General features: G+C 40.4%; 1 protein-coding gene across 1 annotated transcript; it reads right to left on the bottom strand.

The window, feature by feature from the left end:
* Window positions 1-18,639: 18,639 nt before the first annotated feature.
* ERICH6 (glutamate rich 6) lies at window positions 18,640-64,504 on the bottom strand. Its single transcript, XM_027543595.1, has 14 exons — window positions 64,038-64,504; window positions 63,167-63,224; window positions 61,183-61,274; window positions 57,323-57,385; window positions 56,926-56,981; window positions 56,711-56,827; window positions 54,800-54,913; window positions 42,645-42,802; window positions 40,426-40,496; window positions 38,916-39,061; window positions 33,275-33,360; window positions 31,150-31,305; window positions 26,824-27,052; window positions 18,640-19,003 (listed from the first exon to the last, which is right to left on the bottom strand). Exons 1-14 carry the CDS (start codon window positions 64,438-64,440, stop codon window positions 18,740-18,742), a joined length of 2,013 nt encoding a protein of 670 aa, XP_027399396.1. The 5' UTR covers window positions 64,441-64,504; the 3' UTR covers window positions 18,640-18,739.
* Window positions 64,505-67,062: the final 2,558 nt, after the last annotated feature.

Below are 67,062 nucleotides of genomic sequence, written 5' to 3'. Positions count from 1 at the left end.
TGTACTGCTGAAACCTTTTAATGCTGGGCAAAGAATGGGGGGTTGGAAGCTGAACAGTTACCAGAGTGCAAAAGGGCTGGGAAACATTCATGTTCTGAGCTGCCAGAATGGAGAGAGAAATTTAGGGCATTCAGTAGACACCGCAGACGGGTCGCATCTTGGCAGGAGAGCTAAACTAGCCCAGAGTAAAGATTACCTTAAACTCCCACCCATAAGCTTAATAACAAGCCTTGAAAGCAGCACGATCCAGAAGTAACCTGTCACATTGAACAGTCTTAACACCCTGAAGGAACTAACAAAATTAAACCCTTCACAATGTAGAGTTTGCAATGTCAATCCATTAAAAAACTTACTACTCATTGAAGGAATTAGGAAAATATGAATCATAGCAGAAACACTGATAAATAGACAGCAATCAGAAATGACTGACAATAGGATTAGCAAAGATTTTTAAATAGTTTTTATCCATCTACTCAAATACTTAAGGAAAAACATGCATATGGTGATGAGAGGATTTGGAGATAACAAAAAAAGAACCAAATGGAAATTGTAGCAGTGAAACAATACAATATCTTAGATGAACAGTTCACTGGAGGGGCTTAAAAGATTGGACACTGATTAAAAGATCTATGAACTTAAGGACATTGCAAAAGAAATGAAAGAAAGAAAAATCCAAAGTGGCTACACCATTTTGCATTCTCAACAACATTGCTCCAGTTTGTCAACATCTTCATCAACACCTATTATTTGACTTTTTGACTATAGCCGTCCTAGTGGTTTGTGAAGTGGTATTTCATGGTGGTTTTATCTGAAATTTTGATAGCTAATGGTACTGAGCATATTGTCATGTGCTTATTTGCCATTTGTATATCTTCTTTGAAGAAATGTCTATAAGTTATAAGGGTTCTTCATATATCCTGCATATTAAATTTTATCAGATATATGATTTGCAAATGTCTCATTTTGTGGGTTATCTTTTTACATTCTTAACTTTTTTCTTTTTTTAGGCAACTTAAAATTTTATTGGAGTATAGTTGATTTACAATGTTGTGTTAGTTTCAAGTGTACAGCAAAGTGAATTATTTATATATTACATTGCAGGTGTATAGCAAAGTGAATCATTTATACATTACATAGATCCACTCTTTTTTAGATTCTTTTCCCATATAGGTCATTTCAGGGTATTGAGAAGAGTTCCCTGTGCTACACTGTAGATCCTTATTAGGTTTCTGTTTTGTATATAGTAATGTGTATATGTCAATCTCAATCTCCATAGTTGTCCATCCCTGCTTCTCCTTTAGTAAACATAAATTTATTTTCTATGTCTGTGAGTCTGTTTATGTCTTGTAAATAAGTTTTTTTGTACTAGGTTTTAGATTCCATGTATAAGTGATATCATGATATTTTATCTCTCTCTAGCTTACTTCAATCAGTATGACAATCTCTAGGCCCATCCATGTTGCTGCAAATGGCATTATTTCATTCTTTTTATATCTTAATATTCCATTGTATGTATGTGCCACATCCTCTTTACCCATTTCTCCGTCAGTGGACGTTTAGGTTGCTTCCATGTCCTGACTGTTATAAATAGCACTGCAATGAACATTGGGATGCATATAGCATTTCAAATTACACTTTTTCTGGATATATGCCTAGGAATGAAAGTGCTGTATCATATTTTAACTCTATGTTTAGTTTTTTAAGGAACCTCCATACTGTTCTTCATAGTGGCTGTGCCAATTTACATTTCCACTAGCAAGTGAGGAGGGTTCCCTTTTCTCCACACCCTCTCCAGCACTTATTGCTTGTAGACTTTTTGTTGTTGTCGGCTGCACTAGGCAGCTTGTGGGATCTTAATTCCCTGACCAGGGATCAAACCTGAACCCTCAGCATTTAAAGCATAGAGTCCTAACCACTGGCTGCCAGAGAATTCCTTGTTCATAGGTTTTTTTGATGGTGGCCACTCTGACCACTGTGAGGTGATACCTCATTGTAGTTTTGGTTTGCACTTCTCTAATAATCAGTGATGTTGATAACCTTTTCATGTGCTTTTTTGATCAAAAGGAGTACGTGAAGGCTGTATATTGTGACCCTGCTTATTTAACTTATATGCAGAGTACATCATGAGAAACGCTGGGCTGGAAGAAGCACAAGCTGGAATCAAGATTGCCAGGAGAAATATTAATAACCTCAGATATGCAGATGACACCACCCTTATGGCAGAAAGTGAAGAGGAACTCAAAAGCCTCTTGATGAAAGTGAAAGAGGAGAGTGAAAAAATTGGCTTAAAGGTCAACATTCAGAAAACGAAGATCATGGCATCTGGTCCCATCACTTCATGGGAAATAGATGGGGAAACAGTGGAAACAGTGTCAGATTTTATTTTTTGGGGGCTCCAAAATCACTGCAGATGGTGACTGCAGCCATGAAATTAAAAGATGCTTCCTTCTTGGAAGGAAAGTTATGACCAACCTAGATAGCATATTCAAAAGCAGAGACATTACTTTGCCAACAAAGGTCTATCTAGTCAAGGCTATGGTTTTTCCTGTGGTCATGTATGGATGTGAGAGTTGGACTGTGAAGAAAGCTGAGCGCTGAAGAATCAATGCTTTTGAACTGAGGTGTTGGAGAAGACTCTTGAGAGTCCCTTGGACTGCAAGGAGATCCAACCAGTCCATCCTAAAGGAGATCAGTCCTGGGTGTTCTTTGGAAGGAATGATGCCAAAGCTGAAACTCCGATACTTTGGCCACCTCATGGGAAGAGTTGACTCATTGGAAAAGACTCTGATGCTGGGAGGGATTGGGGGCAGGAGGAGAAGGGGATGACAGAGGATGAGATGGCTGGATGGCATCACTGACTCGATGGACGTGAGTCTGAGTGAACTCCGGGAGTTGGTGATGGATAGGGAGGCCTGGCGTGCTGCAATTCATGGGGTCGCAAAGAGTCGGAGATGACTGAGCAACTGAAATGAACAGATGTCTTTGGAGAAATGTCTATTCATTTTGAATTGTGTTTTTTTTTTTTTTTTTTTCATATTGAGCTAAATGAGCTGTTTGTTTATTTTGGAGAATCCCTGGTTGGCCACTTCATTTGCAAAAGTTTTCTCCCATTCTTTGGGGTTGTCTTTTTGTTGTGTTTATGGTTTCCTTTGCTGTTCATTATCTTTTAAGTTTAATTAGGTTCCATTTGTTTATTTTTGTTTTTATTTTCATTACTGTAGGGGGTGGATCAAAAAAGATTGTGCTGCAATTTACATCAGAGTGTTCTGCCGGTGTTTTCCTCCAGGAGTTTTATAGTATCTGACCTTACATTTAGATCTTTAATCCATTTTGAGTTTATTTCTGTGTGTAGTGTGAGAAGTGTGCTTGTAAGTGTTCATGTAAAAGTGTTCTTTTACATGTAGCTGTCCAGTTTTCCCAGCACCGCTTATTGAAGAGATGGTATTTTCTCCATTTTATATTCTTGCCTCCTTTGACATAGATTAGGTGTCATAGATGGCTGTTTAGATTTATCTCTGGACTTTGTATCCAGTTTCATTGATCTATATTTCTGTTTTTGTGTCAGTATCATACTGTTTTGATTACTGAATCTTTGTAGTATAGACTGTAGTCAGGGACCCTGATTCCTCCAGCTTCATTTTTTTCCCTCAAGGTTGCTTTGACTCTTAATAATGTGCTTCAAAGCAGAAATTTTTTTTTTACTATTGGTGAAATCCAATTTTTATTTTTTGTTGTTGTTACTTTTCCTATTGGTATCATATCTGAAAAGACATTGCCTGATTCAGGGTCATCAAGATTTATGCCTATGTTTTCTTATAAGAGTTTTATAGTTCTTACAATTGGGTCTTTGATCCATTTTGCATTAATTCTTGTAAATGGCTTAAGGAGGCTTCCAAGTTCATTTTTTGCATGTGGAGTTCAGTTGCCTCCACACTGTTTGTTAAAAAGACTGTTTTTTCCCTCACTAAATTGTGTTGTCACCTTGTCAAAGGTCTACTGACGATAAGTGTAAGGGCTTATATCTGTATTCTCATTTTTGTTTTTTTTGCCATGTCACACGGCTTGTGGTATCTTAGTTCCCTAACCACGGATCAAACCCACACTCCAGCAGTGAAAGTGCCAAGTGCTAACCACCAGACAGCTAGGGAATTCCCTGGATTTTCAGTTCTATTCTGTTTAGCCTTATGCCAGCTTGTTCTCATCTTCTATTGCTGATGATCTCTTTGCTTATATTTTCCATTTCTTTGTCTATCAGTTTAGTATTTTGTGTTGCCTGGTAATCTGTCCATTTCATTTATCTGTTTTGTTAGCATACAGTTGTTCATAGTATTCCCTTATAAACCTTTTCATTTCTTTAAGTTTTGTAAATGTCTCTTTTGTTTCTTTTTTAGATAATTTGAGTCTCTTTTCTTTCCCTTGGCCTGTCTGGCTAAAGACTTGCCAATTTTGTTGATTTTCTCAAGGAAACAACTTCCGGTTTATTGATTTTTTTTTTTTTTCTGTTGTTTTTCTATCTGCTGAAAAAGCAGCCAGAGGAAAACAAGACTTGCTTGCTTTCAGCGGAAGACTTGCTTGCTTATAGAGGAAGAACACCTACTAATACAGAACCTAAGGATACTACACTTAAAATGGCTGCATTGAATTTCTTTTAAAAATTTTGTTTTTTTAAAAAAAAAGCATGTTTCCTTTGAGTCTAAATACTATGTTTGACCTTTGCATGAGACAGTACACTTTCCCTGTCCCCAAATTCTCAGATAATACCATGTCCCAGAGTTCATGGTAGAGGTGATGGTTTTTCCTTCCAGCAAAAAAGGAAAAAAACGAAGCAAAGCATAGTGCACTGTGGTCCCAGTGGAAGCAGGAGTCTGCACTGATTATGACGCTTTTATGGAATTTTTTCCCTCCTTCCTTTTAGCCTTAATCCAGTCATTATCAACCTCAACTGTGCTTTAGAATCAGCTGGGGAGTTTTTAGAAAACCACTGAAGCCCATTTCTAGCCTGCTGCTGTTGCTGTTTAGTCGCCAAGTCATGTCCAACTCTTTGTGACCCCGTGGACCATAGCCCACCAGGCTCCTCTGTCCATGGGATCCTCCAGGCAAGAATACTGGGGTGGGTTGCCATTTCCTTCTCCAGGGGATCTTCCCCACCCAGGGACCAAACCCACGTCTCCTGCTTGTCAGTGTGTGTGTGTATGTGTGTAAATATATATGTATGTGTGCATGTGTATATATATAAATGTAAACTATGTGTGTTGTATATGTATGTATATATGCATGTTGTGTTTTTTTCACTATTATTTGAAAATTTAAAAATATATTCTGAAGTGGTGAGAACAGTGATCTTTAAACTGGGTGTATGAAGACCCCTGGGGGTGGAAGACTTCTCCAGGGAATCAGCTTTAGCTGAATATCCAGGGTAGAGTTGACATCCCAAGTATACTTTGTCCAGTTTCCCTATCATATGAGGTGCAAAATTGAGGTGAGTCTTGGTCATGAAACAGATACTGTTACACACACACAAATACACACACATATAAACACTGTTGGGAGAAAAAATTTTCCCGTTGCCTTACGTCCTAGTGGTTGGGGCCTGGGTGTTAATTGACAACTGCCAGTTTGAAGATCATGTCAAGGGGTTTGCAGTTCTTTGCTTTCAATAAAATTTTGAAAGGGTAAGTCATAAATGTCCACTAAAATTTTACTTTCAATTATCAAAATTTGTCATTTTAATCAACCATGTGCTACTAGTAATTGTAATGTTAACTCAGTCAAAATGTTATTTTGAACACTTAGAGCCTTAAGATCATAGGAAGTTAAGTTTAAACATTTTTAAAGTAAATATATACTTTGCTAGTCAAGAAATATGAGGAGATGATCAGTAATAGATCTTTAAGCATAAAAATGTATCACAGTCCAATAAACATCTTTGAAAGAAGTAGGGCTGAAAGTGTAAGTTCAAGGTGGGAGGTGGGAGGGAGGTTCAAGAGAGAGGGGACATACGTATACCTATGGTCGATTCATGTTGATGTATGGCAGAAAACTACAATATAAAGCAATTACCCTCTAATCAAACAAATTTTTAAAAAACAGTGTAAGTTCAAAAAGGAAAAAAAGAATGTTGTTAAGAGTGAGTTCATATATTTTTTAATGGAAAATGACAGGTCATATTGCTGTGGCCTTTAGGTTCAATTGGATTCATTTCCGAAAGTAATGTTTTATTTCAAAATGTCAAGATTCATAGTATATTGGAAATTAGGTCCTTCGCAACTGCTTAAACTTATGATGAATCATTATAGATGTCAACTGAAAAATGTAGAAGGGAGGCCGTGCATTAAAAAAAATTTTTTTAAGGGCTCGAGAAGGGAAAAGTGAAAATCACTGGTCTAGATTCCTGTTTCCTTCTGGAGGGCCAAGGACCACTCACTACAAGGTATTTTTATTTTAAACTTTGTCTTCATAGTTAATGAAGCAGAAATTGATTCATACTTTACACCTTCACCTGTTTTAGGACTGATAACTAATAAACGCTGCAAAAAAAAAAAAAAAAAAAAGTATAGGGAAATTGTGTGGGTGTGTTTTGTATATTCACTTTCTTTTTTCTTTTTCTTTTCTTTTCTTTTATTTTTAAACTTTACATAATTGTATTAGTTTTGCCAAATATCAAAATGAATCCACCACAGGTATACGTGTGTTCCCCATCCTGAACCCTCCACCCTCCTCCCTCCCCATACCATCCCTCTGGGTCGTCCCAGTGCACTAGCCCCAAGCATCCAGTATCGTGCATCGAACCTGGACTGGCAACTCGTTTCTTACATGATATTTTACATGTTTCAATGCCATTCTCCCAAATCTTCCCACCCTCTCCCTCTCCCACAGAGTCCATAAGACTGTTCTATACATCAGTGTCTCTTTTGCTGTCTCGTACACCGGGTTATTGTTACCATCTTTCTAAATTCCATATATATGCGTTAGTATACTGTATTTATGTTTTTCCTTCTGGCTTACTTCACTGTGTATAATAGGCTCTAGTTTCATCCACCTCATTAGAACTGATGCAAATGTATTCTTTTTAATGGCTGAGTAATACTCCATTGTGTATATGTACCACTGCTTTCTTATCCATTCATCTGCTGATGGACATCTAGGTTGCTTCCATGTCCTGGCTATTATAAACAGTGCTGCGATGAACATTGGGGTGCACGTGTCTCTTTCCCTTCTGGTTTCCTCAGTGTGTATGCCCAGCAGTGGGATTGCTGGATCATAAGGCAGTTCTATTTCCAGTTTTTTAAGGAATCTCCACACTGTTCTCCATAGTGGCTGTACTAGTTTGCATTCCCACCAACAGTGTAAGAGGTTTCCCTTTTCTCCATACCCTCTCCAGCATTTATTATTTGTAGACTTTTGGATCGCAGCCATTCTGACTGGTGTGAAATGGTACCTCATAGTGGTTTTGATTTGCATTTCTCTGATAATGAGTGATGTTGAGCATCTTTTCATGTGTTTGTTAGCCATCTGTATGTCTTCTTTGGAGAAATGTCTATTTAGTTCTTTGGCCCATTTTTTGATTGGGTCGTTTATTTTTCTGGAGTTGAGCTGTAGGAGTTGCTTGTATATTTTTGAGATTAGTTGTTTGTCGGTTGCTTCATTTGCTATTATTTTCTCCCATTCTGAAGGCTGTCTTTTCACCTTGCTAATAGTTTCCTTTGATGTGCAGAAGCTTTTAAGGTTAATTAGGTCCCGTTTGTTTATTTTTGCTTTTATTTCCAATATTCTGGGAGGTGGGTCATAGAGGATCCTGCTGTGATGTATCTCGGAGAGTGTTTTGCCTATGTTCTCCTCTAGGAGTTTTATAGTTTCTGGTCTTACGTTTAGATCTTTAATCCATTTTGAGTTTATTTTTGTATATGGTGTTAGAAAGTGGTCTAGTTTCATTCTTTTACAAGTGGTTGACCAGATTTCCCAGCACCACTTGTTAAAGAGATTGTCTTTAATCCATTGTATATTCTTGCCTCCTTTGTCAAAGATAAGGTGTCCATATGTGTGTGGATTTATCTCTGGGCTTTCTATTTTATTCCATTGATCAATATTTCTGTCTTTGTGCCAGTACCTGTATATTCACTTTCTATCCATTCCGTGTCCTTGAAGGAGAAACAAATATGTCTGTGTAGTACCAAGTTACTTTTGCTGTCATTAATACTTACCAATACAGTTTATTTCATAGGAATAATGAAATCATTCCATTCTGACATCAGCCTTCACTTCCTGTCAATTTTTAGTCCAATTTACCTAACCTAACTTTATTACTATTTCTATGAATTCTCAGAAGAAAGGTGGGTTCATTCTTTGGTTTGGTCAGAGGGACTGTGGGAATGTGGGGCTCTGCACAAGCTTTGCAAGGTTCCTGTAACAGATGAGGGTTCCCATCACTGAGCAAAACCTACTCCAGGCTATGCCCTGTACGTTTATCCTCTCTAATGGCCACTGCAGCCATGGCAAGTTGATTCTGTCTTTTTCAGTTTACATCTGAGAGAACTGAGGCTGACGGAGGTAAGTAGCCCAAAGGCACACAGCTAGTTGGTGGAGAGCTAGGATGTATCCCTGGGATGGTCTATCGGATGACTTCCACTTCAGCATACTGCCCTCTGGGCTCTAAGAGCAAAGAAGAGCACTCAGGTGAGGAACAGAGGGAAGAACACTGGATGGAATCTGAAGACCTGGGCTCACTTTCCAGACCTGGGCTCAACTTCCTGACTAGTTGTGACATCAAAAGAAGTCACCATCTTCCTGTCTTACTCTCATTGGAACTTTGCAGGATTATATGAGATTTAAACTGCAAGCAATACAGGAGTATGTAGAAGCATTATTTCGTACTGTCTCCTAGCTCTTACTTTGTTATAGAATTAATGGGAAACCATCATATCACCTTTTGGTCACAGTGTTCATAAAACATCATTCAGTTTTGTGGGATTGGGGACTGGGTTATGTTTTTCTGCCTCTGTTAAATCCTACAGTGTTTGTATTGTCAAAGCTTGGAAGTGTGTAGTGTGGAGTATTCCTCCCTGATTTTGGCATTGGGAAAAGAACCCAGGTAGTGGATGGATATTAGGAAAATATTTGCACATCTTTTTAAGATAAATATTACCTGTGTGCATTCTAGATGTTGATCTAAAATAAATAGACTGCCAGATATTTCTCTAACTAAAATGGTTTATTTTGGATCACAGCAAAGAATTATAGAGTCTGCAGCCATGTTGGGCCATGTGCAGGTTTCCACCCAATAAAAGGTAAAGAGAACTGTTTTACAGATGGGGGAAGGATCCTGGGAGGGTATAGGAAATAAAAGAGTCCATGGCTTTTCAGTGGGTCTTTGCCAGGAAACAAATCTTCTAGTTGGGCTCCGCTACCTTGTAGGACGTGAGAGCTGCCCCTTCTGGTCTCCCAGTTTTATTCCACTGAGGTTTCTGTTTAACGTTTTGTACAGATGATCCATGAATTGAATGAACTTGGGTAGAGAACATCTACGTTGTTCATGTTGAGCTCTGAATCTGGTCTCTAGAATTATGTAAGGGTACTCTTGCCTGGAAAATCCAGGAGCCTGGTAGGCTGCAGTCCATGGGGTCACCAAGAGTCGGACACAACTGAGCGACTTCACTTTCACTTTTCACTTTCATGCATTGGAGAAGGAAATGGCAACCCACTCCAGTGTTCTTGCCTGGAGAATCCCAGGGATGGTGGAGCCTGGTGGGCTGCCATCTATGGGGTTGCACAGAGTTGGACACGACTGAAGTGACTTAGCAGCAGCAGCAGCAGAGTTACAAAACAAGAATACAGTGTGTATTAAAGGAATATAACTTGTTCCTTAAGGAGAAAAGAAATTTCTAGGTTCCAGCCTGGTTCCCCACTCTACTTTCAAGAATTCAGTTAAAGCTTTTGCTGACTCATAGAATTGTTGTTTCTCCCCAATAACTGCTTCAACTGTCTTTTCTATGTTTGTTTGCCTGCTTCTGGCTAGTCTTTTTTTTTTTTTTTAGAACAATTTCAGATATTAAAAACATAAAGAATAATTAACGAGGGTCCATAAACTTACCACCTTGCTTAAGCAATAGTTAAAGGCCCTGCAGTCCTCTCCCCATACATAAACCTCCAGTGGCAAGCACCAGCCTGAAATTTGACATCTGTAATTCCCATGCCTTTCTTTATACTTTACCTGCATGGATATGTCGAGCTAAATGATATAAATGGTTGCTTTTGCATGCTTTAAAACTTTATATAAATAGAACAATACTGAACATATCCACGGAGAAGGCAATGGCACCCCACTCCAGTACTCTTGCCTGGAAAATCCCATAGACAGAGAAGCCTGGTAGGCTGCAGTCCATGGGGTCGCTAAGAGTCGGACATGACTGAGCGACTTCCCTTTCACTTTTCACTTTCATGCATTGGAGAAGGAAATGGAAACCCACTCCAGTGTTCTTGCCTGGAGAATCCCAGGGACGGCGGAGCTTGGTGGGCTGCTGTCTCTGGGGTCGCACAGAGTCGGACACGACTGAAGCGACTTAGCAGCAGCAGCAGCAAACATATCCATCTGCCCTCTTGATCTTTTCATTCAAAGTGAAGAGTTTTTGAGGGTTGTTCATATTGATTTAGGTAGGTCTAGTTCATTCATTTCACTGCTGTATGAAATTCCATTATATGGAATATGTCAGTTCAGGTTGCTTAACTAAGTGCCACAGACTGGATAGCTTACAAACAGAATTTTATTTCTCACAGCTCTGGAGACTGGAAATGTGAGATCAGGGTTCCCCATAGTCACACTTTGGTAAGAGCCCTTTTCCAGCTTACAGACTACTTTTCTCTTTGGATTGAAGCCCCTCTACCCTCAATGCCTGGAGTAAAACCTGTGACCCTCCACCCATCTCTGCATGTTTGCGCAAATCATTGTGGCTTCTGTAAGTGCTTGGTCAAGGGTAGGGTTTGCTCAAGTCATCTCTGGCCGTTTCCTGCCAACCTGATGGGGTGGAAAATACCTCAAAGGCCGCTGAGCACATTTCACTTACTCATCTTCTGGACACAGTGACTCTATGGGCATCGTTTGAATTACCTGTGATTTCTGCAGTCACCCTACTTAAGGATTACTAATTGCCTTAGGCGGGGGAAATTCTGTGATTATTCTGAGACTGGTCAGTGACCCGCTCACCTTTGTGCCTCCCTCTTCAACCCTACATGACATTTAGTTCCTGGGCTGGGACAGGTGATCTGTTTTCGGTGCTCCCTATAATTCTACCTCTGCACTTACTCATTGTTTTGTCCTGGTCTCTTTTCCCCTGAGGATAGAGAAATGTGATTTTTAGCTTTGTATCACTAGTGGATGTCACAAAGTAGGCATGTAATAAATGCTTATTAAACAGGTGAAGAAATGAATGCGTGGTATAACCTCTAGATCTGGAATGAAAACCTGGTTTATTAGCACATTGAATCTGAAGAGAGACAGTGTGTGTGCCAGATGTTTCTGGTAGAAATTTGTAATCAGTGGCTATTTACGCTTGAGAAAACCAGATTTTCCACAGACTGGTAGATTGAACTACACTTGGGGCAGAGTCAATTTTAGTGTATTCTCAAACTCCACCATTAAGCACAAATAGAGCAGTGAAGAGACACCCAGAAGTTTGCTCCCTGGCCATGTCCATCCCAGATAGAGACTTTATTCATTCATCAGGTGTAAATATGTTTTCACATAAACAAGAGAGAAAGAGGCTGATTTTTTCCCCTAGTGTGTTGTCACTTTGCTTACTAGTTTCCCCACAAAAAGCCTGTGTTATTTGGAAAATGACTCAATGGGGCATCATCTCTGAGGAGTCTGGATGGATGTTACATAGTCATTTTCATCTTCCAATACAAGGATGTAAAAAGTGGATGCAGATAGTAGAGTTATCCCCCCGCCCCCCACAGGACTGACTCCTGTATGCATTGGTCAATGCTGGGTCACTACAGGTGTGACAGAGAAATGTACGTGATTCTCTTCCTAGCTGTGGACACAAGTAAGTCTTTTTATCACCTGAGTTTGATTTCCCAGTTTGGCTCAAATCAAGGTTTTCCTAATTCTTAGATTTTACTGTGTGTCATGGGGGAAAAACTGACACAGACACTCCCTCCAAGGAAGCATATAATTTGAGGAGTTCCCACTAGCTCATTGTCTGGAAAATCCCATGGACGGAGGAGCCTGGTGGACTACAGTCCATGGGGTCTCGAAGAGCTGGACACGACTGATGCGACTTAGCAGCAGCAGCAGCAGCACTAGCTCATTGGCTATCTTTGCATTATAGGTTGTCTTGAGCCAACTTTAACAAAGTCTTGGGCCAGCCTTTAACTTAGGCTTTGTCAAAGAGATGCATTTAAAATAAATTATTATGTATTTATGTATTTGGCTGTCCTGTGTCTTAGTTGCAGCATATGGGATCTAGTTCCCTGATTAGGGATTGAACCTGGGCCCCCTGCATTGGGAGCACAGAGTCTTAGCCACTGGACCACCAAGGAAGTCCCAAAGGGATGCATTTTGGAAATAACTTTACTCTTCATACTATTTTCTTATTACCTGAATTATATTCACCTATTTAAAAATTGTTTTTCTATATTGACTATATTCTGAAAATATTTCTTATATTGTTTCTGGAATAAGGTAGAGTTTAAACAAAATATACATACATGATCTTTGTTGTCTCACAGGAAAATGAGAGAATGATCCTGATAAATTACTTGGATTAAGTGAAGTCTTAATTACCCTTTCGGTATTTTCTAACATAGCTTTAAAAAAGGACTGTGCAGTTTCTATGTTTATAAAAAATGATCATTAAAGTCGGAGAAGGCAATGGCACCCCACTCCAGTATTCTTGCCTGGAAAATCCCATGGACGGAGGAGCCTGGTAGGCTGCAGTCCTTGGGGTTGCTAAGAGTCGGACATGACTGAGCGACTTCACTTTCTCTTTTCACTTTCATGCATTGGAGAAGGAAATGGCAACCCACTCCAGTGTTCTTGCCTGGAGAATCCCAGGGATGGGGGAGCCTGGTGGGCTGCCATCTCTGGGGTCGCACAGAGTCGGACACGACTGAAGTGACTTAGCATAGCATAGCATCATTAAAGTATAATATTTGCTTCCTCAAAATGTAACATTGGCATCCAAAATTTTACCAATTTTATTTAGATACATCTATTGAAACAAGTTAAACTCTGAAAGCTTTTGCTTTATTCATTCACGAAGGCAATGGCACCCTACTCCAGTACTCTTGCCTGGAAAATCCCATGGATGGAGGAGCCTGGTGGGCTGCAGTCCATGGGGTCACTAAGAGTCAGACACGACTGAGTGACTTCACTTTCACTTTTCACTTTCCTGCATTGGAGAAGGAAATGGCAACCCATTCCAGTGTTCTTGCCTGGAGAACCCCAGGGACGGGAAGCCAGGTGGGCTGCCCTCTATGGGGTCGCACAGAGTCAGACATGACTGAAGCAACTTAGCAGTAGTAGCAGTAGCAGCATTTTTCATAAAGTGGTAGTACATTTACCAGTGAAAATGGAAATTAGTACTAAAGTTTCATGAGATATTTGTTTCCAGTTCACTAAGAAATAGTGTGCATTTAGTTTTTTGACTTATTTTGTGGCTCTCTATTTAATAGAGTTTAACTTTCTACAGCTTTTCTTGGGGAGTAGAAATCCAGTTTTCTTCCTCTTTCAAAATTCTTATTGGGAATGACTAAATTCCCTTGTTTGAGAGGCTTCTGTTTTCGTTTTCCAAAAACACACCCATACACAAATACAGGAAAAGGACTGGAAAGAAAGCACAACATTAGAGATGGATATCTCCATCTAGTGAGACTGCTTTCAAAATCTTTATGCTTTAGTGGTAATCACTTTGTAATGTACAGAAACATCCAATCACTACGATGTGCTCCTGGAACTAACATAGTATTGCAGGGCAAATATATGTCAATAAAACACATAAAATCTTTATACGGTTGACCCTTGAACAACAGGTGTTCGAACTACTCAGGTCCACTTGTGCGGGGAATTTTTTCAGTAGTACCACCACAAACTCCTCTGTTCTCAAGTGTGTCAAATCCACAGATGCAGAACTGCTGATCTAGAGGAACCGTGGCTCCTGAGGCACGCTGGATGCAGAGAAACTGAAGGTAGGGCTGCTACTGCTAAGTCACTTCAGTCGTGTCCGACTCTGTGCGACCCCATAGACAGCAGCCCACCAGGCTCCCCCGTCCCTGGGATTCTCCAGGCAAGAACCCTGGAGTGGGTTGCCATTTCCTTCTCCAATGCATGAAAGTGAAAAGTGAAAGTAAATCACCCAGTCGTGTCCGACTCTTAGTGATCCCATGGACTGCAGCCTACCAGTCTCCTCCATCCATGGGATTTTCTAGGCAAGAGTACTGGAGTGGGCTGCCATTGCCTTCTCCAGAAGGTAGGGAGGGGTGACTAAAAATAATACTCTCCCTCTCTCCTTTTTTTTTTTTTTCCCAGTATGTGGAGGGTTGGTGCCCCTTAGTCCAGCTGTTCAGGGGTCAGCTATATTTTTTTTTCTGTAATCTTGCATCATTTCTACAGTGAGTTGATATGACTTTTTGTTTTTTTTGCCCGCCCCTTGTGGCGTATGGAATCTTAAGTTTTCTGATGTACGGAATCCACGCTCTCCACAGTGAAAGTGCAGATTCCCAACCACTGGACTGCTACGAAATTCCCTGGTATGACTTTGATTAGCAGGAAAACCTAGCAAGGAAATGCACTCTGGAACATACTGCTCACTCACTATTAGAGCTGCATAGATGCCAATACACTGGACATGTCTCTTATGTTTCAATCCCCTAGGGCTTTGCTGACGTTGCTGCCAGCTTTACCTGAAGCAAAAAGTTTTCATTTCTTCTTCTTTTTTTTTTTAAATAATTTTTATTTATTTTATTATTTACTTTTGGCTGGGCTAGGTCTTCGCTGTTGCAGGCCGGCTTTCTCTAGCTGCTGTGAGCAGGAGTTATGGTACATCCGCTTCTCACTGCGGTGGCTTCCCCTGTTGCAGAGCACAGGTTCTAGCATGCTGGAGCTTCAGCAGTTGTGGGTCTCTGGCTCTAGAGCACAGGCTCAGTAGTTGTGGCACATGGGTTTAGTTACTTCTGGGCACGTGGGATAGAACTCGTGTCCCCTGCACTGGCAGACAGATTCTTATCCACTGCACTGCCAGGGAAGTCCAAAAGTTTTCATTTCTTTCCTCATCTGTTACACTGATGTGCATATGTGTATCTTCTCAAAGATGATAATTTTATCTGTTCAAAATTGTACACATAAAATTTAAAATATGCATAAGCAAAATAAAATGATAATCCTGAGATCAGGAATAAAAGAATACAAGGATTTGTAGTACTACTGTAAGCTTTAAGTATATTAATAATTCCTTTGAAATTTACAAATGGGCAGACCTACAGACTTAGAGTGTTTTCTTCTCTCTCAATTTATGCAGCATTACCATATGACAACTTTATGGCTAGAAGAGTTTAATTTTTTTCTTATGTCAAACTGTAATTGATTTGTAATATTTTATTATTTTCAGATACAAAGTGATTTGGTTATATATAATCTATGCATTTATGTATATTCTTTTTAAAAATTATTTTCCATTATAGGTTATTACAAGATATTGACTATAGTTCTTTGTAAAAGTGAAAGAAAGTGAAAGTGAAGTCACTCAGTCATGTCCGACTCTTTGCAACCCTATGGACTGTAGCCTACCACGCTCCTCTGTCCATGGGATTTTCCAGGTGAGAGTACTGGAGTGGGTTGCCATTTTCTTCTCCAGAGGATCTTCCCAACCCAAGGATCGAACCTGGGTCTCCCACATTGTAGGCAGATGCTTTACCATCTGAGCTACCAAGGAAGTCAATAAATCCTTGTTTAGCTATTTTATATATGGCAATGTGTATCTGTTAATCCTATACTCCTGATTTTCCCCTACTTCCCCTTCTCCTTTGGTAATCATAAATTTGTTTATGTCTGTGAGTTTGTTTCTGGTTTGAAAATAAGTTGATTTGTACTATTTTTTTAGATTCTACATATAAGTGATATCGTATGATATGTGTCTTTCTCTGATTTGCTTCACTTAGTATGATAATCTCTAGGTCCATCCACGTTGCTTGCTGCAAATGGTATTTATTTCATTCCTTTTTGTGGCTGAGTAATATTCCATTGTATATATGTACCGTATCTTCTAGGTTGCTTCCTTGTCTTGGCTATTGCAAATAGTGCTGCTGTGAACATTGGGGTGTATGAACTTTTTGAATTAGAGTTTTCATCTTTTCCAGATATATGCCCAGGAGTGGGACTGCTAGATCATATGGTACCTCTATTTTTAGTTTTGTGTTTATTTTTTAAAGAATCTCCATGCTGTTCTCCAGCATGAAGTGGCTGCACCAATTTACATTCCCACCAACAGTATAAGATGGTTCCCTTTTCTCCACACTCTCTCCAGCATTTATTATTTGTGACTGGAGTGGGGTGACACCTCATTGTAGTCTCAATTTGCATTTCTCTAATAATTAGTGATGTTGAGAATCTTTTCATGTGTTTGTCGGCCATCTGTATATCTTCTTTGGTGAAATGTCTATTTAGGTTTTCTGCCCATTTTTTTAAAATTGGGTGGTTTGTTTTTTGATATTGAGTTGTATGAGCTGTTTGTATATTTTGGAAATTAAGCTCTTGTTAGTTGCATTGTTAGCAAATATTTTCTCCCAGTTAGTAGGTTGTCATTTTGTTTATGGTTTCCTAGAAAAGTTTAATTTTTTTGAAGAGGTTTTTATTGTGAAAAATGAGAAAAAAAATACCCTATGAATTAACAGAGTAGATTATTTAAAAAAACCCACCAAGTTTACTTTAAACAGCCATGTGAAAAAACAGGCATTGATAAATAAAGTCTATGGCATATCTCAATATACTTTGGGATGCAGATATCCAAAGTAAAATTTATCACTGTTGTTTTTAACAACTGAAACCCTTAAATAACAACTGCCTTAAAAAAAATTTTTTTATAGAAGTTAATTTACAATGTTGTGTTAGTTAATGGGGTATAGTAAAGTCGTTTGGTTATACACATATGTTTTCTTTTTCATATTCTTTTCCATTATGGTTTATTACAGGATATTGAATAGTTCTCTATACTATACAATGAGACCTTGTTCATCTGTTTTATATGTAATACTTTGTATCTGCTAATCCCAAACTCCTAATTCATCCCTCCCCCACCCTGCCTTCACCCTTTGGTAACATAAGTTTGTTAAAAAAAAAAAAAAAAGATGGTGAATGGATTAATACCAAAGCCAACCCTCAGTCTCCCAGTAGCTCACCCACTTCCTGCGGCCCAGCACTCAGCCCTCCCTGGGACACCTCATCCTTCCACTCCTGTGCCCTTCAGCCCTTCCCCATGCTTCCTCAGCAGCCTCTTAGTAGGAAAGCAATATGATTTAGTCCTAACACTAATGAATAACTAGCAGCTAGATTTACTTCCTCTTGCTGCTGCTGCTAAGTCGCTTCAGTCGTGTCCAACTCTGTGCGACCCCAGAGACGGCAGCCCACCAGGCTCCCCCGTCCCTGGGATTCTCCAGGCAAGAACACTGGAGTGGGTTGCCATTTCCTTCTCCAATGCATGAAAGTGAAAAGTGAAAGTGAAGTCGCTCAGTTGTGTCCGACTCTTGGCGACCCCATGGACTGCAGCCTACCAGGCTCCTCTGTCCGTGGGATTTTCTAGGCAAGAGTACTGGAGTGGGGTGCCATTGCCTTCTCCTCTTGCTACACACACTTAAACACCAAATCTGTTATCACTGTAAGGAATGGCCCCTCCTACGAGATTCCTCCCTCTCCCAAGAATAGAGAACTGGGAAGTCAGGAAGTTCAGGAGAGGGCAGGCTGGGCATTCCAGTCTTTAGGGCTCTCCACCTAAAGACTCTCACCTCTGCTTTCTGCTCTTAAGTAATTTTATCACTGAGCAGAGGCTGCTGTGCTGTGCTGTGCTATCCCTGTGGATCCAGCAAATCCCTCCTCCCTCCCCTCAGAAGGGGAAAGACACGTGGTCCCATAATCCTTTGCCAGTGGGATCCCACTATGGTTCCCCAGGGAGATGCACCTGCCTGAGGTGTGGGAGGTGGAAGAGGAGCAGCGGCCGTTGCTCACTTCTGGCAGGAGGGTGGCCTTTGCAGGGTGGCAGTTGTTTGCCATTCCCGCATTGGAGTGTGAGTAGCTCCTGCCACTCTCTCCCTGGGTGCTGTTGGCTTTGTGACTTCCTGCTGCTGCTGCTGCTGCTAAGTCACGTCAGTCATGTCCGACTCTGTGTGACCCTGTAGACGGCTTCCTGAGATTCCCTCATTTTCCCAAATAGCAGAGCTGTTCCTTGACCTTCACTTTCCCAGCTTTTCCGGAGGTTGTGAAAGCACCTGCTCCCTCCCTGCTTTCTGTTTTCCTGATGGAACTCTGACTGAAAAATAAGGCCTTTGGCTGACTTACTTATTCTCTGTTGTCCCCAAAGTCAGTGGTTTAGTTTTCTGACCAAGAGTGCAAACCAGGGATGACTCAGGATGTGCTCCAAATTTGTAATAAAGCCCATTTCTTGGTATTTCCTAGTCATTGTATACACTTTTCTTGAGATCTCCCACACTGCCTCCCAGAAAAACACAGCAGAACAAATGAAAGCACCATCATCATTTGTTAAATGTTTTCATTTATCATAGCTGCTATTGTTGTTATTATGTCTTGCTTCATACCAGAATTGTGACAAAGGGCAATTAGTTTTAGAGAAAGTGAAGAAAGGTAGGAAGGTTGCTTTAATTTTTCCCAAACCTGGCTGGAGGGGAAATTCACACATCCTTCCAGTTTATGAAACAGGCGTCGGATCTTTATTAAACTGGCCAGCAGAAGAAGGTCATCCCCGTTCAGGTATCGGAGCGCTGGAATCTCCTTAGCATTTAGCAGCTTTTCAGCAAAGAGAAAGAGAAAGGAAGCTCAGGGTTCCATGTGGAAATAGTGACTGCAGAAGCAGGAGGTGGGAGGAGGCAAGAGGCAACACTAGTTAGGGGCTGGAGTCTTCTGTGAGTCTGCTGCTGCTGCTACGTCACTTCAGTCGTGTCCAACTCTGTGTGACCCCATAGGCAGCCCACCAGGCTCCCCTGTCCCTGTGATTCTCCAGGCAAGAACACTGGAGTGGGTTGCCACTTCCTTCTCCAATGCATGAAAGTGAAAAGTGAAAGTGAAGTCGCTCAGTTGTGTCCAACTCTTGGCGACCCCATGGACTGCAGCCCACCAGGCTCCTTCGTCCATGGGATTCTCCATGCAAGAGTACTGGAGTGGGGTGCCATTGTTATCTATAAATAGGGGCAGTGGTATTAATTCTGATCTGAACAGGAATGATCTCTGGAGATTTGAGAGACTAGAGCAGACCAGACCAAACAGAATTTGCATATTTTCTTTCAAATGCTTACTACGCATTCAAGTCATTATAACAGCATATACTATTTCACCAGCATCTATTGAGGGGAGCACAGAAATGCTATAGTTATCCTGTCCCTGGGACACACCCAGTGTGAAGTGAGTACTGGTTTGGAGGCTGGGAAGGTGGTGGGGAGCACCTGAGCTGGGCTTTCCAGAAGGCCCCGGGATGACTGACACTCCTTTTCTTCTCCCAAATGTGCCCCCACCTCCAGGAGCTGCTGCACATGAACATCCCCAAGACCCTTCCTTGCCCTCTGTGCTGCCCATGTCCTCTCAGCCTTGGGTGACCCAGGCTGATGCTGTCTCCTCGAGCTGCAGGAAGGTCAAAGGTCCCCAGCCTTGCTTGGAATGTTTCCAAGGCTGAGCTTTAGGACCAGCCCAGGAGGGGCATGTAGCCTCAGTGGGGTGGGCTAAAGCAAGCCCATCTGCTACCTCCTGCAGGCAGAGTGGCCACTTATTCACCTGCCAGAGATGTGAGATCACAGTATTCTGCATTTTCACCCCTCCCCACATTGGAAGGAAGGGAGGGAGAAAGGAAAGAGGGATGGGGGAAGGAGGTTAAGATAGCTGAGAAATGAAGGGTGAATCACCATTTTTAGTTTTCTTCAATCCCAAATCCCATAAAATAGGAAACATTTTCAGAGAGTAAATCAATAGGAAATAGGAAAGATTTTCATCAGCAGGAATAATCTTAAGGAATTCCTGAAAATTGAGAAGCAGCTGGGACCACTGAGAGATCAATGATCAAATGAATGCACTGGTCCAGAGCACACATATTCTGAGCTCAAAGGCAAGTGAATATCAGGATGGCATTTCAGGCAAAGAGCGTTAAGAGGGAAACATATTGATGATGTTAAATTTTTTCGTCAAAATAGAAACAAAAACCCTCAGTGATACTCTGAGTCACACAATGGACACAAAGCTGAAGGGCCAATAGGTGAGCTGACCCACGGGTGAAAGGTGTAACTCACCATGAAGACAACGCCTTGAATTTCCTAACCACAGAACTTCAAGACAGACAAAGCAAAACCTGATAGAAATTACAGGAAAAAACAGACAAATTCACAGTTCTACTGGGATATTTTCATACATCTCTCAGAAATAAACCAACAATATAAGAAGAAAAGGATATAGAGAGAAGTATGAAGAGAACAATTAAACATACGTTATACAATTTGTGCCAATAAACATGCAGCCATTTGGGGGGTCAAATATACATGGAACAGTCACAAATTATGTCATCAACTACAAAGAAAATATCCCTGCATTCTAAACAGCAAGAACAAATGTAAGCCATATTCCTTGACCATTTAGAAGTTCATGAGAAAAGGTAGCAAATTTAAAAAACCTTATTTGAAAGTTCAGTAATTACTGAGTTGAAGAAATCAAAATAGAACTCATAGACTATATAGAAGTGAAAGAAAACAAGAGCACTATATGAGTCCCATGGTAGGGGTGGGGTGGGGGTGCTGGGAGTTTACACAGGGTGGTCAGGAAAGGACTCTGAGAGCAGAACCTGAGGGAGGTGCTAAGTGGGGTATGGGACATTTTAGGTTGAGGGAACAGCAAGTGCAAAAGCCCTGCGGCAGTGATGTGCATGGCATTGTCCACAACAGCAAAAAGGCCATGGTGGCTAGGGCAAAGTGGGTAGGAAAAGAGGACCACAGAGAAATATTAAAAAAGGAAGTCCAGATCATGTATAGTATTGTAGGTGTTTTATAGGATCTTGGCTTTTACTCTGAGTAACGTTAGAAGTCACAGTTAGACCATTTTCATTAGTCGCTAGGTATTTTTTGATTTCCTCTGATTTCTTCAGTGATCCAATGGTTGTTTAGTAGCAGATTGTTTAGCTTCCATGTGTTTGTGTTCTTTACAGTTTTTTTCTTGTGGTTTATTTCTAATCTTATGGCTTTGTGATTGGAAAAGATGTTTGATATGATTTCAATTTTCTTAAATTTACCGAGGCTGACTTTGTGGCCCAGCATGTGGTCAATCCTGGAGAATGTTCCATGTGTACTTGTGAAGAACATGTATTCTGCTGCTTTTGGATGGAATGCCCTATAAATATCAATTACGCTTTCAAAATATCACTCTTACTATCATGATAGAATTGACTTTGGGAAGAGTGGAAGCTGGGACACTCGGGAGGAGGCTGTTGTAATAATTTAAACAAGATGGATTAAGTAGATACATGAGGCAGACGGGGTGACAGTAATGAAGGATGCAAGCAGTGTTGGAATCTGGTGACAAGTTGGTGGTGGCGTTTAGAGGACTTGCAGATGAAAGACGTGGGGTTGTGAAATAGAGAAGAGAGGACCAACCCCAAAGTTTTGGGTCTGAGCAACTGAAAGAAAGGTGTTGCCATTTCCTGAGATGAAGACCGAAGGTAGAATATGCCTTCCAATGTCATTTTACTCTGTGAAGTTCTTAATACCCTTTAGATGCCAGATGGAGATGCAGGGTTGGAATCAGAGATATGCAAGTTTAAAGTTCCTGGGAGATCCACCTGGAGATCAAAGGAGGGGTTATCAGCAAGCAGATGGCATTTCAGGACAGAAACCTAATGAGATCACCTAGGGAGTTAGTACAGAGAGAGAAGAGGTGAGCCCAATGACAGGCCCTGGAGCCTTTCAATATTTAAAAGAGGGGAGATGAAGAAAATAGGCAAAGAAAAATGAGGAGTAGCCCCTGAGGTGGAAGTAAAATCAAAGCAGAGTAACTCCTGGAAGCAAGGGAGGAAATGCTTCTGGGGGGAGGGGGTGAGAAACTATGTGTGCCCATTGCCACTGAGAGGGCATTAGATTTAGCATATGGTAACCACAGTAAACGTGTAATGCTATGCAACAACCGAATAGACAAATTTACTTGGATATGTAGACATGAAAGATATTCCATTTAACTTGTGGAAAACAAAAACAAATAGAACAAGTCTAATAGTACAATCAGTGTGCTGCTGCTGCTGCTGCTGCTAAGTCGCTTCAGTCGTGTCCGACTCTGTGCGACCCCATAGATGGCAGCCCACCAGCCTCCCCCGTCCCTGGGATTCTCCAGGCAAGAACACTGGAGTGGGTTGCCATTTCCTTCTCCAATCATGAAAGTGAAAAGTGAAAGTGAAGTCGCTTAGTCGTGCCTGACTCTTAGCAACCCCATGGACTGCAGCCTACCAGGCCTCTCCATCCATGGGATTTTCCAGGTCAGAGTACTGGAGTGGGTTGCCATTGCCATCTCCGACAATCAGTATAGTCAGATGCAATTTTTATTTTAAAAAGATGTATATGAATAATTTATAAATATATAGAAAAGAGAAATACACACCAAATTTTCAATGTGATTACCTTTGGGAAGAGGATTAGAATAGAAGAAAGGATGGAAGGGAAGAATATCATTTTTAACTCTTTTATGTCTATATTATTCGAATCTTCAAATATAACAGTGTATTCACATGTCACTTTTGCAATTTTAAAAAACTGAAAGGGTAATTATGAGGATGATGAGAAAAGCAAACGTTTTTAACATCAGATTCTTTTGCACCAACTCTTTTTCAAAACTCATTTCGAAGAAGAGAGGCGAGGAGAAAGAGACAGAGCATTTTTGACATTTTTGGTAAGGATGCATTTACCATGAATGTATTGAACCAAAAAGAGGCTATATTGTAGATTTCTAACCAAGGAAGAAACTTGTTTGGACTTGCCAGCTGACTGCAGTAGCTAGATCAACTGGAAGCCGCTTGAATATTGCTTAGCACAGCGTGGACCCTCGCTCTCTGTTGACTGAATCTGAAGTCTTCCTTTTGTTTGGTGCTTATAAAATATCCCTGCCTATGGGGAATCCTGAAGTCATATTTCCACGTGCTTAAATGTATAGATGTTTTAGAAACTGAAGATGTCTTTGAAGTTTGGAGCCATCTCTTCCTTGAATGATTGATGAAACAAGGTCCTCAGAGTTTAGGATACTTATTCAAAGTCACATATTATGTATGTTCTATATATAGTCACTCGGTCGTGTCCGACTTTGTGACCCCATGGACTACAGCACACCAGGCTTCCCTGTCCTTCACCAACTCCTGGAGCTTGCTCAAACTCATGTCCATCAAGTGAGTGATGCCATCCAACCATCTCATCCTCTGTCACCTCCTTCTCCTCTTGTCCTCAATCTTTCCCAGCATCAGGGTCTTTTCCTATGAGTTGGCTCTTCGCATCAGGTGGCCAAAATATTGGCGTTTCAGCTTCAACATCAGTCCTTCCAATGAATATTAAGGGTTGACTTCCTTTAGGGTTGACTGGTTTGATCTCATTGCACCCCAAGGGACTCTCAAGAGTCTTCTCCAGCAACCCAGTTTGAAAGCATCAGTTCTTCAGTGCTCACCCTTCTTTATGGTCCAGTTCTCACATCCATACATGACTACTGGAAAAACCATAGCTTTGGCAAGGTGGACCTTTGTCAGCAAAGTAATGTCTCTGCTTTCTAATACGCTAAGTTGGTCATAGCTTTTCTTCCAAGGAGCAAGTGTCTTTTAATTTCATGACTGCAGTCACCATCTTCAGTGATTTTGGAGCCCCCCAAAATAAAGTCTTTCACTGTTTCCATTGTTTTCCCATCTATTTGTCATGAAGTGATGGGACCAGATGCCATCTTAGTTTTCTGAATGTTGAGTTTTAAGCCAAGTTTTTCACTCTCCTCTTTCACTTTCATCAAGAGGCTCTTTAGTTCTTCTCCACTTTCTGCCATAAGGGTGGTGTCATCTGTGTGTCTGAGGTTATTGATATTTCTCCTGGCAACCTTAATTCCAGCTTGTACTTCATCCAGCCCAGCATTTCACATGATGTACTCTGCATATAAGTTAAATAAGCAGGGTGACAATATACAGCCTTGACGTACTTCTTTCCTGATTCGGAACCAGTCTGTTGTTCCATGTCCAGTTCTAACTGTTGCTTCTTGACCTGCATACAGATTTCTTAGGAGGCAGGTAAACTGGTCTGGTATTCCCATCTCATTAAGAATTTTCCACAGTTTGTTGTGATCTACACAGTCAAAGGCTTTGGCCACAGTCAATAAAGCAGAAGTAAATGTTTTTCTAGAACTCTCTTACTTTTTCGATGATCCAACGGATGTTGGCAATTTGATCTCTGGTTCCTCTGCCTTGTCTAAAATCCAGCTTGAATATCTGGAAGTCACGGTTCACGTACTGTTGAAGCCTGGCTTGGAGAATTTTGAGCATTACTTTGCTAGCATGTGTTGAGTTGTATGGCTCAGATGGTAAAGCGTCTGCCTGCAATGACTTGATTGACCCTGGGTCAGGAAGACCCCCTGGAGAAGGAAATGGCAACCCACTCCAGTACTCTTGCCTGGAAAATCCCATGGACGGAGGAGCCTGGTGGGCTACATCCATGGTGTCGCAGAGTCGGACACGACTGAGCAACTTCACACTTTGCTAGCATGTGAGATGAGTGCAATTGTGCAGTAGTTTGAACATTCTTTGGCATTGCCCTTCTTTGGGATTGGAATGAAAACTGACCTTTTCCAGTTCTGTGGCCACTGCTGTTTTCCAAATTTGCTGGCATACTGAGTGCAGCACTTTCACAGCATCATCTTTTAAGATTTGAAATAGCTCAACTGGAATTCCATCACACCTCCACTAGCTTTGTTCATAGTGATGCTTCCTAAGGCCCACTTGACTTTGCATTCCAGGATGTCTGGCTCAAGGTGCATGATCACACCATCATGGTTATCTGGGCTATGAAGATCTTTTTTGTATAGTTCTGTGCATTCTTGCCACCTCTTCTTAATATCTTCTGCTTCTATTAGGTCCCTACCATTTCTGTCCTTTATTGAGCCCATCTTTGCATGAAATGTTCCCTTTTTATCTCTAATTTTCTTGAAGAGATCTCTAGTCTTTCCCATTCTATTGTTTTCCTCTATTTCTTTGCATTGATTACTGAGGAAGGCTTTCTTATCACTCCTTGCTATTCTTTGGAACTCTGCATTCAAATGGGTATATCTTTCCTTTGCTCCTTTGCCTTTCACTTCTCTTCTTTTCTCAGCTATTTGTAAGGCCTCTTCAGACAACCATTTTGCCTTTTTGCATTTCTTTTTCTTGGGGATGGTCTTGATCACTGCCTCCTGTGCAATGTCACAAACCTCCGTCCATAATTCTTCAGGTACTCTGTCTATCAGATCTAATCCCTTGAATCTGTGTATATACATGTAATCCCTTTTATATACATGTAATCCGTTTATATACATGTAATTTTAATACATCTAATCCCTTGAATCTATACATATACATGCATACATATCTCAGCTTTACAGATATAATTGACAAATTCTACATCTCTATTGGGGCTTGCTTGGGAAATTCCATGGACAGAGAAGGTTGGTGGGCTACATCCATAGGATTGCAAAAGAGCTGGACAGGACTTAGCGACTAAACAACAACAACAAACATCTCTCTTGGGCTATCATTTATTAAGTAGTTGGTGCCAAGAAACATGCTAAGCACTTTATATTCTCATTGAATCGTCACAGCAATCAATAATATAATGGAGGAGTCATCCCCATTTTATAGGGGAGGGCACTGAAGTTCAAGTTCACCAGCTTAGCTAAGTGGCAGATTTGAGGTTTGAAACTATGTCCTATAACCTGAAGTGTGTGTTCTTAACCATCGTGCAGCACTGCTGGTCACTGAGAGTGTTCTTTGGGCCATGCCCTGGGTGGTGTAGAGAAATCAGTAATAAAGAGATTCTATCCTGCAGGAGCTCACGCTCACCATCCAGTAGGAAAGGCAGCCCCGAAGGCAAGTAAGGCGCATAGTTCAATAGTTCAGCAAGCTCGCACATGGACAACCTCGAGAAGGACACGATTGACCTTGTTTGGACAAAGGGCAAGGAGGTCTGGGAAGTGTCTCTAAGGAAACAGGGCTTGTGCTGGGTCTTGAACATGGTCAGAACCCAGGTCTCCTGACTCAGCCAAAGGCTTTCAGCTAGAACACAGAGAAAAACAATATAAAATACTAAAACCAAAACCTCAAAGCTGCACTACTCATAGAGTAGACACACAGTAAATGTTATTTGGAATCAAGTTTGAACTAAAAAGGAATTTGAGGAAGAAGAAATAATAAGGCTGTCTCAATTCCATATGAATTCAATTCAATTCCATATAAAACTTTCACTGTTTTTTCCTTGAATTTCAAAATTCACAGTGGTGCACAGTAGATTACACATGAGTATAATCTGTCAGTAATAACACTAACATTATTTTACTCTTATTATTTAAATGCTTTAAAATGTTTATAAAAACGGACCTACCTTCACTTTGGTTCCGACACTGATTCTTGCCTGTTGGCCCATTGCTAGAAAAGTGATTGAAATCTTGTCTTGTTCTAAGATACGGATTCCAACATAATGGTTCAAAGCCAGAAACACAGGTTTAAATGAAACAAAGGGTGAGGAAATGACGGAACTTGACCAATTCCAAGCCCTTACTCTGTTGCCAGCTTGATCTGAATATTGACCACCCAAGATATTGATGTATACCCTGAGGAAAAGGAAATTAAAAATCATAAACAGGAACATTATAATTCAACCTTGAAATTAGCTCTACCACTTGCTAACCAAAGAGAGTAGCAGTTTATACTAGCCAACAGCTTATGACTTCCCTGATGGCTCAGTGGTAAAGAATCCACCTGCAGTGCAGGGGACAGAGGAGACATGAGTTCAGTCCCTGGGTCAGGAAGATTCCCTGGAGTAGGAAATGGCAACCTTCTCCACCATTCTTGCCTGGAAAATCCCATGAACAGAGGAACCTGCTGGGTTACAGTCCATGGGGTCACAAAGAGTTGGACACAACTACACACACACACGATGTGCACAATAGCATATGAATAATGGAAAACCTCATATAATCATAGGAGCCATAATACTGTGACAGAATTCTATACTAATTTGAAGTACTGGGTATAGTTTAAGACCTAGTGATAAACCAAAATGTGTCCACAGGTGAAACCAGGATGATAAAGGGATTGATGTGCTGGGGAGGATTAACAGGGAGCAGGGAAGATTTAGTCTGGACATGAGAAAACACAAGAAGGCAGGCTCTGCCTGGAAGACGGGTGAGGACTGGTGCTTAGACGTTTCCTGTGCCAGTAGGGATATCAGTGAGTGTAAGCTCTAGGAAAGGCTGTACTGGCCTCAGTACTGAGACTTGTTTTCTAACAGCAACTGGGGGGCTAGGACTTCTAGGATATCAAGGCTGGTGTGGGTAGAAAGGGCTCAGGGAACATCTTTGAGATCACTGTGGTTGATCCCAGTAATGGAGTAGAAGGGGGAACTGACACCAGCCAGGCGCCCCAATCTCTCAGAGTCACTAATGCCACATTTTACTACATTACCAACAGAAGCAGCCCTGTACCATCTGAGATCTGGTGTCACTGGTGACTGCCATTGTATTCCATGAGCTCCTCTGCACTCTCTATCACATTCTTCCATCTCAGCTCACCATGTGTTTCTCAGGGAGAGAGGATAGGTATGTGCTGGGAGCCAGCGTGAGGCACTCCGCCCGTGGCAAAGGTCATGAGGAAGGAGGCTCGGCATACGCAAAGGCGGGATCAAGCCTCAGGAGTCCCCCTGGAAATTCTCGAGCATCTACCCCCAAAACCAGAGTCTGCCTACTTTCTGCTTTGTGCTCTCACCTACACCTCTGACTTTACGGGGGGCTGTCTCCCATTACCTCTCTCTGAAAAAAAGAGTTAACTTACAGCTCCAGTTAATAAACTTCCTAGGTGTGATAGTGTTTCAACCTACAAACTCCTTTGCAAGTCCTCTAGCCTGCCTGAATAGGTTTTTCTGGCCACATGTGATTGCTCAGAGCAACTGTGAGAGGCATGAGATGTTCTAAACTGTCTAAATACAGATTCCTTTGAGCAGTTAAAAGATTGATTAGAAATTGTATTGGTGAAGGGTTTTTCACTTGTTGGGCCAATGTTTGCTGCGAAGTTTCCATATCCTTTACCTGCTGTGTCCCTGGCAGTGTATTGATTAATATAATTGGTGTAAGTAGTAGCTTTAATGTTTGTAACCTTGGACCCTTGAGTTAATTCTTTTTCTTGTTACAGCCCACCACACCTTTGCCCTGTAGGAATGCAACTTTATCTAATGCTTCTGGAGGGTGGCGCCTGACTAATCACCTTTAGAGAAAAATAAGTTTTCTGAAGAAAGGGTCTTAAAATGTTAACAGGCCTCTGGGCCAGAAGATGATGCAAATCACCTAAACTTTTGCATATGATAAGTTTGCAGGAAGAAAGCCTGGCTTACTGCATGACTCTACCCCGTCCCCCATTATCCTCTATGCATAACTTAAGGTATAAAAACTACTTTGGAAAATAAAGTGCGGGCCTTGTTCACTGAAGCTTGGTCTCCCCATGTCGTTCTTTCTCTCACCTTCTGGCTGAATTATTCAGCCTCTTTTCTCCACTGAATTTTCCTGCTGAGCTATCCTTATTCTATTACTCTTTATATCCTTAATTAACATTTAATTAACCAATTGTTTCCTGATCCTCGCCGACGCCGTCCCCGCTTCGAATTCCCTGGATCCACCGGGGCTGGACCCCGGCAGGTAGGGTTCTAGGTACTTAGAAAGTTGGCTTAATTTGATAATAAGTTATTTTTTTAAATCAGATGAACCAGCTATGAGGGCCCCCTAGAGTAAGATAACTCAAGTCTTATTTCCCAAATTTGAGTAGTAGCAGTAGTCTAATAGCAAAAATACAAATGAGAAATTGAGGTGGTTTTCTTATTGTTTCTGGGAAGGAGATTTAGTTTTATCATGCTATGTAGGCGAAGAAAACATTTGGTTAAAATTATCTGTATAAATTGTTTATTAAATAAACTTTGAGCCCATGGCATTTACATAGCATGTAGTAGCAAAGATTCAGGGTGTGCCTTCAAGGAACTTCAATCCTACAGGAGAGGTGGGCTTGCTATACAAGAGGCTATGAGGGTGTTAAGGAGCCATGTCAGGGGGCCCAGAGTTCATTTGGTGGGTAGGAAGGGTTCATTGGTTCAGAAAAGTCCTAGAAGCCAGTGAATATTTGGTGACAATTAATATTGTGCCTTAGCAAATAAATGTAATACAGAATTACTGCTGTTATTGTTCAGTTGTCAACTCGTGTCTGACTCTTTTGCCACCCCACAGACTAAGGCCTGCCAGGCTCCTCTGTCCATGGAGTTTTCCAGGCAAGAATACTGGAGTGGGTTGCCATTTCCTTCTCCAGGGGATCTTCTCAACCCAGGGATCAAACCCAGGTCTCCTGCATTGGCAGGCAGATTGTTTACCACTCAGACACCAAGGAAGCCCCACAGAATTGCTACTGAACACTGAAGGACAAGTAGAAATCCTCCAATATAATTGGGGATAATGGTTTGACTACTCCTTTGAACTATAAGTGCAATATTAATAGGTCCCTGCATCCTAACTTTCTCAAGTACCGGCAAAGTGTTCAAACTTTTGTCAATTTATTGGCAGAGTTTCTCAAGATGAGATTGTTATACTTGTAAATAGTTTAAAGGCAGAGAATATCTCTTTCTGAAAAACTTAAAAAGTTGAAATTGTATTTGAAGTTAGAACCCAAATTTCACTTTCTCAGGCTAAATGAAATAATACAAGGTCACAGAGCATGTAGTAGATCAAAGGCATCAGGACCTTAATCGCTAGAGATTTTGTTTGTATATTGTTGTTAAGAATTAATTGTTAAAGAATTATATAGTTGCTCATAGGAAAAGTGCTGTTCACTGTGGCTACGGGGTGCCTTGTTGTTTAGTCACTAAGTTGTATCTGACTCTTTTTGTGACCCCATGGACTGTAATCCACCAGGCCCCTCTGTTCATGGCGTTTCCCAGACAAGAATACTGGAGTGGGTTGCCATTTCCTTCTCCAATGGGATGCCTACTTGTTAGGACTATATCTCAAACAACAACAGAGTATGACAGCTGTCTGTTGCGAATTATTTCCACTGATGAGGCCAGCATTTAGGCTAAAGAGAGACTGCTGGGTTTATATCTCACATCCCTAGAGTGGCCATATAATTTATCTAGAGGGTTTTTTTTCCTAATATTAAAATTGTACAGCTATATTTTCTTGCTGCTTATAGAAAAAATATGATGAGCTTTGTTTTATGTAACTGCCTGGGATTTTTCCACTGCATATGGGATGACATAAATAAAAAACTTCTCTGAATTGAACATTCCTATCCTACAACCACTAATTTAAATAAATCTTCTTAAATTCATTTTTGTCTTTCTAGTTATAAGATGAATAAAATCTGGCGATCTAATGTATAGCACAGTGATTTTCATTAACACTGCAGTTATGTAGTTGAAAGTTGCTAAGACAGTGGATCTTAAATGTCTTAGAAAGAAATGGTAATTATGTGACATGATGCAGTTGTTAGTTAGCTAATGCTACAGAGGTAATCATTTTGCACCATATAAGTGTATCAAATCAATAACCATTGTACACTTGTAACTTACCTAGTATACGTCAGTTATATTTCAAAAAAGTTGAAAAAACAAAAGGAAAAATAAAATTTCATGAAACTTGAGAAACAAAATGCCTGCAGGAGGAATCTAGAAGCCTACCAGACATTTCCATTGGGATGATAGCAGGAACTTCTACCAGAAGAATCTAGCAATGCCAGGATTGCAGGGTTAGTGGGCATGTCTTCTTGGACTATACAAGTGAAACCATTTATCTTGTTGGGCACTCGGATGATGGCTAGGTTTCCAGATGGGTAACTGAGATCAGTTAAGGTCATTTGAGTTATTCTAATGGTCTTTGACTAGCCTGAGAATAAATTTAACTTATGAGAGAGTCCTTTAAAGCTATAAAGCATTCTGAAAATGAATGGGAAGCACCGTTAATTACTAAAAAATTTTATGCTTTGTGTGTGCATCAAAATATATTTATGAGACACAAAAATCCTCACCAAAAATACCAGCAAATGGAATCTAGCAAAATATAAAAAGGATTATATGTACAACGACAAACCAGAGTCCATCCCAGGAATGCAAGGTTGGATTACCATCTAAAAATAAATTAATGGGAACATACTACATTGATAGAGAAAAGAGCAAAAACAGAGATGATCATTGCAACAGACACAGAAGAAGCATCTGACAAAATCCAATACCTTATCGTGATAAATGACTCAATGAACTAGGAATAGAAAGGAACCTCCTCAACCAAATAAGTCATGTCTAACAAAAACCCACAGTTAACGTCACACTTACTGATGGCAGACTAGGTGTTTCCCCCCTAAGGTCAGGAAGCAAACAAAAATGTCCACTCTCCCCACTTCCATTCAACCTCATGCTGGAGGTTCCAATCAGGAAAATATTATGGAAGAAAAAGAAATGAAGGCACCTATATTGGAAATAGAAGAAGTAAACTATCTCTAAGTGCAGAAAACATGCTCTTGTATAAAAGAAAATCCTAAGGGAAGTGCAAAACAATGTCATAGAACTAACAAAAGAGTTCAGTAGGATTGTAAACTAAAAGGTCAATATATATGAAAAAAATTGTATTTCTAAGCAGTGAAGATGAAATTAAGAAAATAATTCCATTTACAATAGCATCAAAGAATGAATATACTGAGGATAATTCACGAACTGTTAATATTCAGTCCTATCTAAATGGATTGGAAGTCCAGCAGTGAAGTAAACACAAAATTGATTCTGAATCATTTTGAAAATCAGCCTTAGTCTTCAAAGGATTGAAAAAGAATTAAAGCCAGGGCAGGAAATGATAAGTAATGCTACAAGTTGGAAAGTTATTTAAAAATTTTTTGATATAATGAAAGAAAAACCTACTCTCTTTCTTATAGGGCTGGGGAACTAAAACTTCCTTTTACTTCTTATGCCATAAAGTCATTTTTCTGGGTTCTTGATGGGGTTTGACTAAACACGTAGGTAACTATGGCTAAAAATGACTTTCTCCTACAAAGTGAGGCCCTTAGTTCACCAAAAACTCCTCCTAATTTCATAGCTTTGTTTTACTTTCCCAGAGATATTAAATGGCCTTTGTGTCCAAATAGCAAATGGCCTGGCCATCAGGCAGAAGTTCAAGTGATCAATAACTTAGTGTTCCATAAAATGGATATTGAATTTTTGTATTAAAAAACAACATACTGCTCATGGATGTGTAGACTGGTACACATTTTCTGGGGGACAAAATCTAGTAAAGCTTTTTTCTTACCCAGAATTTCTCTCTCTAGGTATTTAATTCAAGAAAGTAAGTGATAAGTATGCAGCAAAGTATGCACAAAGCTGTTCATTTAGCCATTGTATAAAACAGCCCCAAATTGTGAAACCAGCTTTGATCAGTAATAGTGGATAGATTAAAGGAATTATAGTTCCTCCCTATGATGGAATACCATATGCATATAAAGATGATGTAGTATCTCTGTATTTATTGCATATTATATACTCATAATGTTTATGAGTATTTATTGTCTAATATTATTTTGTAAAGGGAGCAAGTTATAAAATAATGAACTTGTTTAGAATTAATTTTAAAGAATTATATAATTGCTCCTAGGAAAAAATAAGAAAAGATGTATAAATAGATGTTAATAGCTTTGCTCTGCGTGATAGGATTTAGTCATATCTATCTTTTTCCTTCATATTTTTTAAATCTTTTTTTTCTTTAGCTTTCATTTTGTGAAGAAATAAGCTAATGAAAATAAGTTGTTAAAAGAAAGGATACAATATTTGCGTTGTCCCGTCTGGAAATGAAGTCAGAAACTTGCTCCCATGTTTGTAGTGCTTTTCAAAGAGCTCATTCGTCACGATCTACACGCCGCAGAAAACAAAAGGATGGTTATGTGATGACAACAGACATTCTTGCTTGCTAGATAGTGATGCAAACCATTTCTTAAGTTTTTAGTCCTGCATCAGCAACAGGGGACAATCCTTAGGAACCATTAAAGATTGTCCCTAACCCATGCAGATAACTTAATAAAACCTTTCTGGCAAAAATCTGACATTACTTTTCTGTTTAAAGGGTCTGTGGTTTTTGTCTTTTTTAATTTATTCAAAAGTTAAAAAAAATGTATTCAGTAGGACAAGATAGAGTGCTTAGGCTTTCAGATCAGATCAGATCAGATCAGTCGCTCAGTCGTGTCCGACTCTTTGCGACCCCATGAATCGCAGCATGCCAGGCCTCCCTGTCCATCACCAACTCCCGGAGTTCACTCAGACTCATGTCCATCGAATCAGTGATGCCATCCAGCCATCTCATCCTCTGTCGTCCCCTTCTCCTCTTGCCCCCAATCCCTCCCAGCATCAGAGTCTTTTCCAATGAGTCAACTCTTCGCATGAGGTGGCCAAAGTACTGGAGCTTCAGCTTTAGCATCATTCCTTAGTCAGGATTATATTTTAAGTAATTGTTCTCATCAAAACAGCAAACACTTAAAAAGAGCTTATCACATGGTAGGTATTTTTTAAAAATTGAAGTATAGTTGATGTACAATATTATATAAGCTTCAACAGAATGATTCACAATTTTAAAGGCTATATTTCGTTTATACTTATTGTAAAATATGGGCTGTATTCTCTGTGCTGTACAGTATTATCCTTGTAGCTTATTTATTTTATACATAGTTGTTTGTACCTCGTAACCTCCTATCCCTATCTTGCTCTTCCCCACTTCCCTCTCCCCACTGAAAAATACTAGTTTGTTTTCTATGAGTCTGCTTTTCATTATATTCACTAGTTTATTTTCTTTTAGACTCTACATATTAGTGATACAAGGCAGTATTTGTCTTTGACTTATTTCACTTAGTCAAATACCTTCCATCCATGTTGCAACAAATGGCAAAACTTCATTCTTTTTTTATGGCTGAGTACTATTCATATCTACGTGTGTTAGTCATTCAGTTGTGTCCAACTCTTTGCAACCCTGTGGACTGTAGCCCACCAGGCTTCTCTGTCCTTGTAATTCTCCAGGCAAGAATACAGGAGTGGGTTGCCATTTTCTTCCCCAGAGGATCTTCCCAACGCAGGGACTGAACCTGTGTCTCCTGCCTTTCAAGCAGATTCTTTACCATTGGAGCCACCAGGGTAAGGCCATTCATATGTATGTGTGTGTGTGTATATGTCACGTCTTCTTTATCCATTCATCTGTTGATGGACACTTGGGTTGTTTCTATGTCTTGGCTATTGTACAATAAATAATGCTGCTATGAACACTGTGGTGCATGTCTCTTTGCAAATTAGCATTTTTATTTTTTCATGTATACGCTCAAGAGTGGAAATGCTGAATCATATGGTAATTCTATTTTTAGGTTTTTGGGGAAACACCATACTGTTTTCTGTAGTGACTGCACCAATGCACGTTCCCTCTAACAGTGTATAAAGATTCCCGTTTCTCCACGTCCTTGCCAATATTTGTTATTTGTGTTCTTCTGGATGACACCATTCTTGACAGCTGTGAGGGTGATATCTTATTGTGGTTTTAATTTGCATTTCCTTGATGATTAGTGACGTTGAGCATCTTTTAATGTGCCTGTAAGGCCATCTTTATGTCTTTTTAAAAAAAAATGTCTATTCAGGTCTTATGCCAGTTTTTCAACCAAGTTTATTTTTTATTTATCTACTTTTACTTTATACACATATTGCTGTGAAAACAGAAGATTAAAAAAAAAACAAAACCCAGCTCTAGTACAATGGAGATATCCTATATCCTGATTGTAGAGGTGATTTTATAACTATCAAAATTAATGGAGCTGTACATATAAAAAAAGTGAGTTTCACTATAAATTATACTTCAATAAAGTGACTTTACACTCTAGTATAAGCTGTAGCATCTGGTGTCTCTTCAAGGTTGCTCTTGAAATTCATTTGAGCAAAATACTAGTGAAATATGGGAAGATGAAGAAAGAAATACTGAGAGAGATTCTGTGTTATAGCTCTAAGCCTAACTATTTTATTATCTAGGTAATACTCAATAGGAAAATGAATTTGTACCCAACAATGTTTTATAATGAACTAAAAATTCAGTTTAATTCTATTTCTTCCTAATCTTGAATTATAATAAAATGGATATAAGAATTCCTAGGGCTAAACAATGAAATAATCTAAATTTTCATGTAAATGTTGCCATTTATTTTGAAAGATAATATGTTTCTCATTTTTATGAAATATAAAATACATTCAGAGAAGCACTAAAATATGCTATTTTGTTAATGGATAGTTACAACATGAACATCCATGTTATTACCATCTGGGTCAAGTGCTAAAACTCTAGAAGTCCCCTGTGTGCTAACCCAAAGTCAGTGTTCTATGATCTCTAAACAATATAGTTTCTTTCCCATTTTGAATTGTACATAAATGGAATCATATAATGGGAATTTTTTATATTTTGTTTCTTTTAATCAACATTACATTTGTAAGATTCATATGTGCCCCAGTGTGTAGCCAGAGTCCAATAGCTTCCATTTGTGTATAGTATTCTATTGTATGACTTCATCATTTATTTATCCATTGTATTTTTAATGGGTATATGGGTTGTTCCCAGTTTTTGGCTTATAGATAATGATACTCTGAACACTTGTTTGCATGTATGCTGGTACCCAGTTCCTCTCAGATCTTATATCCAGAGGAAGAATTGTTGAATTCCACTTTACAAAAGGATATGTGTCTTTCACTTTACAAAAAACTGCCAAAATGATTTTCAAGCTGTTGTACCAATTTGCATTCCCACTACAGGCTAAACTGTAGTGACTGTTATTCTACATCCTTTCTAACATTCAGTAGTATCAGACTTTACAATTTATTTATTTAGCCAATATGATAGGTATGTACATACGTGTGTGTGTGTGTGTGCTTAGCCGCTCCGTCCTGTAGCCCACCAGGCTCCTCTGCCGGCGTACACTGATCTCTAATTATGGTTTCAGTTTTCTTCTCCTAGGTTACTAATGAGGCTGAGCATCTTTTCATATGTTTATTGACCATTTGGATTTTTTTCTTGGAGAAGTGGTCAAGTTTTTTTTAGTTCATTTTTTTCTACTAGGGAGACTTTTTTTTCATGTTGATTTATAAAAATTCTTTATACATTTAGGATAAAAGCCCTTTGTATATCATATGTGCTATAAAATATCTCCCTTCTTGGCTTTTCTTTTAAATTTTATCAATTCCTTTATGGATACTGCTTTTTAGAATTAGTAAATCTTTCCCTAACCTGAAATAATAAAGCTATTCACCTATTTTTTTAAAAAATCATTGTAGCTTTACATTTCACATTTAAGTCTTTAATCCACTGGGAATGAAATATTATTTCAACTTCATTAAAAACTATGGATATCTAACTGTCCCAGCACCAGGTGTTGAGAACATTTTCCTTTCTCCATTACCTTGCAGTGTTACTGCTGGCACGTATCAGATGTCTGTGTGTGTATAAGTTTGATTCTGTATCATGGATTTTTTGTTTATCCTGCCCCCAAGCTACACCATCTTAATTACTATACTTTGTAATGTTGTTGTTGCTCAGTTGCTCAGTTGTGTCCGACTGTTTGTGACCCTAGGGACTGCAGCATGCCAGACTTCCCTGTCCATCACCAACTCTCTCTGTCATTATCTGAGGTTGTTGATATTTCTCGCAGCCTTCTTGATTCCAGCTTGTGAGTCATCCAGCCCAGCATTTTGCATAATATACTCTGCATATTGAAGAAGGGAATGGCAACCCACTCCAGTATTCTTATCTGGAAAATCCCATGGACAGAGAAGCCTGGCATGCTACAGTCCACAGAGTTCTCCAGCTCCGAATACTAGAGTGGGTAGCTGTTTCCTTCTCAAGGGGATCTTCCCAACCCAGGGATCGAACCCAGGTCTTCCACATTGCAGACGGATTCTTTACCATCTGAGCCACTAGGGAAGCCCCAAAATACTTGAGTGGGCAGCCTATCCCTTCTCCAGCAGATCTCCCTGACCCAGGAATCAAATTGCATTGCAGGCGGATTCTATATTTATATAAAAATAAATTTATACAAAAGGATATTCAAAGCAACACTATTTAGTAAAACAAAAGAACTTTTAATAATCTTTATTTCCAATATCAGTAGAATGGTTAGATACTATATGAAAAGGCTCATAGATATTAAAATGATGTTAATGTAACCTATGGGCTTTCCTGGTGGCTCAGTGGTAAAGAATACCCCTGCCAATGTGGGAAATGCAGGTTTGACCCCTGAGTTGGGAAGATCCTTTGGAAAAGGAAATGGCAACCCATTCCAGTATTCTTGCCTGGGAAATCCCATGGACAGAGAAGCCTGGAGGGCTACAGTCCATGAGGTTGTAAAAGAGTAGGACACAGCTTAGCAACTAAACAACAGCAATGTAAGCTATATAGTATCATGGGAAAATTGTTGAAAATTAGGGCAACCCACTCCAGTACTGTTGTCCCACGGACAGAGGAGCCTGGTGGGTTACAGTCCATGGGGTAGCAAAGAGTCGGACACAACTGAGTGAGTAACACAATAACACAAAGTTAAAAGTAGAAAAAATTACACATGTAATATAATTACAGGTCTGTTAACAAAAACCTATGCTTAAAAACTCTGGAACAGTGCTAATAGAACTTTTATTGACCATAAAAGTTTTCTATAACTGCCTTGAAATATGGTTGCCATTAGTCACACACAGTTATTTAACACTTGAAATTTAGCTAGTGTGACTGAAGAATTAAATTCAAATTTTATTTTATTTTAATTCCTTTAAACTTGGATGGCCATGTGAAATATTTGTTACCACATTGGGTGGTGCAGATCTAGATAATATTGAAATATTAATCATGATTTTGGGGATGAGGCTAAGACTTCTGGTGATTTTCTACCATTGATTTTAGGTTTCTAAAGGGTTCCAAATGTTCCTCACTATACAGTGATAACATTTTAAAGTAAAAAGGCTTTAACCAAAATAGCCCCTCATAAGACACACGTAAGGTATTGTTATAAAGTCTGCGTTCGTGCATGCTAAGTCACGTTAGTCTTGTCTGACTCTTTGTGACCCTATGGACTGTAGCCCACTAGGCTCCTTTGTCCATGGGATTCTCTAGGCAAGAATACTGGAATGGGCTGCCACACACTACTTCAGGGAACTTCCCAACCCAAGGATCGAACCTGTATCTCCCACAGTTCCTACATTGCAGGTGGATTTTTCACCACTGAGCCACCAAGGAAGCCCATTATTCTAAAGTAGAAGTTAAAAGGCCAAGTCTGTACCAATTCTTTATGACTAATAGTTAAACGTGTCCTGTAACCAAGCCACCATCTTCATCGAGACAGCTTTTATAATTTTAAGTAAAACTGGTTTTTAAAGAGTAGCAAATTAAAAAATTACAATCTAATTACCTTTCCACATGCTATCCTAGAATCACAGCAAACAATGGATATGTTTCTTTTGTCCACTTGATAATCAGTTAGTTCTTCCTTAACTGACTCTATTTCTGGAATATCCACCGAAAGTTGATAAGAAATTGTTTTATAGTGTTTTGCATCTAATGGGACAAGAATCACACGAATATATATATATGTTTAAAACTTTCCAAAATCTCTCTTCTAAAATGAAATTTCAAACTCTATTACAAATGCATTGATTCATTGGACACTTTTTTCCATTGGACTTTTTTTTTTAATGAAAGAAGAATCAGGAGCTTCATTAAATTAAATTGAGGGGCCCTCTTTTGTTAAAAAAATGAGAACATTCTCATTTCGTTGGAAGAACAAAAATAATGATTTTCATTATGTGGAATTTTTTGGCCATAGGTTTAGTAGGAAAGAATTGAATCCCAAGGAACTTCATACTAGGGATTGAGTTGGGGAAAAAAATATGTTCTCAAAGTATTTTTCAATAGCTCTGAGTTTCAGAGGAGCCTGATGCTCAGAAATATTAAAAATAAAAGTTAACTCCAATTGTGCAGCCTATAAGGAGAAAAGCAAGAATATAACTCTAGAACTTCTGATTCTAAAATTGATGCCCCTTCAGTTGTACTAGTACTGCAGCTGTACTGGCCAGCTGACCAATGGGGCCCATCTATAAGAAAGGAATCTGATTCATTTTTGACAGACTTTCCATATCCTAGCTTGAAACAAAATGGAATGTATGTTTTACTAAAAGAGAGACAATGAACTCAAAAGCTCGTTCTAGCTCTCTGTAAAATGCGCTATGTGCTAAGTCGCTTCAGTCATCTCTGACTCTTTGCAACCCTATGGACCGTAGCCCACAAGGCTCCTCTGTCCATGGGTATTCTCCAGGCAAGAATACTGGAGAGGGTTTCCATTCCATCCTCCAGGGGATCTTCTGATCGCAAGGACTGAACCCACATCTCTTATGTCTCCTGCATTGGCCAGCGGGTTCTTTACCATTAGTGCTACCTGGAAAGCTCCCAAGTGCTCTCTGGTGGTGGTTTAGTCACCAAGTCCTGTACGACTCTTGCGACCCCATGGACAGTAGCCTGCCAGGCTCCCCAGTCCATGGGATCCTCTAGGCAAGAATACTAGAGTGGGTTGCCATTTCCTTCTGCAGGTGATCTTCCCGACCAAGGAATTGAACCTGGGTCTCCTGCATTGCAGGCAGATTCTTTACCGACTGAGCTACAAGGGAAGCCAGTCGAAGTCAGTGCTCTATATATGCTGCTAAATTATTTCAGTCAATAACAGCAGTGGACTGAAGACTCAAAACTTCAAAAGCCAGGTGATAGAAAAGTGGGGTTTTCTGACTTTTTAGCCATTTTGACTGAGGCATTGACCAAAATGAAAAATTTTAATATTACTTTTAAAATACATCAGTTTTTGCCCTCGGTCAAACACATGAGCTCTCTGATGTATACCTGATCTATAACATCAGCTTTGAGGAACTTACCTTCTTCAGAGAAAGTAGGCTGTTCTTTTGCTAGTATTTCATAGTGTTTGGCCATTTGTCGTTCTTGTTTTCTACAAAATTAAAAACATGATGCACAAGTCTGAAATGTGTTCCAAGTTTAAAATACTATACTACAGTGTGGTGGGAGAAGGAGGAGGTGGTGGTGAATCACTTATAGATGACTCCAAAGCAGGACCCAGAGCCTAAATTCCAGGAGGATAATGGTCATTCATGACCAAGAAGGAAAGACCTGAGACATGGAATCAGCGGTTGTAGCCGTTCAATGTGGGTCAGCAGGCCCTGACAAAGGGGAATAGCTGCCACCAGGCCTTCATTCGACTGCAGCCCTGTGGTGAACCTAGAGGAAACTCTCAGAATGCAGGATTACAGGCCCCAGTTAGCTAAGGGCTATAAGAAATCCAAGCCAGCCGCTTGGCTTTTCCTGCCCCCACCCTGACAAACCTCATATGTATTTCATTGGATAAAGCCGCCTCTAACCGTGAGATGCCCCGTGACCTGCAACCAAAGGATTATACATTCTGAAAAAGACATTATTCAAAGGACTATCTCCAACCTGGACAGAAGGACCCTTATCAGATGACACAGATTTACATCAAGATAAACACGATGTGCAGAGAAAAACCCAAACCCCCAAAGAGATTACAGCCACTCCTCCAAACAGATCCAGCAGGAATAACCACAAAAGTCACCCCAGAGCCCCTTAATAGAACAGGTCAAGAACTCCATGACCCCACTGTGTCTACGAGTCCCGTGTAAGCATTAAAGAAGTTACAGAAGACTGACCATCTGTCCCTCATCACCCCAATAAAGATTTCTTGGGGTTCATGTCTCAAGGAAAATTTGAAGTAGGAGATAGATGGGTCTCTGGACTGAACAGCTGGTCATTTTCAAACAGAGCAAAATTGAAGTTTGTCCTCAGCCAGAAAAGAATGACATGTATTTCCCTTCCTCCATTGATATGGAGGGAATAAACTAACGGGGGAATCTGTAGCAGTGAAAAGGGAAAAAGACGAATGAGTTTTTCTTTTCACTTCTCTGAGAGCAAAGAAGATAAAGAGAACAGTGAGCAGGCCTGAACATTCCGAGTTTATTTTACTGTAACTGCTGCTAGTAAGTTTGCTTTTCTGCCCCCTAACTCTGCAGGAGCTACACTTCACTTGACTCTATGCTAAACACATCCCCTATCCAGTGTTTACCTTTATAACAGCCCTTCCCTTGTAGTTACAAGTCAGAAAGAAGGCCTCAGAGCCTCCAAGCTGACAGATGCAGTTACTGGGTTACTGATGCCAGTTTATGACGGTCTTTGAAACAAAGCAAAAGGGAGAAACCTAGACCCTGTCGCGTTTGTCTCCTCATCACCAACTCCTGACTGTGAGCACTTGCCTTAGGCGCACAGTTCTTGAGGCAGGAGCATAAGGTGTTCCCCTCTCCACCAGTTGAGAATAAAAGCCACCATTCTATTTCTTTCAAAAAAAGAAGTATACTATAATTTTTACCGTTTACATGCCGTTCCTTATTCTTTGTATCTGTTATTACTTGTGAACCCAGTCATTTACTCAGTGCATGTGTGTTTCTACTGGACTTGGTGGACAAATTTCTCTAATATATTAATAGGAATTCCCAACTGCCCTGAGAATTTGGGATGGGTAAATTTTCTACTCTAAAAGTCAGTGAGCTCACTGAGTTTCTGACACCTTCTGACTCTTATGACATCCACCAGGAACTGCACGAGGTTTGCTTTAGCCAATTTTTGTTTCTTCACTGGGAATGCATCTACAAAGTTATCTGCTTTGAAAAAATGAGGTTTGTTTTTACAAAAGGCTTTCTAGGGCTTCCCTGGTGGTCCAGTGGTTGAGAATCCACCTGCCAATGCAGGGGACATGAGTTCGATCCCTGGTCTGGGAAGATCCCACATGCCACTAAGCCCTCAGACCACAACTACGGAGCCCACAGGACACAGCTACTGAAGTGCTTGCACCCCAGAGCCCACACTGTGCAACAAGAGAAGCCACCACAGACAGAAGCCTATGTACCACAGCAAGAGAGTAGCACCTGCTCGCTAAAACTAGGGAAAGCCTGCGCGTAGCAACGAAGACCCAGTACAGGCAAAAATAAATAAGTAAGTAAATCTTAAAAAAAAAAAGGCTTTCTAATTAAGTGGGCCTATCTGAGTTCCAATATCAAAGGCTCACTGTTACCTCCGCAAAGCTTTTTCTTTCGCTTTGAGTCTGTCAACTTCACTGCCGTGGGCGGCATGAGGGTTAATACTGATTAATTCAGCTTTAGAGCTCTGGATTTTTTGGTTTTCTTCACAGATGTAGTCGACCAGATTTTGGAAATGACCACAACAGGAGGTCTGAAAAACAAAGACGTTATTTTCTTCTCCTCAGCCCTAGATGAAGGTGATTACAGGAGGGGAACAAAATAAAACCCAAAGTGGCTAATGGGGTTTTGGATAACAATCTATCATATTTTTGGGGGGGTGGCTAGCAGCTTTATTGAGGTATAATTCCCATATCATACAATTCACCCATTTCAAGTGTACAATTCAATAATTTTTAGTATATTCACAGAAGTGTGCAGTGATCACAGCAATCCATTTTAGAACATGAAACCTGTACCCAGTAACAGTTACTCCTCCTCCTCCCCACATGGCTGCCACTAATCTATCTGCTGTCTCTGTAGATTTGCCTGTTCTGTATCTTAATATAAATGGAATGTGGTGCTTTGTAACTGGCTTTTTTCACCTACTACAATATTTTAATTCATGTTGAAGCATGTTTAAATGCTTCATGTCTTTTTATGGCTGCATAAGATTCCATAGTAGGGGAGGAGGAACAAGATGGCAGAGGAGTAGGTGGATGTGGAGCATGTCTCTCTCCACAGATACATCAGGAATATACCTTCAGACACAGAAGTGCATGAAGAACACAAGCTGAGAGCTGACAGGAGTACCTGACCGGCGGAAAAGAATATATAGAACCATGTGAAACTCAATAGGACGAAGGAACTAGGGGGAAAAACAGGAGTGTTAGGATGGACCTGCCCTTGGCGGGTGGGGGAACTGAAGCAGGGGCCCAATTCCCACAGCGGGGCAATTGTCTGAGTCAGAGGAGAAATATAAAGGCTGAGAGGCAAACAGCTGATCTGTGGCAGCCTAAATGGAATGAGAATCAGACAGTCCTTGTTGCAGCCATACGTACCCTGGACAGGGACACAGGTCCCCTAGAAGGTACAACAGCTGGGAGCTGGAGTTTAGGGATTGTGGAGCAATCCCGGGGCAAGGGCTGCTGTTGACTGTGGAAAGAACAATCAAGGGGATGTGAGGGAGGAGATTGTGATGGGAAATGCCTGTGGAGGAAAGCTGGGCAGCCATGGAAGCAAGGCAATAGTGCTGAGTCATGTGTATGGGGTGTAGCCATCACCATAGCCTCTCTCTCCCCACATGCCAGCATTGGGAGCTGAAAATAGAGAGGCTGGCCCATCAAACGCCTCACCACTGAACTCCAGAGTAGGACCCCAGCCAGGGGGGCCCCCCTATGTGCCTGACATGCCTAACAGTAGAGAAGGACCCCAGGCAAGGGAACCCTCTAAGTGCCTGAACAGGCAGAGCTACAGAGAAAGACTGCCCAAAGAAGCGTTCTGATTGCCAGCTATAAGAGGCTTGAAAAAAGACTCTGTTAGGGCCATAACTCCTGCAGTGGAGGCAGTCCGTGTCCCTGAACACTTGGCGCTGCCAGGGTCCCTGCAAGCCAAGAAGATGCACCACGTTCATGCTCAACCCTCACCGGGGCAGAGCTGCCACAGGCAAAAAAGTCTTGCATCTATGCATGCAGGGTCGCTTTGGTCATGTCCAAGTCTTTGCAACCCTGTGGACTGTGGCCTGCCAGGCTTCTCTCTGTCAGGGGGGTTCTCCAGGTGAGAATACTGGAGTGTATTGGCCAATACTGGTTGCCATACCCTTCTAAAGCCCTATATTTCACCAACTCCTCTGAGTACCTGGTGTTGCCAGAAGCCCTGTGACCCAAGCAGCTGCACCACCTCCACACCTGGCCCTCACTGGGGCAGACCCAAATCCTCCAGGGCAGCCTCAGGTGCAAACCCCAGTGGACGACCCACACATTTGGAAATAAAAGCACAACTGAAACCCAGAGGCAGCGTGGCTGAGGAAGAAGACCCAAAACCTTCCCACCAATTGTACAAGCTGCAGATTAAATCCACATGATCAACTAGGCAGACCCTGTGTCTATGCAGTATGTAAAAGGACATTGAGAGCTCCACAAAAGAAAACACACTAGTTCTGATAGCTGTGGACATTGGAGGCAAGAACACACAGGGGTAGGACCAGATTAGAATCTGAGCTGCCCCCACAGCAGGTCCAGTGACCAGCACAGTGTTGGAGGGCATCCTAGGGAGGTGAGGTGAAGTAGATTGTGACTCCCAGCGAGGGAAAGGACTCTGACAGCAGTAACTCAAGAAAAACATTTATTATTCTTATGTTTTGACTTGTTTTACAGATTCTTTTGGATTCTTTTTTTTCTCCCCCCAAACTTCTGTTCTAGTTGTCAATTTTATTGGCACTATGAAATCTAATTAAGCTTTTTTTTTCTCATCACATTATTTATTGTTGTTATAAACCTCTGCCTTTTTGTGGGGTTTTGCTGTTCTGGGGAGTTTTTCCTTTTTTCCTTTCTTCTTCCTTTTTTTTTCCTTTTCTCTTTTTTAATTTTCTTAAACTTGTTATTATTTTTTCTACATTTATTCCTTTGTTTGCTTTTCCTACTGTTCTTTACCCCTTGCAGTTAATCTTTAATACATATAAATCTTCTTTATCTACCTCTATTTATCTTTGCATATCTATTCTTTTTTTCTTTCCTTTACTCTCAACATATTTGTTAGTTTTGTTTTCATTGCTTTATTCCCAACTTGGCACCTTGATTTAGTTATGTTTTCCAGTTTGTGCTTTAGTTTTGCTGTTACTGGTAGATATAATTCTTGGTTTCCTTTGTTCAGCAGATCACTCTACTGTACTTTATTTTTGTTGGACTGTTTTGATTTTGCTTATGGGTATATATTCCATTATTTTAATTATTATTTGCCTGATATTGTAACTGCCATTTGTCTGGGGTTCATCTTTGGTTTCTCGTTTTTGGGTATTTGTTTTAATCCCACTTAATGCCATAACAAACCACTTGTGAAATCTTCGTTACTGACCAGAGATCAACCCCTGAGCCTTTGGAGTGGGAGCACTGACTCCAAGACCTAGACTACCAGAGAACTAACCCTAGGGAGTATCAAGAACTCACACAAAGGAAACCACTGGAATACAAGACCTGGCATCACCCAACCACCAGTAGCATCCTGTGCAGGACATCTTATCTAAACAACAAACAAAATGAAAATTCATCAGCAGACAGGATTAGCACCTCACTCAGCCTTACCCATCACAGGGAAAAACAAAGAAGCAAACAAAAAACTCAGCACAAATCTCACCCTATATGAAGCTTACACAGGCCACTGGACCAACCTTAGGAAGGAAGAAGCCAAAAGGAAGAAAGAATTCGGCCTTGAAGCCTGGGAAAAGGAGACCTCAAACACAATAAGTTAAAAAAAATAATGAAAAGGCAGAGAAATACTGCACAAATGAAGGAACAAACTAGAAACACAGGAGTCCAAATAAATGAAGAGGAAACAGGCACACTACCTGAAAAAGAATTCAGAATAATGGTAGTAGAGATGACCAAAAACCTTGAAAACAAAATGGAGAAAATGTAAGAATCAATTAACAACGATCTAGAAGAATGAAAGAATAAACACACAGAGACAAACAACACAATTACTGAAGTTAAAAATACTCTAGAAGGAATCAATAGGAGAATATCTGAAGCAGAAGAACAAATCAGAGAGCTGGAAGATAAAATGGTGGAAATAACTTCTGAAGAGCCGAATAAAGTAAAAAGAATGAAAAGAGCTGAGGACAGTCTCAGAGATCTCTGGGACCATATCAAATGCCCCAACATTCAAATTATAGGGGTCCCAGAAGAAGAAGAGAAAAAGAAATAGAAAAAGAAAATTTTTGAAGAGATTATAGTTGAAAAGTTCCCCAACTGGAAAAGTCAATCAAGTCCAAGAGGCACAAAGAGTCCCATACAGGATAAACCCAAGGAGAAACATGCCAAGACACATACTCATCAAACTAACAAAGACTAAACACAAAGAAAGAATATTAAAAGCAGCAAAGGAGAAGTAACAAGTAACATATAAGGGAAACCCCATACGCTTAACAGCTGATCTTTCAGCGGAAACTCTGCAGGCCAGAAGGGAATGGCAGGATACATTTAAAGTACTGAAAGGGAAAAATCTACAACCAAGGTTACTTTACCTGGCAAGGATATCATTCAAAATTGATGGAGAAATCAAGAGCTTTTCAGACAAGCAAAAGTTAAGAGAATTCAGTACCACCAAACCAGCTTTACAACAAGTGTTAAAGGGACTTATATAGTCAAGAAATACAAGAGAAGAAAAAATATCTACAAAATCAACCCCAAACAATTAAGAAAATAGCAATTGGAACATACACATCAACAATTACTTTAAATGTAAATGGACTAAATGATCTAACCAAAAGACAAAGACTGGTTGAATGGATAATAAAACAAGACCCATATATATGCTGTCTACAAGAAACCCACTTCAGACCTCAAGACTCATATAGACTGAAAGTGAGAGGATGGAAAAATATATTCCATGCAAATGGGAAGCAAAAGAAAGCTGGAGTAGCAATCCTAATATCAGACAAAATAGACATTAAAATAAAGAAGATTACAAGAGATAAGGAAGGTCACTACATAATGATCAAAGGATCAATCCAAGAGGAAGACATAACAATTGTAAATATCTATGCACCCAACATAGGAGCACCTCAGTACATAAGACAAACACTAACAGACATAAAAGGAGAAATTGACAGTAACACAATAACAGTAGGAGACTTTAACACCCCACTCACAGCAATGGACAGATCATCAACACAGAAAATAAGGAAATAAATCTTAAATAATACATTAGATGAGATGGATCTCATTGATATCTTCAGGACATTCCATCCAAATGCAGAAGAATATACCTTCTTCTCAAGTGTACATGGAACATTCTCCAGGATAGACAACATCTTGGGTTACAAATGAAACTTCAATAAATTTAAGAAAACTGAAATTGTATCATGCATCTTCTCTGACCACAATGAGACTAGATATCAACTACAAGAAAAAAACTGTAAAAAACACAAACACATGGAGATTAACCAATACATTTCTAAATAACCAACATGTTACTGAAGAAATCAAAAGAGAAATCAAAAATTTCTAGGAACAAATGACAATGAAAACTTAACAACTCAAAACCTATGGGATACAGCAAAAGCAGTTCTAAGAGGGAAGTTTATAGCAATACAATCCTACCTTAAGAAACAAGAAAAACATCGAATAGACAACCTAACTTTACACCTAAAACAACTGGAAAAAGAAGAACAAAAAATCCCAAAATTAGTAGAAGGAAAGAAATCATAAATATCAGAGCAGAAATAAGTGAAAAAGAAATGAAAGAAACAATAGTAAAGATTAATAAAACTAAAAGGTGGTTCTTTGAGAAGATAAACAAAATGGACAAACTTTTAGCCAGAATCATAAAGAAAAAAAGAGAGAAGAATCAAATCAACAAAATTAGAAATGAAAAAGGAGAGGTTACAACAGACAGAAATACAAATGCAGAAATACAAAGGATTATAAGAGACTATTATGAACAACCATATGGCAATAAAATGGATAACCTGGAAGAAATGGACAGATGCTTAGTAAAGTTCAATCTTCCAAGACTGAACAAGGAAGAAACAGAAATTATGAAAAACCAAATTACAAGCACTGAAATTGAAGCTGTGATAAAAAATCTCCCAAAAAACAAAAGCCCAGGACCAGATGGCTTTACAGGAAAATTCTATCAAACATTTAAAGAGCTAGTGCTATCCTTCTAAAACTCTTTCAAAAATTGCAGAGAAAGGAACACTTCCAAACTCATTCTATGGGGCCACCATCACCCTGATACCAAAACCATACAAAGACAACACACAAAAAGAAAACTACAGGCCAATATCCCTGGTGAACATAGATGCAAAAATCCTCAACAAAATTTAGCAAACAGAATTCAGCAACACATCAAAAAGCTCATACACCATGATCAAGTTGTGTTTATTCCATGGATGCAAGGATTTTTCAATACAAGCAAATCAATCAATGTGATACATGATATTGACAAATCAAAAGATAAAAACCATATGATAATCTCAGTAGATGCAAAAAAGCCTTTGACAAAATTCAACACCCATTTATAAAAACTTCAAAAAAACCTCAACATAGTAAAGGCCATATATGAAGAGCCTACAGCAAACATTATTCTCAATGGTGAAAAACTGAAAGCATTTCTCCTAAGATCAGGAACAAGACAAGGGTATCCATTTTCACCACTATTATTCAACATAGTTCTGGAAGTCCTAGCTATAGCAATCAGAAAAGAAAAAGAAATAAAAGGAATCCAGATTGGAAAGAAGAAGTCTATTTGCAGATGACATGATGCTGTACATAGAAAACCCTAAAGATAGTATCAGGAAATTACTAGAGCTAATTAGTAAATTTAGCAAAGTTTCAGGATACAAAATCAATACACAGAAGTCACTTGCATTTCTATATACTAACAATGAAAAATCAGAGAGAAATTAAGGAATCAATTTCATTCACCATTGCAACAAAAATAATTAAATATCTAGGAATAAACTTACCTAAGGAGACAAAAGAACTGTACACAGAAAATTATAAGATACTGATGAAAGAAATAAAAGATGACAAAAACAGATGGAGAGATATTCCATATTCCTGGGTAGGAAGAATCAATATTGTGAAAATGACTATACTACCAAACACAACCTACAGATTCAATGCAATCCCTATCAAATTACCAATGGCATTTTTCACAGAACTAGAGCAAAAATTTTCACAATTCATATGGAAACACAAAAGACCCTGAATAGCCAAAGCAGTCTTGAGAAAGAAGCGTGGAGCTAGAGGACTGACTGACTAGAGGACTTCCTGACTTCAGATTATACTACAAAGCTACAGTCATCAAGACAGCATGATAGTGGCACAAAAACAGAAATATAGACCAATGGAACAAGACAGAAAGCCCAGAAAAAAACCATGCACCTATGGGTACTTTATTTTTGACAAAGGAGTCAAGAATATACAATGGGGCAAAGACAGCCTCTTCAATAAATGGTGCTGGGAAAACTGGACAGCTACATGTAAAAGAATGAAATTAGAACACTTCTTAACACCATATACAAAGATAAACTCAAAATCGATTAAAGACCTAAACATAAGACCAGAAACTATAACACCCTTAGAGGAAAACACAGGCAGAACACTCAGTGACATATATTAAAGCAAGAGCCTCTATGACCTACCTCCTACAGTAATGGAAATGAAAACAAAATCAAACAAGTGGAATCTGATTAAACTTAAAAGCTTTTGGAAAGCAAAGGAAACTATCAGCAAGGCGAAAAGACAACCCTCAGAATGGGAGAAAATGATAGCAAATAAAACAACTGACAAAGGATTAATTTCCAAAATATACAAGCAGCTCATACAACTCAATAACAGAAAAACAAACAACCCAATCAAAAACTGGGAAAAAGACCTAAACAGACATTTCTCCAAAGAAGACACACAGATGGCTAACAAACACATGAAAAGGTGCTCAACATTGCTCATTATTCAGTTCAGTTCAGTTCAGTTCAGTCGCTCAGTCGTGTCCAACTCTTTGCGACCCCATGAATTGCAGCACACCAGGCCTCCCTGTCCATCACCAACTCCCAGAGTTCACTCAGACTCACGTCCATTGAATCAGTGATGCCATCCAGCCATCTCATCCTCTGTCGTCCCCTTCTCCTGCCCCCGATCCCTCCCAGCATCAGAGTCTTTTCCAATGAGTCAACTTTTCGCATGAGGTGGCCAAAGTACTGGAGTTTCAGCTTCAGCATCATTCCCTCCAAAGAAATCCCAGGGCTCATCTCCTTCAGAATGGACTGGTTGGATCTCCTTGCAGTCCAAGGGACTCTCAAGAGTCTTCTCCAACACTACAATTCAAAAGCATCAATTCTTCGGCATTCAGCCTTCTTCACAGTCCAACTCTCACATCCATACATGACCACAGGAAAACCCATAGCCTTGACTAGACGGACCTTTGTTGGCAAAGTAATGTCTCTGCTTTTGAATATGCTATCTAGGTTGGACATAACTTTCCTTCCAAGGAGTAAGCGTCTTTTAATTTCATGGCTGCAGTCACCATCTGCAGTGATTTTGGAGCCCAGAAAAATAAAGTCTGACACTGTTTCCACTGTTTCCCCATCTATTTCCCATGAAGTGATGGGACCGGATGCCATGATCTTCGTTTTCTGAATGTTGAGCTTTAAGCCAACTTTTTCACTCTCCACTTTCACTTTTATCAAGAGGCTTTTGAGTTCCTCTTCACTTTCTGCCATAAGGGTGGTGTCATCTGCATATCTGAGGTTATTGATATTTTTCCCAGCAATCTTGATTCCAGCTTGTGTTTCTTCCAGTCCAGCGTTTCTCATGATGTACTCTGCATAGAAGTTAAATAAACAGGGTGACAATATACAGCCTTGATGTACTCCTTTCCTATTTGGAACCAGTCTGTTGTTCCATGTCCAGTTCTAACTGTTGCTTCCTGACCTGCACACATATTTCCCAAGAGGCAGATCAGGTGGTCTGGTATTCCCATCTCTTTCAGAATTTTCCACAGCTTATTGTGATCCACACAGTCAAAGGCTTTGGCATAGTCAATAAAGCAGAAATAGATGTTTTTCTGGAACTCCCTTGCTTTTTCCATGATCCAGCGGATGTTGGCAATTTGATCTCTGGTTCCTCTTCCTTTTCTAAAACCAGCTTGAACATCAGGAAGTTCATGGTTCACATATTGCTGAAGCCTGGCTTGGAGAATTTAGAGCATTACTTTACTAGCATGTGAGATGAGTGCAATTGTGAGGTAGTTTGAGCATTCTTTGGCATTGGCTTTCTTTGGGATTGGAATGAAAACTGACTTTTCCAGTCCTGTGGCCACTGCTGAGTTTTCCAAATTTGCTGGCATATTGAGTGCAGCACTTTCACAGCGTCATCTTTCAGGATTTGAAATAGCTCAACTGGAATTCCATTACCTCCACTAGCTTTGTTCGTAGTGGTGCTTTCTAAGGCCCACTTGACTTCACATTCCAGGATGTCTGGCTCTAGGTGAGTGATCACACCATCGTGATTATCTGGGTTGTGAAGATCTCTTTTGTACAGTTCTTCTGTGTATTCTTGCCACCTCTTCTTAATATCTTCTGCTTCTGTTAGGTCCATATCATTTCTGTCCTTTATCGAGCCCATCTTTGCATGAAATGTTCCCTTGGTATCTCTAATTTTTTGAAGAGATCTCTAGTCTTTCCCATTCTGTTGTTTTCCTCTATTTCTTTGCATTGATCGCTGAGGAAGGCTTTCTTATGTCTTCTTGCTATTCTTTGGAACTCTGCATTCATTTACTTATATCTTTCCTTTTCTCATTTGCTTTTCTCTTCTCTTCTTTTCACAGCTATTTGTAAGGCCTCCTCAGACAGCCATTTTGCTTTTTTGCATTTCTTTTCCATGGGGATGGTCTTGATCCCTGTCTCCTGTACAATGTCACGAACCTCATTCCATAGTTCATCAGGCACTCTATCTATCAGATCTAGGCCCTTAAATCTATTTCTTACTTCCACTGTATAATCATAAGGGATTTGATTTAGGTCATACCTGAATGGTCTAGTGGTTTTCCCTACTTTCTTCAATTTAAGTCTGAATTTGGTAATAAGGAGTTCATGATCTGAGCCCCAGACAGCTCCTGGTCTTGTTTTTGTTGACTGTATAGAGAAAACGAAGATCATGGCATCCGATCCCATCACTTCATGGGAAATAGATGGGGAAACAGTGGAAACAGTGTCAGACTTTACTTTTTTGGGCTCCAAAATCACTGCAGATGGTGACTGCAGCCATGAAATTAAAAGACGCTTACTCCTTGGAAGGAAAGTTATGTCCAACCTAGATAGCATATTCAAAAGCAGAGACATTACTTTGCCAACAAAGGTCCATCTAGTCAAGGCTATGGGTTTTCCTGTGGTCATGTATGGATGTGAGAGTTGGACTGTGAAGAAGGCTGAATGCCGAAGAATTGATGCTTTTGATTTGTGGTGTTGGAGAAGACTCTTGAGAGTCCCTTGGACTGCAAGGAGATCCAACCAGTCCATTCTGAAGGAGATGAGCCCTGGGATTTCTTTGGAGAGAATGATGCTGAAGCTGAAACTCCAGTACTTTGGCCACCTCATGTGAAAAGTTGACTCATTGGAAAAGACTCTGATGCTGGGAGGGATCGGGGGCAGGAGGAGAAGGGGACGACAGAAGATGAGATGGCTGGATGGCATCACTGACTCGATGGATGTGAGTCTGAGTGAACTCTGGGAGTTGGTGATGGACAGGGAGGCCTGGCGTGCTGCGATTCATGGAGTTGCAAAGAGTTGGACACGACTGAGTGAATAAACTGAACTGAACTGAATAGAGCTTCTCCATCTTTGGCTGCAAAGAATATAATCAATCTGATTTCGGTGTTGACCATCTGGTGATGTCCATGTCCATGTCTCATTATTAAAGAAATGCAAATCAAAACTACAATGAGATATCACCTCACACTGGTCAGAATGAAAAAGAATCAAAAAGTCTGCAGACAATAAATGCTGGAGAGGGTGTGGAGAAAAGCAAACGCTCCTGCACTGTTGCTGGGAATGTAAACTGATGCAGCCACTATGGAAGGCGGTATGGAGATTCCTTAAAAACTAGGAATAAAACCACCATATGACCCAGCAATCTCACTCCTAGGCATATACCCTGAGGAAAACAAAATTTAAAGAGACACATTTATCCTATTGTTCATTACAGCACTATTTACAATAGCTAGAACATGGAAGCAACCTAGATGTCCATCGACAGAGAATGGATAAAGAAGTTTTGGTACATATACACAATGGAATATTATTCAGCCATAAGAAGGAACATCTTTGAGTCAGTTCTAATGAGGTAAATGAACCTAGAGCCTATTATACAGAGTGAAGTAAGTCAGAAAGAGAAAGACAAATATTGTATTCTAACATATACATATGCAATCTAGATCTAGAAAAATGGTACTGAAGAATTTATTTACAGAGCAGCAATGGAGAAACAGACATGGAGAATAGACTTATGGACATGGGGAGAGGTGAGGAGAGGGTGAGATGTATGGAAAGAGTAACATGGAAACTTATATTACCATATGTAAAATAGATAGCCAATGGGAATTTGCTGTATGGCTCAGGACACTCAAACAGGGGCTCTATATCAATCTAGAGGGATGGGATGGGGAGGGAGATGGGAGGGAGGTTCAAAAGGGAGGGGATATATGTACACCTATGGCTTATTCATGTTGAGGTTTGACAGAAAACAACAAAATTCTGTAAAGCAAATATCCTTCAATTAAAAAATAAATTTTAAAAATAAAATAAAATTAACGATCTGGAAAAAAAAAAAAAGATTCCATAGTCTGGATGCTCCACATTTCTTTACACTATCTTGATGAGCATCTGGGTTGTTTTCACTTTCTAGCTGTCATGAATTATGGTGCTGTGAACATTTATATGTGTTTCTGGGTGGACATATGTTGTTAGTTTTAATGGGTATATACCTAGGAATGGAATTATTTGTTGGGTTATGTGGTATCTGTATGTTTAACTTTTTGATGAGCTACTGTTTAGACTTGTCCAAGGTGGCAGCATCATTTTATATTCCCCTTCAGCAATGTTTGAGAATTCCAGTTTCCCTACACCCTTGCCAACAGTTGTTTTATCTGTCTTTTGGGTTATAGCCATTCAAGGGGTGTGAAATGGTATCCCGTTGTGGTTATGATTTGCATTGCCCCAAGAGAATGGGGCAGAACCCTTTTAAGAATGGCAATTCATGGAATTCCCTGGCAATCTAGTGGTTAGAATTCCAGGTTTTCACTGCTGGGGGCTCAGGTTCAATCCCTGTTCAGGGAACTAGGGTCCTACAAGCCATGAAGTGTGGCAAAAAAAAAAAAAAAAAAGGTGGGGGGTGATGTAGTGGGAAGATGCAGAAGAACATGCTGCTTATGTTTAAAGTAATGTCTAAAAATAACACTATTTCCTCAGTAAACCTGCTCTAGAACTTACGTGTTCTGGCAGTTCAGAGCTGCTGTAATCAGAGGAAACATCCACATTGGAGAGAAATGTTCTTAGGTCGCTCCCACAGAATTCACACTTGGGTGATTCCTCCTCCTCTTCTTCCTTCAGAGAGGAGAGAAAAAATGAAGATATGCCCACATGGAGGCCCAGAGCCTCTCAGAGCAGGAGAAGCCAGAGCCCTGGGCAAGGCCAGCGAATCTACATTTCAAAGAGTGTGGCTGGAAAAGAGAGCTGGCCAATCAGCTGCCGCCACCCTGAACCTAAACTAGTGTCAAGGCCCATCTCAGAAGACCTGAAAGGTCTGCCTGGGATTCAGGTGGAACCAGCCCTGCCCAGAGACCAGTGCAGGGACAGCTCTGTGGAAGGGAGCCCCCAAGACCTTCCTCAAGCTCAGGCCCATCTCTGGGTGTCAGGGGAAGAAAGCTCAATACAAGCTCTTGTGCTTCAGAAAAACGAAGCTGCTGTGTTTGCAATGTAAGAGACCTGGTTCGATCCCTGGGTCAGCAATATCCCCTGTAGAAAGGAATGGCCACGCACTCCAGTATTCTTGCCTGGAAAATTCCATGGACAAAGGAAACTGGTGGGCTATATAGTCCATGGGGTTGCAAAGAGTTGGACATGACTGCACGATTAACACTTATGCTTGAGGAAAGAATTTCTTTCTTCAAGAAAGAATTTACATTACATGATGTATTTAATGTGTCACCATGCATTAGAATTGCTTAGTTCAATGTGCTGCACAAAATAACAGTGAACACCAACCATGTTGCTGCATCCACAGGGCGTTCCTGTCAACTCCTGCACACATATCTGTGCTGCCCTGCCTCACTTGTTGGTGAATCTTATTTTCAGCAAATAAGGCTGTACCTTTAGTGTGCCCCAGAAGAAGTAATCAAGGAGGTTCCAGTTTGGGGAGTGTGCAGCTCTCAGCACAAGTCCAAGTTTGGAAATAATCATACTGCCAGTCAGTCCCATACCTCTTTGGCCAAGCAAGGTGGTGTGCGTCCTGTCGGAATGACTAAGGTGACCTCTCCCTTGCCCATTGAAAGCAGACATTAATTGGTCACTTAACACTATTAAATACAGCTAACGCTCACTGTGCTTCCAGGCTTATGGCCATTGTTATAGGTTGAACTGTGTTCCTCCAAAGGCTATGTTAATCCTAATCCCTGGTACCTGTGAATGTGGCCTGACTTAGAATGGGGTCTCTGAAGATGCAATGAAGTTAAGAGGAGGTCATTAGGGTGGGCAATAAAGCAATATGACTGGTATCCTTGGAGAAGTGGGACATTTGGACACAGACACACGCTGTGACAGTCAAGGCAGAGACTACAGTGATGCGGCCGCAAGCCAAGGAATGCCAATGACTGATGCCGTCACCAGAAGCTCAGAAGAGGCAAGAAGGGGCTCTCCCAGGCTGGACTTGTTGACACCTTGATTTTGGACTTTTAGCCTTCAGAACTGTGAGACAATACTTTTCTGTTGCCATAAGCCATAAGCCACCTAGTTTCTGGCATTTTGTTACAGAAGCCCTAGGAAATGAACACAGCCACCCTAAGTGCTATTTCAAGTAAGTGAGCTCTTAGCCTGCTTTTTTTTTTTTTAAAGTAAGTTCAGTCTTCCCTGGCAGTCCAGTTGTTAAGACTTTGCCTTCTAACGCAGGGAGTGTGGATTTCAGCCCTGGTTGGGGAACTAAGATCCCACATGACTCTTGGCCAAAAAACGAAAATATAAAACAGAAACAATTCTGTAACAAATTGAATAACAACTTTAAAAATGGTCCACATCAAAAAAAAAAAAATCTTAAAAAAATTATGTTCAGTATCTTTTGTGCAAATCATCATGTGTCTTTTTACATCATTTATGACAGAAATAAAAAAAAATGTAAATGAAAATTACCTTGAACTTAATGCCTAAATTGGAACTCTCTTGTTTGAATGTCAGAATAGATGGTGGCCCAATGCTGGGTAATGTTCTCAGTGAGGGCTCAAAGAGTGTTATGAAGTCTTCCTTAAACTAAATTTTAAAAAGAGAGAAAGAAAAAAATGGAAGATTGAATAAGTGATTTTTACCATGAGTATGGTGTACTAGTTGGGTTGATAAACATCTCTTACCTCCAGTTCACATAAAATACTTAGTTTTGGTTCTTCTGGGTTAATTATCCATTTTGCTGAAGAAAAAAAGGGACAGATTTAGATGGAAAGTTAAAAACTTTTATGCAGTGTAGTTTGAAAACCATTTTCTGTAAAGTCCTAGCCCATCACACACACACACACACACACACACACACACACACAGAGTCTAAATGCCCTGAAACCCTACCTTCACCACCTTCTTGCATATATTCTTTTTTTATTGGAATATAATTGCTTTACAATGTTGTGTTAGTTTCTGCTATATTCTTGGGGGAGCTCTTTTCTAAAGGGGTTGGACGCCATCCACGTTCAGGCAGACTCCTTAAGGGCAGTTTGTCTGTGTTGGAGGTGGGGTTGATGCCAAACATCCAGTTACCTCTTAACTTAGATGCTGGATTTTCAGGTTCATCCTCCTTCTTTACAGAGGGCACTTTCTTCTCTGAAAAAAGAGTGTACATTTGTCAATCAGTCCTGACAAAGGAGAAAAGAAGTCTCATAGAAAAGAAAATACGCCTCTTAGGAAAATAAGTGCCCTTATTGTGTTTATCTTTTAATGTTTTTCCTTTTCCCAAATAACATGTTATCAACAGTAAATAACAAACAGAGGAGGTGCACCACTAATGAAACACATTAAAAAATGTTTCCTGGGGCTTCCCAGGTGGCACTAGTGATAAAGAACCCGCCTGCCAATGCAGGAGACATAAAAGACGTTTCCTTGCTGCTTTTGAGTCTCAGAATACTACAGGAATGCACATTTTACTTGATTATAATCATGGTTTGCAGGCCCTTTTGTGTTCTGCCTTTTAAGCATACCATTCTGTCTAATTTATGACCATCATTCTGCAAAAGAGTCTTCAGCGGGAGGAGTGCTGGGCTGGGGTCAAGTAGTTCCCATTCAAAACACTGAATTAAACCACCATGATAATTCCCTCTGCAGATTCCAGGGCAATACTGGGAATGGGAAAGACAGCCATCAGCACACAGGCCACTTGGAATAAATGTCTAGAAGGTTAAACAAATGAGATTGGCATGATGAAAAACCAATCAGAACAATCCACAATGGGACAGAGGTAAAGGGGGAGGGTGGGCCCATTCTCCCAGTACAGCCAGAGCTGGTGCTGGAAAAAGAGATAGGTGTCAGAGGATGAGACCCTTCCTCTGTGGTGGTGGAGGTTTAGTCGCTAAGTCGTGTCCGACTCTTGCGACCACATGGACTGTAGCCTGCCAGGATCCTCTGTCCATGGAATTCTCCAAGCAAGAATATTGGAGTGGGTTGCCATTTCCTTCTCCAACTTCCTATGTGGAGGATCTGAATAATTTTATTTTTTTAAGTGGACCATTTTTTAAAGTCTTCATTAAATTTGTCACAGTATTACTTCTGTTGTTTATGTCCTGGTTTTTTGGTAGTGAGGCATGTGGCATCTTAACTCCCTGACTAGGGATCAAACCCATATCCCCTGCATTGGAAGGTGAAGTTTTAGCCCCTGGACTTCCAGGGAAGCCCCTGAACAATTTAAAAATAAGTTTTAGGCATTTTGCCCAACAGAAATGCCAGCACAGATATTTTTTTAAAAAAGAGTGAACAAAGGTTTTCATTAAAGTATTTTTTGTTATAGTGAAGAGGTCAAAACACCAAACCAAACCAAATCAAATGACCTTGAAACATCTAACAATCAGATGTATTACATAAGTCACAGTAAGTATATAAGGGAATATATATATAGGTGTATATGGTGTATATATAGGGAATGCTATAGGTATATAAGGGAACGCTACGTAGTCATTTCAAGAAAGTAGATCAGTTGTTCCTGACATAGGAAGGTAAAAAAAATTTTTTTAATTAAAAAAAGATAAAACTGCTGTTAATCACAGGAAATATAATTGTCTGGTAGACCTTTAACTGATAAATTATTAGAATTAGAAAGTTCAGCAAGAGAATCAGATAACAAGATTAATACAATCAATAATTTTCCTCAGTTCAGTTCAGTTGCTCAGTCACGTCCAACTCTTTGTAACCCCACGGACTGCAGCACGCCAGGCCTCCCTGTCCATCACCAACTCCTGGAGTTTACTCAAACTCATGTGCATTGAGTCAGTGATGCCATCCAACCATCTCATCCTCTGTTGTCCCCTTCTCCTCCCACCTTCAGTCTTTCCCAGCATCAGGGTCTTTTCAAACGAGTTTATACATGGACAATAACCAATTAGAAAATATAATAGAAAAAAATTCCAATTGTTATATCAATAAAGACAACTGCAAAACATCTCAGAATAAATTAATTAGAGCTACAAATAAGTTCTCTATTGAAAGGAACTATAAAAGAAGATATGAAAAAAGTACATGTACAAAAGTACAATGTACATTAGTAATGTACATTGAAAATGTACATTAGGCTCCTGTTGTTCAAAGAAGGAAACTATTCGATGAGGTGGCTCTAATAATGCCTTGGTAGCCAACTGTTAGCAAAAGGGAAACCTAAGCCAGAGCCAAGGTTAATGCCTCAAGGTTAAGAACAGCTAACTGCAAACAGCCAACTGGGCTTTCCCAAATAATGCAACCTTAAGCAATAGCCAATCAAATAACTTCCTTGGTTTGCTCTTTCGACTTCTCTATAAAAACCTCTCCAGAGCTCTCCTCTGTGGAATGCTCCTAACCATATCTGGTTTGGCGCTGGCCAATTCCAATCCATATCTGCTCAAGTAAACTCTAAAAAAATGGAAAATTTCTCAGTTTATCTTTTAATGCTGCAAAGCAAGATCAAAGAGTCAACTTGTCAAGTTCCGCTGAAAAACCTCATCACAATTACTTGGACTATATAGATTAATTTGGGAATAATTAACAAGTTTGCTGCTGCTGCTAAGTCGCTTCAGTTGTGTCCAACTCTGTGCGACTCCATAACGGCAGCCCACCAAGCTCTCCCGTCCCTGGGATTCTCCAGGCAAGAACCCTGGAGTGGGTTGCCATTTCCTCCTCCAATGCATGAAAGTAAAAAGTGCAAGTGAAGTCGTTCAGTTGTTTCTGACTCTTAGCGACCCCACGGACTGCAGCCTACCAGGCTCCTCCGTCCATGGGATTTTCCAGGCAAGAGTACTGGAGTGGGGTGCCATTGCCTTCTCCAACAAATTTTCTAATAGTAGGTTTAATATTATATTAACATATGATATTAATTCTACATCTGATTTTTATGTTAGATTGTGTCACTCCTCTGGGCAGGCCCTCCAGTGACTTCGGACTTCATTCTCATTGAATAAGATCTGGTCCTCACCATCTCTCTGACCTTATTACCTAGAATTCACTTCCTTCCTCACTCCACTGCAGCCACTCTGGCTGCCTCCATTGTTTTAGAGGGAAGTGCTTGCTCTTCCCTATGCCTGTAACACTCTTTCCCCAGAGATCATCATCACTCTCACACTTCGAGGTCTGTACTCAAACACTTCAGTTTCTCAGTGAAGATTTCCCTGAGCATCCTGTGTAAACTTTGACCCACTTGTCCAGCACTTCCCAGCCCTCTGCCTGCTCTATTTTTCTCCTTAGCACTTACATCATCTAAGCCATTGTGCATTTACTTGCTTTGTGTATTATTTATGTCACTATCACCGTCACCTCCATCCCCCACACTTTAATAGAAGACCACTGAGACAGGGGTTTGTCTGCTTTATTCATTGCTGTGACGCTAGAATAGGAAACTGACCTATGACAGGTACTTGACCTATTACAGGTATGTGCTCTGTAAACATCTGATGAACATACGATCCAACATACAACAAATAATAAAGTTTAAAGGAAAGGCTGTTCATAATGATCACTTCTGAGGAATATACTGAGTAAGTTAAAAACTTAATGTTCCCATTATATTTTTCTTAATGGTTTGATGTTTAAAAAACAGCATGCATATGTTACTTCTATAATAAAAAACAGAGATATGTATCAAAATATGATGGCAGACTATCTCTTGATGTGAACACAGGTGCTACCATTTACTAAAGACTCAGTGCCAAGGATTTTCAATGTTGAATCTCACTTTGATCTTCATAATGGTCCTATGAGACAAGGATTATTATGGCCAAGAGAGGAAGAAGGAGAGTCAGTGAGGTTAACTGACTTGCCTAGTTGTCACAGTGTTAGTTTGTGTTGGTGCTAGGGTTTAATTCTACCTCCCCTGGTCGCCTACCCCCATGCTCTTTCCAGCATGCAGTCCCACCTCCCAGCAAAAGCTTCAGAACCAAACCACTCACTGGGCTTCTCCATGTCAGCCAATTCTTGAAGCCAACTTTCTTCTGTTTGTATCGATACTGGAACTTTTGGATGCAGACTGTGATAGATAGCTCTGAAATTTAGACAAAATGCTTGTTTTCAGTATACCTAGAGAGTTGTTAGCAGTCCTTTTAAATCTGGTACATTTAACAATCAAATAACAAATGTCCCTAGAAGACCCTGATTTCTTGGAAATGTTTTCTTCCATTCTTATGTCTTCAGTAAAGTCAGGCACACTGTGCTAGTGTCGTATCTGTTCTTTGCAAAGTACTCCTTTCTAAATCTTAGAGGCTCCCAATACCATATTATTTCTCTCAGAGAGTAAATTACCACCCCTCTCTCTGTGTATGTGTGTCATTATTGTTGGCATTGGCAATGATGGTATGTGTGTTTAAACATTTATTTGAATTTAAATTAGAACATACTGTTCGTTTTAAAATAGCTGTACAATAATCCAGTCTTTTTAAAGGGCTGAAGTTAAATGCATCATAATTAAGCATTCTGTATTCATCCCACAAGTATTGTGGAGCTTTATCAGTCAGTTAACATTGACATAACCGGAAGCAGGAATTTACTGACTAGCTAAAATGACTGTTACTGGTAACAAATAAATAGTAACTATTGCTTTTCAAGTTCCTTTGCCTCTTTGAGTTTCAGGGGTTTTTTGTTTGTTTGTTTGTTTTGCAGTAATTTGCTGGCTCTTCTAAAAATATCAGACAAAAATTTCCCAAAGAGTTTAGTCAACGTTAGGACTGTTACTTTTTCACCTTTCTCAGTTCTCTTATGTCTCCACCTTCCTTTTTTGAAGCTTTGTTTCTGGTACATTGTGTGTTTTAATTCTGAAATGACTGTACTGTAATGGCTGGAGAACTGCTCTGTTGAAGCCACTCCATCTGGGGGAGTCCTGTTTGTCTAACTTCCCAGGGAAACAAGTTACGAGACCAAGAGTAAAGGAACATGGAAGAAATTTTAAGACAGGCAAGAACTCAGAAATTTGACTGTCCATGAGATCAATACAAAATAATTACCTGAGGAATTTTCTCCAGCAAAAAGAAGAGGAATAAAAAGAAAAAGAGCAAAATGGAAATCAAGAAAGAATGGCCATTAGCCCAATTCAGAAAAATTGAAGACAACTAAAAACAACCAAGGGTTCAGAAGTTCTCCTTTTAGGAGCCAAGTTTTATGGACATAGGCTTTCATTTTCTTGTACAAGCGTGCAGTCACAGTATTGGTTTCTCAGCAAGAAATTATGAGTATTGGTTATTGGTTTCCAACTTTTAGAATCAACTTGCACCCAAAGCACTAAGAACTAATAATAATTACACAACACACAATCACAATAAAACTTAGTAAAGTAATATGACTTTATATGACTATATATTTTAATAAAATCTGTTAAATAATTTGTTGTTTATTGGGAAAGTAAAGGGTAAGAGGAGAGAAGGAAGTAGCAGTTAAGGTGTTAATTTTTTAAAAGAGTTAATAGTCACTAAAATTGATAAACCAAGAAGTAGAGATTTAAATACTCTAAAGTCTTAAAGGTTAGAAAAATTAAATATAATATAACTACTGAAAATGGAGAGGAGGGAAGTGGTGTGAGTTACATTCCTCAGCTTTCATGATGGAAGGTCAGTAGCTATGTTAATAAATCAAGTAATGAAAATCTGCTATTTAAATTTTACTGGAAACAAACAAACTGTTAATAGTATGTTAACTCTGGTGAGTGGAAGAGGGAACAGAGAGGGGTACAGAAATCTACAGGTAAATAATAGGCCAGAGATGGGCAAGGACCCTGTCTCTATCCGCTCCAAAGTGTCTAACAGTGTAGATTAAAATTTTAAATATATATATATATTAGTTGCAAATGCCCTGGATGATCTTACTCTACCTTCCTGACACGTTCGTCCCCAAAGTAAACATCATTTTCAAAAAATAATAAGATGAAAACTGAAAACAATTTCTTACCTATCAAAATTCATTTCAGACATGTCTTTCCTAAATGTCTGAAATATTTTAGGAAAACCTGTTGAATAAAACACGAAACAATTTAGCCGTTCCATTTGAATCAATGGTTCTCAAAAGGTCACTTTTGCTCCCTAGGAAACATTTAGCAATATCTAAAGACATTTTGACAATTTTTGATTGTCACAAAGCCTAGTAGGGGCTAACTAGCAGAGTCAGATGTAGACAGGGATGCTGTTAAACATACCATAAAGCCGAGTACAGTCCCTCCTCCTGCCCTCAACACGCTCAGCCTCAGCAAAGAGTGATCCAGACCAAAATGTCAATACTGGGGGATGGACGAAATCTACTCTAAGCAACTGCTCTGCTTCCAAGTGGTTGGAGTGGTTTCAGTACACTTAGGCACAAATGTGAACTGTTTATTTATTTTTTGGGGGGGGAGGGGTAAGGGGAGGCAGGGCTGTTTCAAAAGCAGAACATCCTTAAAGCACTACTCCTTCCTCTTCCTCGTGGTATGAGAGAGAGAGAGAGAGAGGCGGGAGGACAGAATGAATATGAGACAGAGGACACGATCACTGAATGCACTCGTACAAGTTATAAAGCGAGCACTCCGTACAGTACTGTCTGTTTCCTGTTTTAGAAGGATGCTTCCCCTTCATTCTAAACTATGAACTATCACAGCCGCTCAGCCAAGATTTCAGGGTCTTTGAGAGAAAGGACTGAGATACGGGTGTATGGGAAGTGGTGAGTGTATTTGGAAACTGACACCCCATAGACGAAGGTTATAGAGTAGTTGTATCAGCTCTCCCCTAGGGATCGGGAAGCCTTAGAGGAAAGGGCTAGGCGTCGGGGGCGAGGGGCGAGGGGCCGGTACTTTTTTGGGAGGAGATCCTGGAGGGGGCGCTGTCGCTGGGCACAGACGTCTGGCTCCACCACGACAGGCTCGGCGTCCTGAGCGTCAGCGTTGGGCTCAGGCTGGGGCTAACGACGCTGGCTAAGCGGGGGCGAGGCCAGCCTTCCTCACTGGCATCTCCGAAGTCCCAAAACTTCGAAAAGTACTCCTCGCTGAACCTCCCAAAGGCCTCCAGCTCCTTTTCCAGCTCCGCCACCGCCTGCTGGTCCTCTTCCTCCTCCTCCTCCTCTTCCTCCTCCACCGCCTCCTCTTCTTCCTCCTCCTCCTCTTCCTCCACGTTCACCTCCTGCTCCTCTTCCTCCTCTTCCTCCTCCTCGTGGCCCTGCTCCTTCTCGGGCTTTCCGAAGCTGCGTTGCGAGTGCATGTTGGCCGTGGCAGGCGGGAAGCAGGATCCCCGCTAGCACAAAGGACACCGGCGGGTCCAGGGCCCCGGGGCGCGCCGCCTTCTGTGCGTCCGTCTCCCTGGGCAACCGCCCGCAGTTCGGCCTGCGAGCCTGGAGGTTAAAGTCGCAGGACCCCTCAGCCGGGAGGACTGGCGCTGGGAGGAGAGGGGCCGACGGGGACGGTAGCCAGGACCCCTGCAGATTCCTTTGGCATCTGCGTTCTGGACTCCAGCGGGAAATTCTAACGGCCTGCTGCTAACTGATCCTCCTTTCTAATTTCTCAGCTTATTTGGAGCCAGTCTTTAAAATTTTTTTTAATTAAAAAAAAAAAGGAGGTATAGTTGACTTAAAATATTGTATTAATTTCTAGTGTACAACACGATTCGATATTTTTGTAGAACTTCAGATCAGATCAGATCAGTCGCTCAGTCGTGTCCGACTCTGCGACCCCATGAATTGCAGCACGCCAGGCCTCCCTGTCCCGGAGGGAGAACTGTCCCAGAACTCCTGTCTCCCGGAGTTCTCTCAGACTCACGTCCATCGAGTCAGTGATGCCATCCAGCCATCTCATCCTCTGTCGTCCCCTTCTCCTCTTGCCCCCAATCCCTCCCAACATCAGAGTCTTGTCCAAGGAGTCAACTCTTCGCATGAGGTGGCCAAAGTACTGGAGTTTCAGCTTTAGCATCATTCCTTCCAAAGAAATCCCAGGACTGATCTCCTTCAGAATGGACTGGTTGGATCTCTTTGCAGTCCAAGGGACTTTCAAGAGTCTTCTCCAACACTACAGTTCAAAAGCATCAATTCTTCGGCGCTCAGCCTTCTTCACAGTCCAACTCTCACATCCATACATGACCACAGGAAAAACCATAGCCTTGACTAGACGAACCTTTGTTGGCAAAGTAATGTCTCTGCTTTTGAATATGCTATTTAGGTTGGTCATAACTTTCCTTCCAAGGAGCAAGCGTCTTTTAATTTCATGGCTGCAGTCACCGTCTGCAGTGATTTTGGATCCCAGAAAAATAAAGTCTGACACTGTTTCCACTGTTTCCCCATCTATTTCCCATGAAGTGATGGGACCGGATGCCATGATCTTCGTTTTCTGAATGTTGAGCTTTAAGCCAACTTTTTCACTCTCCTCTTTCACTTTCATCAAGAGGCTTTTGAGTTCCTCTTCACTTTCTGCCATAAGGGTGGTGTCATCTGGATATCTGAGGTTATTGATATTTCTCCTGGCAATCTTGATTCCAGCTTGTGTTTCTTCCAGTCCAGCATTTCTCATGATGTACTCTGCATAGAAGTTAAATAAACAGGGTGACAATATACAATCTTGACGTACTCCTTTTCCTATTTGGAACCAGTCTGTTGTTTCATGTCCAGTTCTAACTGTTGCTTCCTGACCTGCACACAAATTTCTCAAGAGGCAGATTAGGTGGTCTGGTATTCCCATCTCTTTCAGAATTCGGGACCTAATTAAACTTAAAAGCTTCTGCACAGTTTATTGTGATCCACCCAGTCAAAGGCTTTGGCATAGTCAGTAAAGCAGAAATAGATGTTTTTCTGCTACTCTCTTGCTTTTTCCATGATCCAGCGGATGTTGGCAATTTGATCTCTGGTTCCTCTTCCTTTTCTAAAACCAGCTTGAACATCAGGAAGTTCATGGTTCACATATTGCTGAAGCCTGGCTTGGAGAATTTTGAGCATTACTTTACTAGCATGTGAGATGAGTGCAATTGTGCGGTAGTTTGAGCATTCTTTGGCATTGGCTTTCTTTGGGATTGGAATGAAAACTGACCTTTTCCAGTCCTGTGGCCACTGCTGAGTTTTCCAAATTTGCTGGCATATTGAGTGCCGCATTTTAATTTATTATAAAATATTGGGAAGCTAGTTTTTGGAGCTGGGGAAGGGGAATGGCTACTAGCGATGGACACCCATAAGGCCACTTTGTATTGCTGATGCCAGGGTTTGGTTTTGGAGTGGACAGGTGCTTGTTGGAGCTTATGATAAAACTTTATTTACAAAAGCTGGCACCGGTCCACCGTGGTAGTTTGCTGGTTTGATTTTTTTAAAAGACTGCCTTAAATGTGGGCTTCTCAGATGGTGCTAGTGGTAAAGAACCTCCTGCCAATGCAAGAGACAAAAGAGAGTTTCCATCCCTGGGTGGGGAAGATCCTCTGAAGGAGGTCATGGCAACCCTCTCCAGTATTCTTGTCTGGAGAATCCCACAGACAGAGGAACCTGGTAGGCTACAGTATATAGGGCACAAAGAGTCGGACACGACTGAAACGACTTAGCATGCACACCTTAAATATTGTTTATCCCAATTAGTGAGATTTTTGATGCCACTGAGGTGAGTGCCTTGCTGTAGTCCGGGGTCTGATTAATGCTTGTTCTATCCATCCATACAGGGGGTGGACAAGGCCTGAGGCATTTGGCCACCAAGGCATCTCCCGTGGCTTTGTTTTCAGCTCATTGTACTTTTTACCACCGGGCTGGAAACCAACTCAGGTTTGGTTGCTCATTGCTCCAAAGTTAGTGCTCAATAAGCAAGGGTTGGTGGAAAAAGAAAGGTGCTTTGCTTGGGAAGCTGGCAATCTGGGGAGGTG

This window comes from Bos indicus x Bos taurus, chromosome 1, assembly GCF_003369695.1.
Source record: "Bos indicus x Bos taurus breed Angus x Brahman F1 hybrid chromosome 1, Bos_hybrid_MaternalHap_v2.0, whole genome shotgun sequence".
NCBI lineage: Eukaryota > Metazoa > Chordata > Mammalia > Artiodactyla > Bovidae > Bos > Bos indicus x Bos taurus.
This window is presented reverse-complemented; position numbering and strand designations above follow the sequence as displayed.

Excerpts from the sequence above, each read along its gene's own strand:
- ERICH6 (XM_027543595.1), bottom strand. The coding sequence starts at position 64,440 with ATGCACTCGCAACGCAGCTTCGGAAAGCCCGAGAAGGAGCAGGGCCAC. Across the intron at positions 31,306-33,274 it reads GACGGGACAACGCAAATATT|TTACCCATCTGGAAACCTAG; the intron begins GTATCCTTTCTT and ends AACTGATCTCAG. Across the intron at positions 19,004-26,823 it reads GTGTCGGAACCAAAGTGAAG|CTGCTAAATGCTAAGGAGAT; the intron begins GTAGGTCCGTTT and ends TTTGCTGAAAAG.